The sequence below is a fragment of the Ambystoma mexicanum genome, chromosome 5p, assembly GCF_040938575.1.
Source record: "Ambystoma mexicanum isolate Mex_15411 chromosome 5p, UKY_AmexF1_1, whole genome shotgun sequence".
Classification (NCBI taxonomy): domain Eukaryota; kingdom Metazoa; phylum Chordata; class Amphibia; order Caudata; family Ambystomatidae; genus Ambystoma; species Ambystoma mexicanum.
This window is the reverse complement of record NC_090930.1, coordinates 109361200-109433288: the sequence shown is the minus strand read 5'-3', so window position 1 is coordinate 109433288 and position 72089 is coordinate 109361200.

The window sequence follows — 72089 nt, the reverse complement described above, 5'->3', positions numbered from 1 at the left end:
CGGAATATCCAGGAGAGAACACATCTCTGAGATTAGAAGAGCCAATAACTGGCTTTCAACTCATGATAAAATCAATCTAAAAGTCGCCTCACTCACCTATAAATGCCTGAACAATGTGGCACGCTGCTGTTTGACTGAAAGACTCATTAGAAAATCCTCCACAAGAACTAGCAGATTATCCAATACCAACTGCCTTCTAGTCCCAAGATTCAAGCTATCTAGAGTTGGGGGCAACAGCTTCACGGTCAAGGTGTACCGCTCACCGGACTCCCACGGGGGCGCTGGCCTGGTTCGCGCTGCTGTGACCTCGTCTAAGGTGATGCGCAGGGTTCAGAAGATGGACTGGACCGGGCCCCAGATCTGGCTTGTCTGACTCGCAGAAGTATCCTTCTGTAGGTGAGAATAGGGGGTTAACTGTTTGCGGGGTAATGCAATCGGCCTCCACTTACCCCTCTCACCCTCCTCAAAACCCTTCTGTGCTGCCCCGTAGCGTCTCACCTTAGGGTCTGGAAGGACAAGCTCTCCATCCTGCTTCTGATGCAGGGGCGCGTTGGTATCCAGTTATGTCACTGGATTTTCGGATGGGTGAGAACCAAACTTGCTTGGCTTCCAGGTAAGTTTTTCTATAAGTGGTTCCCCGCGTGTCCATGCATTAATGTTCTAATGCTAGTGTCTTTTTCCCCATAGGGGCCGGGGTACGGAATGCCGGGGAACAGGCACCGACCCAAGGTGAGCGGTGAAATCCTTGTGGAAATCAGGTAAGTCTTTAATGAGTGTTTTGGTAATGTCTTTTCATTCACTCATTAACGCTGATGTCTTTTTCCCCTTAGGGGCCGGGGTCCGAAAATGCTTGGATGCGGCGCGGACCCGAAATGAAAAGGGAATGACCCAACAGGTAAGTCTTGACATGGAGTTTTAGCTTCCCTTTTCCCTTCTTTCTCTCACCTTTGTTCTTGTCTTTTTCTCCCTAGGCGCGGGGGCGCGACTGCGAATCCAGATGGTTGCTGCTAAACATGGACGCGCCCTGTAAAGGTGAGTAGAATGCGGCGCTGCAGCGATCGATGCGATGTGCTTTTAAAAATAAATGTCTTCCTTTTCAGGATTGTCGGCGAAATGTCTCTGGGATGCAGATTTAGCAGGTGAGGCCTTTTCCTTCTTCTATTCTCTTGTTCCCTTCCTTTGCAGGTGATTCAGGATGCTGGCAGGTGTGGCAGAAGTCAAGATGCAGGAGCAGACACGGTGAGCGTCCAGCTGCTAGATGCAGAACAACGCGAAGCACGTGTGGCTGATCGGGTGTGGTTTAAATAGCATTGGAAGAAGTTCCTAGAATGTGTCCTTCCTCCAATCAGGTATGTATCCTTCCCCGACCACGCCCAGTTGGTAAATGAGTCGCACAGGTAAAGTAGTTCCTTTCAGGCCTCAAGGAGGCCAGGGTTCTGCAGCATGGTCTGCATCAGGTAAGTGCACCCAAACACTTTCATAATGAGCCTGGCGCCTATGGCGCCAGAACTGACGTTTTCTATGAGCCTGGCGCCATGGGCGCCAGGATGCTGTCCAAAGGGCCCCTATAAGGGGTTGCTGGGACCTTCCCCGGGGACTTGATGTCCGCTTTCGGGGACGCAGGGCCTGAGCCGGCTCCCCGGGAGCGGGCATCGTGACACAAGGCAGCCCGATTTTGTAATGCCCTACCCCTCTCCCCCCCATTCAGAGCAGACCAATCCTACCAGAACCTCCGCCAAAATTTAATAAGATGGATCAACGACTTAGATAAATAAAGTTTTCTGATACCTACAATTGATCTTCTCTGCCACCTTGTAAATAATTTTGTAGTTAAGTAGCCACCTACCTGTGATTTTAAATGAACAGTTATGACTATCCATTGTAAATGACCATCTGTCCAGTTTTCTTCCGACTTGTACAGCTGCTTCTTTTTTGAAGCCTTGATGTATGCACAACGATATGGTGGTCGGTCAAAAAACCGAAAAAAAAATATTGAATTACAAAAATCTCGAAAAAAAAATCTCGAATTATTTATTTATTTATTTATATGTATTTGTGGGTTCAGGTAAGTATAAAAAAAGGGTAAAATAAAAAAAAAATGAAAAAAGGGGGGTGGGGAACCCCCCCATTGGGTGGGGAACCCCCCCATTTCAAAATAAAAACGTATTAAAAAAAACTCAATATTTTTTTTTTCGAGATTCTTTTATTCGGTTTTTTGACTATAAACCCAATGATATATCTGTGTTTGACAGATATTGCCTGATCCATATGCACTGTATTGTAATTGCTGTGTAACTAAGCCTAAAGTTGTCTTATGCTATGCGCCCTTATACCCACGGGTCTGGTGCGCAATACAAAAATAATAAACAAATAAACAAGCAAACAAACAATAATAGCTAGATTTGGGAAAACTCATTCCCAGTTCCTTAAGAGGTTTAGGACCCTCAAAAAGACTGATGGTGCTACATGGGTGTGTGAATGTTTGAAGAACATAGATGTTTGGGTAAAGAGTTGCAGAGTTAAAACTTTTGAAAGAAAGAGAAATCTGTTTTTATTGGAAACTATTTGTGATGCCTGCTATCCTGAGCTGAGACAGCACTTGGCTGACTCTAAGGAACTTGATCCCAAAAGGTTAGCCAGAGCGGCTGACTCATGGGTAGCCAACAGGGCCACTCATAAGGATTCTTGGGCCACTAACAAAAAAGATGAGGGGAAGCAGCACCAAAGTGAGAATAAAGATATTTCTAATTCCAACCCACCAGAAGAGGCCCCCAAACAACATAAGGATCGATCCCATGGGAAACCTGCTAGACCTAGTGAATCCTCTGGTGTCCAACCAGAGGAAGGTCAGCAGAAACTCCCATTCTAGAGAACATTTGGTAAATTCTACGTCTGTGGGTCTACTGACCACCTGAAAGGGGATCCCAGAAGCAAGGGTAAACATGCAGGGATCAGCACTGCCTCCTTAGCCTTCATCCTTGAGGGAGAATTACAAATGGCTAGTGCCCACTTTCACTTATTGGCTGAAGAACCCTTGGGTGTTCAAGCCAGTGTATCCTTAAAATCCTGGATCTGTGTAGGAAACAGAATATGGATGTGTATAACTCCATTCCAGAGAACTCAAAAGGGTATTATAGGGACAGTGTTCTTGTAAATGGCCAGGACACCCCTGCCAGGATAGACACTTGGTCCAGCAGAACAGTTGTGGATGAAAGCTTTTTCAATCCTTAGGATGTTGCTAAGGCACCCAAAGGTCCCACTAGATCATGGGTGCACAACATACGGCCCGCGGGCCAGTTGCGGCCTGCCATGCTCTTTTGTCTGACCCGGAAGACAACAAAGACTTTCCTAATGGAGGGCGGCCTGCAAGCAGCATCGGCCGCCCACCATTAGGAAAGTCTTTGTTGTCTTCAGGGCCGGACAAAACACTGGCCGTCATTGGCTCAGCACATATGCACCACGTCGCTCCTACGAGCCACATAGTGCGTGTGTGCTGCACCAATGGAGTGCCAGAACTACGGCTGGCGTGGTCCATAAGGCTTGATGCCGGAAGGCATTTCAGCCTTGGACCATGCCAGCCATAGTACTATTCCAGCGACTTCCAGCTTACCTGCCTTCCAGCACGTCTCCGGTAAGTGTATGTTTGTCTGTGTATGTTGAGATGCGTGGGGGGGTGTCGGATGTGTATGAATGTTTGGATTTTAATGTTTTTTGTGTGTATGTTGAGATGCGGGGGTGGGGGGGTGTCGGATGTGTATGAATGTTTGGATTTGAATGTTTCTTGTGTGTATGTTAAGATGCGGGGGTAGGGGGTGTCGGATGTGTATGAATGTTTGGATTTTAATGTTTTTTGTGTGTATGTTGAGATGCGGGTGGGGGGGTGTCGGATGTGTATGAATGTTTGGATTTGAATGTTTTTTGTGTGTATGTTGAGATGCGGGGATGGGGGTGTGTGGGGGTGTTGGATTTGTATGATGTTTGGATTTGAATGTTTTTTGTGTGTATGTTGAGATGCGGGGGTGGGGAGGTGTCGGGTGTGCATGAATGTTTGTTTTGGAGTGTAAGTGCGGTGTATGTTGAGATGCAGGGTCTGTATGTGTGCATGCTTGCTAGTTTGTATGATGATTTGGGGGATGGGGGGGGTTCTGGTCTGTATGGGTGCATGTTTGAGAGTGTGCTGAGTTGGGGGGTGGGGGGGTTTGGGTCTGTATGGGTGCTTGTTTGAGAGTGTGCTGATTTGGGGGGTGCGGGTTCGGGTCTGTATGGGTACATGTTTGAGAGTGCTGATTTGGGGGGGTAGGGGGGGGTTCGGGTCTGTATGGGTACATGTTTGAGAGTGTGCTGATTTGGGGGGGTGGGGGGGGTTCTGGTCTGTATGGGTGCATGTTTGAGAGTGTGCTGAGTTAGGGGATGGGCGGTTTGGGTCTGTATTGGTGCATGCTTGAGAGTGTGTGTGCTGGGTAGGGGGGTGGGGTTTCGGGACTGTATGGGTGCATGTTTGTGTGTGTGCTGAGGTGGGGGTTCGGGTCTGTGTGGGTGCATGGTTGTGTGTGTGCTGAGTTGGGGGGGTGGGGGTTCGGGTCTGTATGGGTGCATGTTTGTGTGTGTGCTCAGTTGGGGGGTGGGGGGTTCGGGTCTGTATGGGTGCATGCTTGTGTGTACTGAGTTGGGGGGTGGGGGGTTTGGAGTTGGGGGGTGGGGGGTTCGGGTCTGTATGGGTGCTAGTTTGTGTGTGCTGATTTGGGGGGTGGGGGGTTCTGAGTTGGGGGGTGGGGTGTGCGGGTGTGTATGGGTGCATGGTGTTTGGTTGGGGTTGAGGGTGCCATGGGGCATAGTGTTTGGTTGAGGGGTGGTGGCCATGGGGCATAGTGTTTGGTTGAGGGGTGGGGGCCATGGGGCATAGTGTTTGGTTGGGTGTTGAGGGTGCCATGGGGCATAGTGTTTGGTTGGAATTGAGGGTGCCATGGGGCATAGTGTTTGGTTGAGGGGTGGGGGTGCCATGGGGCATAGTGTTTGGTTGAGGGGTGGGGGCCATGGGGCATAGTGTTTGGTTGAGGGGTGGGGGTGCCATGGGGCATAGTGTTTGGTTGAGGGGTGGGGGTGCCATGGGGCATAGTGTTTGGTTGAGGGGTGGGGGTGCCATGGGGCATAGTGTTTGGTTGAGGGGTGGGGGTGCCATGGGGCATAGTGTTTGGTTGAGGGGTGGGGTGCCATGGGGCATAATGTTTGGTTGGGGTGAGGGTGCCATGGGGCATAGTGTTTGGTTGGGGGTGAGGGTGCCATGGGGCATAGTGTTTGGTTGAGGGGTGAGGGCCATGGGGCATAGTGTTTGGTTGAGGGGGCCATGGGGCATAGTGTTTGGTTGAGGGGTGGGGGCCATGGGGCATAGTGTTTGTTTGGGGGTCGAGGGAGCCATGGGGCATAATGTTTGGTTGGGGGTGAGGGAGCCATGGGCATAGTGTTTGGTTGGGGGTGGGAGCCATGGGGCATAGTGTTGCACTCCAAGAGTGAACCCAATAATAAAGCTAAAACAGGCACAGCTAGGAGATGTACATCCTTTGCTTTTTGAGGAAACCTGACTCAACGAAGGCCATGCTCCTCTTGGGCAAACCAAACAGCAAACTATAGCAGTCCAAAATAACAGAATGTCCAATCTAGTGTCAATAAAATATATAAAAGTTAATTAAACAGACGAGATACAATAACTAAATAGAAATAAATTATAACAATGGAAAATGTGTAGTACAAAATGTAAGTTTGAAATGCAAATAAAAATTGTTACCCCTCAAAAACATATTCTTTTTCCATGTGTTTAATACAAATTGGGGTTTTAAAAAGCCTCCTGCCCCGCCTACCGCCCCGCCCACATTTACTTTTCGGCCCACTATAGTCCTCATGTGAGGTACTTTCGGCCCTCTGTCAAAATCAGTTGTGCACCCCTGCAATAGATGTTCTGGAGGCCCTGTCCAGTTGTTCCAATTCTAGCAGTCTCATTCAGTGTAATAAATGACAGTGAGGGTTCCTGTCAGTGTCCAGAATGAGGTGGCCGGGAGAGTCCTGCTGGGGAATGATTTAAAAGCTCTCGGAGTAGTGTCCAGTACCCCCAAACCTCCCAGTGAGAGGAACCAGAACAACGCCAAAGTGGCTGGAGAGGCAACCTTAAGAGGCCACACTGAGCCTGTGGGAACCTCTACAGAGACCCTCAGTGCAAGCCCTGGTGTTAGTAAATTGACCTCTAACCCTTGGCAAATCTGAGGCTAGAATAATAATAGGGAAATGGAGCTCCAACCAAGCTCCACCATTGGCCATCCAGTTGTAACGTCTCTGACCCCCCCCCCCTGCTTTTGAGGAAGTTGGTGGATAGATCAATTGGACCCCTCTCTAGGCCTGTGAGAAATGATAATTCTCAAAACTGGTGGAAAATAGGTCTAAGGCTAAACACCTTAAGACTGCTGGATCTTCTCCTGAAGACTCCACTGTAAATCCTAGTGTTAGGAGGGAAACATCTAAGCCAGGTAAAACCAGATCTCAGGAAGTGGAAGCATGTGCATTGCTTGACCACAGCCCCTCCAACCAAGATACCTGAGAACCAACCTGCTCTTGAGAGAGAGGTGGTGAGCAACCATGGAGGCCCTGCTAGGTCTAAGGGATTCCTTTCTAAGGACCCCAGGACCCCATGAAAAAAAAAACTACTATAGGTTCAGAGGTTGTTACAACTTCCGAGGGACTGTTAGATCAGATCCCCTATACCTTAAATAAGAAACATGTGCCAAACAAGGTTTGTTGGCCATATAGCTTGCAAATGAAAACACCTGAAAAAAGTGTCCTAGCAAGGTTATAACAGGTTGCTGGTGTACTCAGCAGGCCATTTAACAGACCTGCAACAGGAGATCCATGCTGGTGGGGATTAGATCCTCTTGTCCCTTAGTCTGGGGGGGACAAGTGTTAGGGAGGATTCTCAAAATGTGCTAATTCTTCTCTACCTTAGAGACCCCCAGCACTTTTGCTAAACTTTGGGACTCTTCTGTTTGTTTTCTGTGTTTATTTTCTTTATATATGGAATTTTAGACAACTCCATAGGCATCATATTTTTCTTGTGTGTCACACAGCACCCTCAGTGCAGTGCCACAGGGATGTCTTTTAGACTTCCCAAGGTTTAAATACCTTCTTTGGGACTGACTACTGTCTCCCAATGAATGTAAAGTTAAATTGACTTTGCTAGTCTTTTTAAATTGCTACACCCAGCACACACTGCCTTACAGCAGAGTGCTGGAGGGAATACCTAGTGTTCCCTATGCCTAGAAAACTCACGTAGACCTCAAAAGCTACACTTTCCTCTCAGAATGACTGGTGCAGTGGTATTACCATGATTTCCCCGACCGCGACCCGTTTAAACGCTCCGGTAGCTGAAATCCATCGGAGCCATGTTTTTCAAGATGGTGTCTGAGCCCCCTCTGTAAAAACAGTTTCCGATCGACGTTTTTCGACATATCTTTTTGGAAAGGTCCTTCTAGTGTTTGTCTCTGTGCGCAAAACCAGGTTTGGTCCCTTTGTTCGTTTTGTCTTTGGTGGGCTTCTGTATTGAAGCCCCACTCTGGTGTCAGAGTGTCTGGGGTGGACAGGATGTGAGGGAGGTGCCCTGTGCTTAGACCCCTAGGAGACCAGAATGTACTCTGGCATGATTGACTGGCTGACTGTCCGGCAAGGACAGCCACCCTGCTGGATGAGTGACAGCTAGGCTGGAATGAATGTGAAAAACTGTTTAAAAAGCGGGTCTCTGGGACTTAGAAAGCAGAGTCGACCACTGGAACGAAAGAACCGAAGACGAGCTGAAGGAAGACGACTGCTGCAACCACTGCTGGTTTGCCCAGTGAAGCCCTGCTGCAGGTCCGAATTCCCTGAAACTCCCTCGACAGAGAAGCCCCTTCAAGGACGACTTCTTCCATTGAGCTGTTGAGAACAACCAACTCGCAAGCCACCTGGAAACCATCTCCATACTGGTCGAATTTTCTTCAGAGTGCTGTTGAAAACTGGATAGCCAGTGAGAAGGATACCACGTAGTGGACTTTAAGGCACTCACACCTTAAACTGACGTTTTTGCCAAGCTTGTGGATCCGTCCCTGTGCAGTGCAGGAAACTCACATCCTCCCTCTTGTCCCCATAACTGAGGCATGTGAACAGTGAGATCTGCAGGAACTGCCAAGAACAACTGCCTCAGCTATAGCTTTCTTCATTCAAAAGGTACTGTGCAAATGCGGTAGAGAAATCCTCTTTGCCACGTTGAAAGTTTGTAAAACTTTCCCAACTTTGGAGTCTTGTTCGCTCCTAAATCGACATATAACTCTTTTTCATGCAAACTACTTCTAAGAACATTAGCAAAGACATAGCTTACTACCAGAACTGTGCTAGCCTATCCAAGACACTCATCCATTGACTTTGGCCCAGGCAAATTGAATTGAACTGCCTCTTGAAGTGAACTGAAACTATTTGCCCTTCCTATGAAAGTGATTGTGGTTGATTCTTATAACCCTTGTCTTTTTACCCCTTTTGAAAGTTACGGAAGTGCCATTTTGCTCCCACTTCAGTGGAGCCTAACATGTTCTGAAACTTATTGGTTTGGTACTGGAGTGTATTATAGTGTGGTATTGAGATGCTTATTACTAGTGGAATGTTTTCTAACTAACCGTGTAAATAAATTAATATTGTTTTACCAAGAAACCTTGAGTAAGTGTTTGTTTGAACCACTGTGATTGCAAGTCCTTTATGTAACACCTTGTACTGCTCACATCCCTCTTGAGATAAGACTGGCTGCTCAGCCCTGCTACCACAAAACTGGGTAATACAGACTTCTACCAAAGGTGAGATTGTGCTTACACCTGTGGTCTTAATTTTGTGTAGTGTTCCCAAAGGGTACTGCATGTAATTCTGCCTAGCAATATCTAGGGTAGAAAACACCTTCTGCCTGTTCGCAGTCTGCATAGTGACATATCCAGTATATATCTTACATTTCGAGGGTGGAACACGCCGCCCTCAATCCACCAGTGACGTGAGAACTTAAAGCTGTGTGTTGTTGTTAAGTACATTGAGAGATTATGGATATTTGAGGTCAATCATTCTTTCTCTCTCTGAACAATGCCAAGGAATGATGCATCAGGCTCCTTTTCAACATGCCTAATGCACAACTACAGGGCGTTCTTATAGCACAGTTTCTCGCTTTTGCTTTTTCTAGCATGCAATGAAGGTTCTGTCTTGTCATCGTTGGTCTCCTTCGTCAAGCTGCATCACATTTCATTGTCCTTCTTCTGTGAATAATCATCTTCCTCCCCATCTTGGGGGGGGGGGGGGCAGGAGGGTTGCAGTTTAACCCCATAATGTCCCAGCCTTGTTATGTTGTTGTTCGGATGAATAGAGTGACTAATGTGCAACCTTCACATGGTGGAAGTCTTGTCGCTTGCCAGACAGCACAGCTTCGTGCTGATCAACGCCACTGACTTTCACCTTTGATGGCGTATTTCTATAGCAAGTACAAAACATGATCCCAAATGTAAGTCAGTACAGGCATGGTAGTAATCATTTCAGATTTATTTTATTTATTCATTTATTGGTCATTTATATAGCGCCTATACACGTTCCAAGCATTTCAAAGCGCTCCAACACAGGGAGGGTGAAAAATAAAAACAGAGAACAACATTCTTAATACGCATTGGTAAATTCAGAATGGACAAGTGCAATGCGTTTTATTGGTGCAGCATACGACAGGAGGACTACAGACTGTTACAACATATGACAAAAAGATATTGCACGTGCCTGACGGTGTTTCCAATAATTCAAGAGGTACACATGAATGAAGGAGAGAGGGGAGGGTGGTGTAGGGTAAAATGAACATTGTCATAAGTGCCTGAGACAAATAAGAGGAGAGGAGTGAGAGGCAAGGAGGGGGGGGGGGGCACATTATGCACATCCAACAAAGTGGCTGCAGATGAAAAACTGCCTACATTTGAAAGTTTGGGCAGGCAGACTAAACACATGAGACCAAGAGCCTGCAGAAGTAAAGTCACAGGAGATCAGAATCAGTGAGCTGCCTACTCACGAGTTGGACTGCAGGGGTGGCTGTAGTAAAGGTGTGCAAGGCGTGAGGGTTCAAAGTCAGCCCCCAAGTCCAGGTGAGTTCATCAAGATGTGATGTAGTGCTGAAGGAAGGAGGGGGGCATCTGAATCAGCCAAGCCTGGACAGGCACAGACAGGGGCCTTAAATTGTGGGCTGCGGGGAGAGGGGCCAGCATTGCCTTCTGGCTACAGGCCTTGGGTCTTCTTTGTGGCTAGCCTCAGCCAAACAGAGGGGCAGGAAGGCAGTCTTCAAGCCTCCAGGGTACCGGCAAAATCACCTGATGCATCCTGCCGGCCATGATGCAAAGGCCATACCGGGATGAATGTGAAGGAGCCCTCACGGGCTTGGATGCTGGCCGCTTCCTCCAAAGGCAGAAAAAGGGAAAGGCAGGGCAAGAAGGAAACAGCCTTAAAAGGGGGGGGCCTGGGAGAGGGGCCAGCATTGATTGCCTGCTACAGGTATCCAGTCTTCTTTGTGGCTAGCCCCAGCCAATCAGAGTGGCAGGGAGGTGGTTTTCAGGCCTGCAGAGTGTGGGCATTAGCACCCGATGCATCACGGTGGCCATGATGGAAAGGCCACACCGGGACTATGGTCAAGGAGCCCTAAAGGGCTCGGATGCTGGCTGCTTCCTCCAAAGGCAGAAAAAGGGGAAAAAGTGTAGATAATGTTTTCTCCAACTGGCTATACACAGAACATTTTTATACAAAAATTGTTACTGTAAAGAGGATAGCAACCCAAAACCAGAAACAATAAAAATAATCCAAGAGGCCAAATAATCACAGCACCTCTTTGCAAGGGAAACAAGGTTTATTTCATGCAAAAAAGTCTCAGGTGGCCCCGTACAAGCAAACTGAAACGGATCTCGTCACGCCTCAAGAAGTTACAGGTTATATAGGGAAAACCCAAAATCTGAATACATAGGTTACAATGTTATCCCACCACCCTCATTGGCTATCAGCTACAGAGCATGCTAATACACCCCTATAGTCCCAGGACCGATTGACCACACCTTATCTAAACCCGTAGACACGTGGCCCACTACATTGTCACTATTAAATCTAGGTACAGTATTGGCCACTGAACATATTGAAACATGAATAAATCATGACTGTCAAGTGATGTGCACCCCTCCAACCCAGACACGTTCAAAGTAAACTCAGGAAGCCAACTCTGCTTTGATAAGACAATATGCCTTCTCATTATACCAGATGATGCGGAGCACACAATTTGCACCCCTGACCTTGTACTAAATGTATTGGCATCACCTCTGCTCCTCCTATCCCAAATAATGGAACATTCCAGACACAGCTTCCCCCCCCCATATCTCCTTCAAACTCCAGGTGCCCAGTAATGACGTAACCAGGGCACCACTCTTGACACTGAATTTCAGGGATTTATTTGTTTTCGGTAATGCATGTGCTTGTAATTCAAAAGGGATACCCGCTCTTGGATGAGGACAGTAGTGCTCTAAATCTTCGCCTGGGCCATTGGCATCAAAAACCCTAGGCCCTATACTCATGAATTTGTCCTTCAAAGGGCGCATCCCTTTCTGCTCTCCCCACCATAAACATTCAGTTCCCACCACGTTCAGGTCCTGCAGCTGGATACAATTAACCTTTATCTGTGCAGTGCAGATGCCTCTGACCTCGGTTTCTCTTCTGGGGAACGGAAAAGGGATTTGTTTTGGAACTGAGATGAATGGAGCTGCAGCTCCACATCAGGGCCTGCGTTTTGTTCTATTCATTGTGCACTAGGCCTTAATATCCAATGTGGTCACACTTCTGACTCAATCTTCTACCTATTTCAGCTCTCATCTAACACGTAACTGGAAACATAACTTTGGGAACTACGTTTAAACGCAGAGCCTGTGCCACACTCCCCTATCTATTACCTCTGCAACCGCAACATTAATATGTTTGTTGCTCCTTCCGTGTTGCTATATGTGGATATCTAATATGTGTCAAAACTTACTACAAACAATACTTGTGCCTTTTGCAGCGTGACACTAATTCTACTCGCACAATGTTATGTTGATTTATACCACACAGGGGCAGTCTCCATGATTATATGTGCTAATAGGTGTTTCTCACCCTGAACCTTTTTTGCCTGGCTGGGACACTGTACATGCATCCCAACATTACGCGGCATTACCCAACCGAAGTTGGTATCCCTTTATTAATGTATTATTGAACAATGAAAGAAAGGGGGTCCGATTCCAAGGTGGAGGACGACCATTTTGTCTCGAAAGCAACATATTCTGTTAAAGCAAGAATCTGGTGCCCTGACATCAAAGCCTCGAATTTAGTGTGTGCCTGATTTATAGTAAAAAAACAGCCCTAACAATCGTCTCTAATGTCATTAATGTAGGGTAGGCACTATGGGGGGTTCTCATTGTAAACTCGGGTTTTTGCATGTAAAAAAAGAAACAAGAGTTAACATGCAGAACCTTGGAGGTGTCATTCAAATCTAATGCACACATTGTTCGATTATAATGAAGAAATGTTTCAGTGTGACCCTGGTGCACATGCAGCTCACACAAGGGAGGACCCTTCTTAAATATCATTGTGGCGCAAAGCGCCCACAAAGTGATGCATATGTGCAGTTGTGGCAGAGTGAGAAGATGAAGGCTACACATTTGGAGCGTGCTGCTTGTAGTCTCTGTTTGGCGAAGTTGCCATGGGGCATCTGATTGAGGGTCAGAGGAGCAGCTCAGCTTCTGTTGCTGTTCGGCTGTTTCTTAGGAAGCCTGGTTGAATCTCAGCTTTTAGGAATACGGGGGTCCTTTCACCATTTCCACCGACCTCATTGCACGCAGAGTGGAAGAATGAAGGGAAGACCCTTCCTAGACATCATTGCAGCGCAAAGTGCCAGCCACGTGCTCTGGAAGTGCAGTTGTGGCAGAGTGAGCAGAGGACTGATGAGGGACTACATCCTATGCATTTGGAGTGTGCTGCGCGTGGTCTCTAGTTGGCGAAGTTGCCGTGGGGCATGGTAAGAGCAGCTACTCTGCTTCCATTGCTGTTTGGATGTTTCTAAGAAGCCTGGTTACATTGCGGCTTCTAGGACTACGGGTAGTCCTTTTACCATTTCCACAGTCCATTTACCATTCCACTGACTGAAGGAAGGGAGGCCACTTCTGAAACATCATTGCGGCATGAAGCACCTGCAAAGTGTTGCGTAAGTGCTGCTGTGGCAGTTGAGGCCGAGGGGAGGCCAGGGGTAAGTTGTCCCGTTTCAGTATGCCATCTTATGTCTTAAGAAGCAGAGCAAAAGTGCCACCAGATGATGCCCAAAGTAGTGGCCCATGTTCCCACAAGCTTCATATGAGGTACCAACAAGAGGAGGAGAGCATAGAGAAATATTACACAGCTCTCAGGTCATTAACAATAGCCTGGGAATTTGCACAATTTCTTAATAATGTAATGAGATACCAGTTTATGGTCAGACTACAAGACAAGGCAATCAGAGAGAAATTGTGAGTTTTCCACAATGGTAATCCAACACTTGGTGAAGCTCGGATATTAGCAAGGTGGACAGGACAGATCAAGCTTAATGTGGGGATGTGGAGAAGGAAAACTCATGTACATCTTGCCCAACAGTGAACCTAGTCTCGGGGCCTCATTACAACCCTGGCGCTAATGGGTTAACAGGGCCGTAAAAGGCTGCAGCGCCGTTAACCCATTAGCGCCTGATTACGAGGCCCCTTTGCGGGACCCGACCTTAATGGCTGGTCTACACCAGCCGTTAAAGTAGGGACCCGCAAAGGGACCTTGGTGCTAAGTACGGTACCGCAATTTGCGGTACCGTACTTGGCACCTCCCATAGAGCCCTATGGGGCGAAAATGGGAATGGGGAAGGGCCATGGTTCAATGGGGAATTACCGCCCCGCCAACCTTGGAATGGGGTGGTAATTCCCCATTGAACCATGGCGAACCCGTTACAACACCGGCACCAACCATGGCAAAACCACTGCATGGAGACCCAGCTCCCAAGGCAACAATATGGCATATGTTGGAACATTATGGAAATTCTAAGTAGTTCCCTGCAACAGGAAACACATTCATTGGACGCAGTAAATGAGCCCACTTCTTCAAGACTGCTCTGGAGAAGTTGCCTGGTTTTCTCATGAAGAAGATGGCTTACTTGAGAGGCTTCCAAAGGAAAATCAGTCTTAAGAGGGGCTCATTCACCATGAAACATAGACTACCTACCATTTCCATTCTCAAGTCAGAAAATCAGAAAAAGATGTTGTAGGGCATTTTGAAAGAGGGCACCATTGGAGAAGTGTAGTCTTCCAAATGGGGTTCCCTTGGGGATGGGTTTCCGCGATCACCCTAATGCAAATTGAAGTTGGGAACCTTCAGATGTGCAAAGACCTCGGGAATTGAACTGCAATTTATTTTTTAAGCCCATGCTTTCCTAAACATCACGGAACTTCTCATTTGTGTGGGAGGTGCAAACTTCTATTTCACGCTTGACCTACGGTTGGCATACCACCATGTATCACTGCACCAGACCCCAGGGAGTACACCACCTTTGTCATCCAGTGAGTATTTACCTCTTCCTGTGAATTGCTGTCCGATTCACCCAATCAGAATTGGTCTTCCAAGGCATCATGTGTAAGCTATTGCGGTGATCAAGGGTGCTTCCAAGAGGACATTGCGATTCATGCTGGTATGGTGGAGGAGGAAATGGAGGTAATGGAGTCCTGACGATTTTTTCCAGAAAGCAGTATGACACTAATGAGGGAGAACAGTACATTCTTCAAGCATGAGGTCAACTGCTTGGACCACATCATATCAGAAGAGGGAGCCAACCCCAAGGAGAGCCTGCTGAAGACCAGCATCCGTGCCAGGGATAAGCCGTGCTCCTTTATTGGCCTCTGTGAATATTATTCAATGGGTTTGCCCTCTTTTGCTTCTGCAATGTCACCACTCACTGCCCTTCTGCAGAAAGGTATCACATTTATGTAGACGAGGGAACAAGAAGTCTCATTTGCCATCATCAAGCAACACATTGGGCCTCATTACAAGGTTGCCGGTTGGGACAAAACTGTACCGGTAAGCTACAGTAGGCATCCCCATTCCCATAGAGCCAGATGGGGCTGAAATGGGAATGGGGATATACCAGCATCGGCACCCGCGAAAGGGCAATTACCAGGTCTGGCGGGGCTGGAATACCCCAGTAATTGCCCATTTGCGGGTGCCGGATTTCCATACCGGTATGGAGGTAGCCTTGCTGATTTTACCGGCAAGGCTACCTCCAACCTCGTAATGAGGCCCCTTGTCATTTCTCTTGCATTACATCCCATTGAGTATGTAAACCTGTCTGTGTTGACAGCTGTTGCAAGTGACTCACCTCGCCTATCGAATAGCCTAAATGGTTCCAACTTCGAACCCACCGCTCTCTCCATCGCTTCAAAGGGCAGCATCCACATCACAAAGTCAAAGGTGGTGCTGTAAATCCACATTTGCTGAGCGCCCATCTCCCATTAACCGCAAGTGCAAATGCTAGCCTCGAGGCTTTCCCTGAGGACTCTGTTGACCCTCTCTACCTGTCCATTGCTTGAGGGATGGTAAACTGAGGTCCGCACATGGTGTACTGACATTCCTGTAGGAATCCCTCCAGATTCCATTGGTATCCATTATACAGTGGTACCCGCAAAGAGCAATTTGCAGACAGTATGTACTTATTTTACATAAAGGAAAGTACAAGTGCATACTGAAGGCATTTTCACCCTCTATTGCTCTTCACAATAGCACTCTGCTTTGCAAATGTTGAAAATTGCATGCAAGGACCCAACAACATGTCAATTCTCACATTAGCAGTGCCCTTTATGCAATTTGCATTTAATTTAAATGTACCGTCTCTGTGTTGATCAAAGCATCCCTAGGCCAATTCAAGTTAACAACAACTTTTCCTGCTCAACATTTAGCCTATCAAACATTTACGAAAACTACACACAAGAGATGTGTAAAGAGGGGGAAACATGAACCCATCTTGATCCTATATGTACTGTATCACTCGTATCATTTGTTGTAAGTTACCTCTGTTTTGTAATAGCCTGTGTCAGGCACTGTAACTAAGTTTCGAGTCTACTTGTATTGTTGCGCCCAGCTGCCCACGGGCTTGGAGCGCATTTTCAAATAAACAAACAAACAAACAAACTACCGGATAGACAGAATGGGGAGGTAAATGGACTAATGTATTTATTGCAGAATTCCGCATTATACCTATCATTTATTAAACTGTCGGCATATGTGCCGGCATCCATCCAATAGGCCCTTCTTTGAGTAAAATGCCTTCTCATTTGCTAAAAGGGATAACAAACCCTACAAACAATCGTCACACTTTGATCTTTTATTTCTCTTCCAATTTCTCAATATCTGTCTTTTTTTTGCAGCAAATATAAACCTATTTCAATAGTCAATAGAAGTGGAAGGAAAATCAGCGAGCAGCACCCGAATGCAAAGCATCGGACACCTTTTAATAGAAGCCATGTTTGCAGCGGACAAATCCTGCTTCACTGCCACGTTCTTATCACCACCTGTATATAGCGCACCTGCCTGTCTCCGCCTAGAACAAGCTGGTTTTCACCCTGTTTTCGTTATATGCTAAGTGCAACCTCCTGAATCTTACGGAACCGGGCATGCTTTCTTGTTGTGTCTTGTTAGTCGCCTTCTGCTCACTTGACAAGTGGATGCATACCCGGATTGGTATGCATATGTGTGTAGCTTTGCCTAGTCCATTCTTGCCAGGGATAAAGAGACATTGGGCCTCTTTATACTACCGGACCGGCAAACTACAAGTTGTTCTCGCGGGTGCACCGGCACGGTGCATCCGACCTCCCTATTCCCATTGAGCCCTGTGGGGCTCAAATGGGAATGGGGAGTAATGAATACCGACACCTGGCAGTGGGGACGGACCGGGTCCGCCGGGTCGGAATGGCCCTGTACGTCCCCATTGCCGGGTGCCAGTAATTTCACGAGTTTTGCGGCAGCCGGCTACTGCCAAACTCGTAATGAAGCCCATTGTTTCACCTTAAAAAGTGAATATCTCTGATTAAAGCAGCCAATTTGTAAGATTTTTTAACTGTGCAAAGCTACACGTTAAGGGCATGGTGTATACCAAACAGCTTTAAAAAAGTACAAGCAGACAAGTTCAAGAAATTTGCCATGCATGGGTCCTATTGTTAGTCTGTGGAAATACCAATGCAAAAAAACCCTCTGGCATTGCACCTTTCTGTTTACATGCAAACGTTAATCAGATTCACCATTTTTGACGTGTGTATTTGGACCCAGTCAAACAACTTTAAAGAAACATTCTGTGAATCTGCACGGAGAAGATCAAAACGTTTAGTGGAAAGTCCAAACAATACATTTTGGAGGATGTCTGTGCATTGGGGATTGGGCATGTGCACAGCCGATGTGATATGATTGGTTATTTATAAGGCGCTTAATACCCAGAGGGTTCTAAGTGCGGACCCGGGATCGAACCTGTGTCGCTCCATGTTTTCTTTCTTTCAAGGGGAGCACCTTGCCCCTGTGCTACCATCGCGAGACTATGCCCAGATAACCCCTTTTCAAATAATCCACTTATTCCAGCTTCCTCTCTCAGCGCCCCCTTCTAAAGTTTAGCGCTGCGCACAAACTTAGTAGTGTGTGTTAATAAGTAGTAGGATGTCCTTCGGATCCCAATTAAGAATACATATATATTTAGTTTTTAATTTTTGTGCATTTAAGACACAATTGGTTTTTTCGCACCATATAAAATATCAACATACCAAGAATATATGTTGCAGGTATTTAATCATCACACCCACACCTTGAACATGTAGGAATAAAGTACATGTTATTCATGGCTACAAACACTTTAATGTCAGGATGAATATTGAGAAAAAATGCATGAGCACTAAACCCAGTGTGCATTATGAACAGAGTGATTCGACTCGTTTTTGCACGTGTTGTCCAACATATAGAGCTGTGATCACTCTGGTGTCCCCAAAATGCTGTTTGATGTTATGCAATGCAAGCAGGATCACTACTGGTGCCTTTTTTCTCTCTCCTTCCCTTCTTTCACAGGGGTATTGCAAAAGACTCCAATAGGAGTGTCCCTGTCTATCCATCTGTCACGACAACCCTATATCAGAATTTTTTTTTCTTTTTTTTTTTCAAATAGCCCATTTCAGTGTAAGGACAATTAAATAATAGTAGCATCTTTTATTTCTGAGAACACCACCATTTTTCTATAACCATATTTGCCTAAGATCAAACTAACATGAAATGCAAATTTGAAAATAACAAAGCACACATGTAGACTAAGCCTGGGTGAATCTTGATAAAAGAGTAGAGCAGGCTCCGGCAAATCTCCTAATAGGATTTTGGAAAGTATGCAGGCACCAGAAGAGTTGTCTTACATCCAGGATCTGAATGCATCTCCTTTCAAAGTTATACATCTCCAGGGAAGTTCGGGCAGGTTCAGGATCTTTGTGAGAAAAAAAAAAAACTAAATAACTTAAAAGAAAGGCAGATGAGAGAGAAAAGTTAAGGGAAGGTGAAGGGCTGGGTGGGACTTGGTGAGAGGATTAGCCAGAAGTAATGAAGTCCTGTTCCTCCATGAATGTTATCCAAGTCCTGTGCCTCTGTGAATGTTATGCACGCCAGACAGTACAGTACACTGTGCAGTAAGATATCACAGTAGATTAATAGACTTACTGCAGTGATCTATGTGTAACCTTCAGGTCCCAGGTTGGAATCTGGATAAGAAGAACTCATCCGTTCATACGTCTGAAATTGATCCAATTAGTGAAGTTGAATGGGGGCACTGTAAGATTGCATGTCTGGGCCAGCAGTGCTAATCACATCTAAGGTATGCCTGGGTCCGCTTTTCATCATTCAGAAGTTGGCACATTGCGTATTAGTGAGGTTTGAAATATTAGAAGATAGGGAAATCATAACAGGCACAGACCTCTGCAAAGTCTATGCGGCTGCAGATGAATTCGTCATGCATTAGGGGTGCACGAAGTTTCATCCTTCTGAGTCTGATTCCATGAGAACTACTGAGTGTATATACTAATAATAATAGGGAATAGCCTTGGCTGCAGGTCAATGACTGCAGAATGGCCACTAGGGCTGAGGCAGAGTCAGTCGCATGTCAAGCATTCATGATGTAGACGCTGACATTCCTTAAAGTAATATCATTTAGTCTGATAGGGTTGCCCTAAAATGATGTCTATACCTGAGACAAGCATACAGCATATATCTACAGCAAGGGGGCTATGGGTGCAGACAGCAAGGGGGCTATGGGTGCAGTGATTGCATCCATGCTCACTGCACTCCTCTATGCAACGCGGCTGACCAGAGGATCATTCGCACCATTCCTCTAGCCCCTAGAAACAGGCAGGCTTCCTTTGTGAGCAAGGCCACCCACGCATTTCTCAAAGTCATGGCAATAAATATTAAGCATCCTCTGCTGATGCTTTATTTGCTTGACCTTTCGTGAACCTGTGAAAGTGTTCTTTTAAAAAGAGCACATGTATTGACAACTGAAAATGAAGAGTCAATATTAGTTTCTGTATTAAAGAAACAACTAGTTTGATGCAATGCTTTCTTTGAGCAACTCTGGCATGATTGCTTGGGTCTGAACTTCTCACCTTTTCCATTAACAGTATAGTCTGAATGCTTTAAAAATGCGCTGGCAGGGAAAGGTCTGAATACTTCAAACCAGTGCTTACAGGTCCACTTCATCGGCGTGACGTTTTAAAAGCTTGACCCGAATCTCTCACCCAAATTCATTATAGGCGTGTCTGAACCAGAATCACCTGAAAACATTTGAAATTCTGGTGCATCAGGGATTGGATGAATGCATTTCGCCAAGCATATTGTACGCAATGCATTCTGGTCCTCTGTTTGCTTACAAGGTCTGCCATAACCCCAGCACGCCAAGGATAGTCTATCCACAGCCACCTAGTTTCCCCGTACTGTCAAAGTGACATTCCTAAAGGACACGAGCAATCACAACCTATGTCCTCATGACACCTGACAGTCTCAACCTCGGGGGATGACTGTCACAGTACTTGTTTGTTTGATCCCGAGCTAAGTGTGTACTTTAAACGGTATCACTACATATTATCCCCACGAAAAATATCATTGTATGTATAGTATATAGAGTCTTCTGGAATGGCCATAGGTGATATTTTGGGGGGGATAGTTTTTTGGGTTTTTGGGAGCAGGGGTTGTGGGGGTGTCCCCCGCTCCTTTAAAAATAATCCGGGGCTTGCAGGGGTCCCCTCCGCAGGTACCATGCCTTAATATCGCCGCAAAAACATGCCACTATTTTTGTATGCCGATATTTTTGAGGGGATATTAACACATGGAACCCTATATCATAATACTAATAATTAATACAACAATAATAATTAGTATTATTATGCTAAACAAGTTCTCTCATTCAACATGCAACACCCAACCATCAAGATATATGTAATTCCTCTTTAGTAGTGCTACTTTTAGAAAGTGCCAGTATGGCTACAGAAAATATACACATGAAAACATGTGTCTTTACCAGTGAGAGAGAGAGAGAGAGAGAGATAGAAATGCATGCATGCATGTGATATGCCAGGTACAACTAGTGTTTCCTTATCTATCCATGTAAAGGGTAATTTTTGGGATTTGCATTGTATTTTGTTTCTATAGCGCCTAACTAGGAGAAAATGAATGGTACAATAAAACAATCACTAAGACAATCAAACCAAAAAGTCACACAGAAATAAGATATGCTTTAAGATGAGTTTTGAAGAGGGATGAGATGGAGTGCGTAGTGAGGGGAAGAGCATTCCATTGTTTCAGAGCAAGCAAAAAGAAGGAGTGAAAATGGGACGAGGCACAGAGAGGTCGTGGAACAGTTAAAAGGAAGAGGACTTGTGAACAGAGGGAGCGTGAGCAGGAGAAGAAGGAAACAAAAAGAAAAGATAAAGAGGAGCTAGGACATAGAGGCATTTAAAGACAATACAGAGGAAATTAAAAAGTAGACGAGATTCAAAGGATAGCCATAAAAAGGGAGAAGAGCAGAAGAGAGAGTCACGTGGATATAACGAGCATAGTTAATGAACAGATGAATGGAAAAAAGAGTGAAGAGGAGAAAGATAAACAGCAGGAAGACCAAAGAGGAGAGAAGAACAGTAGAGGCATCGGGAGAAGACATGAGAAGACATGAGAAGAGATAAGAAATTTAGAAGCAGGAAATGTGAGGAACTAACAGATCTTTTGGATGTTTTACAGTTGGTAGCGGCATGAACATCAGATACCCGAAATATGAGTGCATACAGATAGTGAGGGGATCAAAGACAACACCCAGGTTATATGAAGTGGAGGAAATGGACAAGGGGGAAGGGGGAAAAGAAGTAGAGAGCAGGGTTGAGGTGGAGAAAGTGAGACAGCATTCATGCTTCAAAGTGGGCCCACCCATCCATAGATGCATCCCTTTTCACCAGTCTGGCGCTAGGTGAGAACAAAGTCATGGACCTGAGTTTGCGGAGGCCCGGAAAGAGAGCCGTTGAGAAACCAGCTAACTTGGGTGAGCCAACACGTGCTAGTGCAGGGATCTTTTCAAAAGGAAGGCAGAGTCTTGTTGCTGTGAGTTAAGCAAAGGACAAGCCTTTCAATGACTGTGCATGTTCGCTAGAGGTGTACCGGCCCACCAACAATGCGGTCCATACGAATTGAAGGCCCAAACTGTTAGCCTGCAAACCTGAGACTGCAGTGGGAGGCTACAAGATTGGAGGCAACGCTTGATCAGCTGTCCTATTGCTATAAGGTGTGAGAGAGAGCTTGCGGAAACAAGAGACAGTGAATGGATGAGAGAAACAGTGAAAGCCGACAACCCCATGCCCAAGGAGCGAAAGACACGGCACAGTGGAAACACATGGGTAACATTAGTAGCCAACCAAACAGCACACGCATGTGTGGCCCGCCAGGAGAACCAGGCAGGAAGGACACTGAGAGAATGATGTGCCAATAGATAACCCAGATAGAGCGTTGTAGCACTCTATGATAACTGCAAGGCAAGACCTCCTGAAACCCAGACAATAAAAACACTCCTCTAGTGCATACAAAAAGGAAAACATACCAGAAGATCCCGTAGATGTTCTCTGTTAGTTCATAGCAATACGTCTGTTTTAAGGAAATAAATCACTCTTGACGTGAACAGAATACAGTGTTATCCCACCATCCTCATTGGCTACCATCTATATACATACTACCAGTCACCTATAGTTCCGTGACCGATTGGCCACATCCTAATCTACCCCTGTCCTCTAACACGTGATCCTCCGACCCCATCCTCTGGGTTTCCAATGCGGGATTGGCAAGTTTACCTGGAATGTTACACGCCCCATCGGCCGAGTCACATGGTGTGCACCTGTGTTTTTGCATGACAACTCTGAGGTTCAACCCTCTTAAATAACAATACACTCCTCTTGATCCCAGACACACATGTGCCCCAGCAATGCCTCCCCAGCACTGGACTAGATTTGTTGGCATCATGTCTTGCTCTTCGTATCACAAACTATGGGATGTGCTAGTCCTTAGTCCCCCCTTATCTGTCTCCCACCCGAGGTACACCTCCCTGCTTCCTCGCGGATCACATTAATCAGCCTATTTCTTATGAATGTATGAACTCTATTCGCCAGTCACCTGGTAGTTCAAATAAGACAGCCATTTCTTTGGGGGGCTAGGGGACGCTAGAGTCCTATATCTAACCCTGCATGTTGTCAGCCCAAGACCTCTAACCTGGCTCCCATGGATGTGTCCTTCGTGAATGCTGCAGTCCTAACCATGCTGTGCCGCTCAACTCCAATCTTGCTCCACAGAGCGACAGCTGAATACCATTAAACCATTATCAATTCAACATGAATGCCACTATTTCAGCTTCACTTTTGGGGCTTGGGAAAGGGAAATAATGTCAGCTCTTCATTATGCTACGCGGCTACACTTCCAATCAGAGTATACAAAATGCTACGCCTCCAATATGGCGGTGCTTCAATATTTCCCGCACCCCGGCCCCATGATTGTTACTCATTATATTTCACTACTGCTACACAATATCACCCGCATCCTCTACCTGGGCCTACCTAAGTCTCTAGAACTACCTTAAAGATGCATGTATTGCTTACTCCACAGTTTCATATGCAAACTTATCACATGGCCAGCGCCCAACTGCAATCCCTGCAGTAGCACTCTTTCACTTTCTTGTGCGATATTCGGTTTTCCTCAGTCTATTCATATGCTATGATATCATAGGTTATTTATAACGAGCTTAATACCTAAGTGCGGATCTGGGGATTGAACCTGTGTTACTCCATGGCGTTTTGCTTCCAAGGCGAGCACGTTGCCCCTGAGCTATCCTCCCGGGATAATTCCCAGAATCATTCTGGTCATGCTGGAAGCTGCTTCCCAAAATAACCTACCATGAGTTCTGAATGAGGCAATTTCATTGGAAGTGTTTCTGCAAATAGTAAAAACGTATCCATATGCATAATGTTATTAGCTGGACATGAATTTAAGTAATAAGAAACGATGTGGTGTTTATGTTAAGCTAATTATAAGGCTGTGTGAATTCGAATCGCTGGGATGCGGTGGTATACTACTTCCTGTTCAGGAATGAGTAACACACATTCCGAATTGATGTCTCGTGCTGGACACCCTATATTTGTCAAATGTCACTTTTGTTATTTAGTGAATAAGAGTCCTGGGGCATAATAATGGTCATGGTAAATACATCAAACGAAGGGATCAGCTCTTTAATATTCAAGATGTTGTATCATTCAAAATTGTGTGCCAACACTATTGCACATGTCTGCTGTTTCGCCAATAGTGCTTCTTTAAGGTTATTTATCTTGTATAGGTGCTGTCGCTTTATGTCTTATGTCTCGTGTAAGAAATGAAATGTTCCAAACCTATGTTAGTTGATTGTTCTCACAACATATTATTTTTGCTAATGAAATGGTTGATCCCATTTGTCAAGAAAGTTTTTGGCACTCATTTCACTTGCTCGGTGGCCTTTCTGTGGCGGTCTGGGGATCGGAGACATGACGACTATTTAAAATTATACAGTAAGACACTGAACACGTGTGTATGTCATGAACACGAGAACACAACACTCATTGAGGTAATACAAAGGAGGTGATTATTCTGTTTATTTTACAATAGTTCCCTACCTGATGACGTGATCAACCTAAAATCTTGTCAACTGAACATATGTGTACGGGCACATGTGATGCAGACATGCAATATATGCATAATGATGAAATAAGAATGGTTTGATGAAGAACCTGTTGTAGATGCTTTGAATATATCGGACAGCAGTCTCTATTTGTGAAAACGGTGCTCTCAATCAGCTAGCTGTGCACCCAGACAGAGGTCAATCCAAGACTAACGCTGGCGATCAATAACAATACATTCAGATAATGTACATATTTACCCTGTAGGGGTATGAACTTGCCATGTAAATAACTACGAGCAGTGGTATCGCTGATCAGGTCACTAGGTTTGCTCGAGAAACATTCAAATATTGCATCCATGTAGGTGATAGAAAGGCATCCAAGTTCTCCCAGTCCAGTCTGCATCAAAACAAAAGATTCTAGAATGAAGCGTTAAAGCCCAAACGCAGGGCACTCATGTGTGGTAGGTGACAAAGGTCTCCTACCATAGAAAAGAACCTAGTGATAAGGGTTGGAACCCTATTGGAGCTTTTCAGGGGCTGGGGTGTTCTGTGATAGAGCTTGTCCGTGTCGCCTAGTTCAGTGGCCAGTGTGTGCCCATCACACGTGACACTTGGACAGCAGCCTTTACAGGCTGTTAGAGCCTCTGTTCCAAGCTTGCTGATAGGCTAGAGAGATTGAAACAGATCAAAGAAAGGAGACGCATGTGGTTAGAGTGTGCATGCTACACTTTCAACATTAAAAGAAAGCTTCCTCTAACATTAATATGACATTATTCACTAGTTGTCACACTGCCCTTTGACCTTTTACTAGTTTAAAAACATGGGTCTCATGTTCTTCATTTTGCTACTCTATCGTTCAAATAATGTAGGAGGTGCAACTACTGGGCTACATTTACAAAGATTCATTGCAAGTGCCAGAACCTTTTGGCTCACAAAAAAGCACAATGTGTCTGTGTGCAAACTGAGCGTGACTCTCAAAGGAAATATGTGCGTGCAGAGGAAGGGACTGCATGTGCACAACGTGCAGCATGTGTTAGAAAGCTGTAGATGCACACTTTCTGTGCGTACATTAAAACCCGATTAGCATTATTCAAAAGAGATGTCACTGCAGCAGAAGTGGCAGAGGATAAGAAATGTGAATGACACACACACACACACACACACACACACCTACTAACCGACCTAGATCATTCTGATTCACAAAAATGCATCAGATCACGTGACCCTTGCTTGCAATTGCACTTTGTCCAACCAAGTGCTACTCACATTTGGAACCCCCCAAGCGCTGTACATGTTTCCAAGGCAGTTTTTCACTTTCCTCAATGTTTGACACCACTCTCAGCGAAAAGGTATAATTGTGAAGATTGCGGGGAGGACCAGCACCTGGGATTTGCGTCACGTGAATCACGATGCACTTGCTCGTGCAGTTCATTAGTAGGAGCCCAGCACGCGTTCCATGGTGGTTCCGCAAGCAAAATCTGCACGTTCTTATTTACATCAATCTGAGTCAATACATCGCCAAGCAAGTGCAAGGGGGCTTATTTCACACAGGAACACGTTTGCACTTGCCGCGTGCACAGTCGCGCTTTGCGCCAGCCACTGCTTACACATTGGATAAGCGCAATGATTAACAATGGATTGCATGAGACAAGCAAACGGCTAGTGATCAAGAGGCACGCCTCCTGTAGGCTGCTTCCAAGCCTTCTGTAGCGGGAACTCCTGACCCACACTAATCTAATGACTCGGCGTTCCCCCTCCCTGCCCCAGTGTCCTCTTCTCCCTTTATTCCTGCACCTCCTCTACCAAAGTCAACTCTCAACCCTTCCATTCTGCCAAGTATCTCGAGTTAGGAAGGGTTTGATCTATCAAAGCTACTTTCTGGCATGCAAGCATACATGCCATATTCGCTGAATATCAATGAACACCAGTGTGCATTTTTCCTAATCTGTGAGATGTGACAATCAGGCTTCAGGCCCAACCATAGTACGGAAACACTGGAACTCTCTCCCCATCCAAATCAAAAAGATACCACATTCCCGAGCTTCAAAAATCAATTGAAGATGTGGTTATTCAACCAATACTAATACCCGTCTCTCTCCTGTACAACACAATGATTAGTTCTCTCAATCTGCAACCCTGATTGTACCTAACCTGTATGATACAATGACTGCTTGATACGTTTCCTGTTTTCCCTCTACAAGCCTTTCCTCTCTTGTAAGATCAATTATTAAGATGTCTGTAGCCACGCCGTGATACCCCAGGGTCTGGGCGTGTAACAAATGCAATAAATACATAAATGAACATGTTCAGGTCGGCAAAGAAGCTATGTATAAAGGTACTGGTTGAGCAAAAGTCTGAAAATGGTCTACTTCAATTTTCAAGATCTTTCCATACACCTTGTCCTTGACTGGAACTGATGCATTCCCCTATAATTAAGGAAATCGTCCCAGGCTAACTCAAAATATTCACCTTTTAAAATGTTCAAAATGTACCAAGAGTCCAGATGTTCACCCTACAGCTGACTACACATAAACAGAAATAGAGATGAATAACGCAGAGTCAAATGTACACACACATGCACAAACAACAACAGCATTTGTTCAGACATTGGGCCTCATTACACGGATGGCAGTAAGGGATTACCGGCACCGGTGCCAGTAATCCCTTACCGCCCTACTACGAGGTCCCTTTGCTGGTCCCTACCTTAACGGCTGGTTTTACCAGCTGTCAAGGATGGGACCCACAAAGAGACCTTGGAGGCAATTACGGTACCTCAATTTGCGGTACCGTAATTGCCGCCTTCCCCATTCCCAGTGAGCCCTATGGGGGCTCAAATGGGAATGTGGAAGGGCCAATGGTGAATGGGGAATTACCGCCCCGCCAACCTTGGAATGGGGCAGTAATTCCACCATTCACCATGGCGGGATCGGTAAATTAGCGCCATGGTTACCGCCTTCCGTGTAATGAGGTCCATTGTCACGACATATACATTTATAAGCATGCACCGTTCCCACCGGTTTACTTCAGACTTGCGCAGAAAGCACAGAATAACACAGTCTGACTTACAGCAATGGAGTATACAAAGACACATTTTAGGTACATAACTTGGAATCTGTTGAGAAAATATGCATTCGATGGCTGCCGGTTGGGCTTCTTTAAAAATGTTTTATCTTGTGTGCTGTTTCCTAGGAGTTTACAGGAATTGTGGTACTTTCTTTCTGTCGAATTAACATTAATTAGGGTCTCAAGCATTCTGTTGCCTGCCATCTCAAGATCTCATCGTGCTGTAGACCCTGATGAAATCTTTATTAGTGCCTGGGGTTATCTTTCTCTCTGCCACTTCTTGAGATCTCAAACCTTCAAAGGTTTTCAAAATACTCTTTCTTTCATTTGCCTCTGCAATTAGCCGTTCACTTCATCTGTGCTCATCAATACTTTCTAGGAAACTCTTATCGCTTACTTCAGCACGTTGAGGTGACATGACACCCAAGAAGTCATCATTAGTCATTTTCCTTTTTCTTGTTTATAGATTTTATTCTGCTGCACCTGAGCAGCTTTCTGCTTTCAGAGATCTTACTAAACGTTGTCTACTTTGTCGTTTATGTATTTCAACCTGAAAAAGTGAAACATTTCAATGATCCTGGATTCAATAATAACATATTTTATTACAGTATAATTTTAGTTTCATGACGGTGGCCCATGAGGCCGAGGTTCAGATGCTAAGTTTGTTGTTAGCCTAGCATCTTTCCCTCTCTGTATTCTTAATTCACCTGTACTTCTAGTAGTTCTTTTTTTTAAAACTATGTGACCCTCAATTTCAGTGAGGATTTCCCTAATTTGAGAGTGGAAACACCATCGCTGGGAAAGAGAAACATGACAACCCTAAACCTCAAGCGCATCTGATGTTAAAAGCATGTTATCCCACATCTAAAGCGTGAAGCTATCCAATTGTCTATGCATGGTTGATGATCACAAACACATTAATGTAAGGGTGACTTTCATGAAAAAGAAAATGAGTACTCAGGCCATTGAGCATTACTTACATAGTGATTCAAGCATGTGGAGTATTTTTATCCACGCCACTGCACCACACTGCACCCCTTTGCCAATGGGGGAAGACAATTGCCAAGAATGGAGGCAATAACCCCTGTGCGCAAAATTGGGCAGAGTTCATAACCCACCAAAAGAGCTGCACGCCCTGCCAAAATACACCGGCAAAGTGGTGTAAAAGCAGGCATCACTGCTGTCATCTGTCATCTGTCACTGAAAACAAGCCCACAAAATGGCTAAAATTCGAAAATGCCCCTAAATACAATTTCCTAATCAAGGGCAACCTTCAAAGTGCTGCTTTGGCGCTAAATTCAGTTATGTTCCCCAGTGAATTATTGAAAGGAGAGTGTGCTGGAATCATGGATCCTCAAGGCAGTCAGAGGAATCCAGGCATCCTGACAACTACCTAAAGAAATTGAAAACATACATCATTACCACACCCCACGCTTACTCTCCCTCTTACACCACCACTCATCTAGAACACAGAGATACTATGACACCATTCGGTATAACTGTTCTCATATCCACATCTCCCTCTTACTCCACATCACTCTAAGTAATCATTGCTGGATTCACACCCCCCAGCCAGGCGTTCTCCTCAGGCCTAACGCAGCCACACTCGTTCTGGGTAAAACCGACCAGAGCAAACACATACTCCTGACATCTCAACCACCACACCTACAACTAAGAAGCAGCTACCACTCGATTTCCGCACCAGCTGCACACATACCTAGTGCGCACACGCACTTTTGGACTCCCTCTACTCTCTATACTGACCTGAACTTCGGTTCCCGAGGGCGTTCAACCTACCAGCGCCTTCAGACCATACCAATGGTATATAAGGCGCTATATAAATGCAAAATAACAATAACAAAGTAAAACTTAGCTTATATGTATTTATTTGTCCTGAAAAGTTGCAAAATCCACTATTTCAATTATGTTGGTGAAGGGCTAATTCTTTTAAAATGGTTACATCCTTTATACTCTTTACTTATATTTTATATTTGAACTGAAAATATTTTAATGTCCAAAAGCCCAGTCTGAAGGCAATCCAACATGTGAGTTCGGATTTGACCGGGCCTGGCCTGGGAAAACTGACATCTCCAGTTGACACTCCCTTGAGAACAGGAAGGCTAATGGCTGTTAATGGGTCATGCATAATCCCAGCAAGCCACTCAAAGGGGCTGCATTAGATATTCGTCTGCTGACTGACCAAAGAACAAACGACATGCTGAGAATTGGCCTCTGCTAGGAGAAGCAGGATGTGGGGAGGTTTCTCAGTGAACTTCAGAGGACTGGCCATCTGCTCACTTTGAGAAGCAAGAAAAAAAAACCTGGACTGGATTTTGAATGGAAATTACTTGTTTTGCCTCAGAACTTTATGACATTTAACATGACAACCAAAATAAGTAGACAAGTGAAAAATACAAACTTGTAAACCTGAACTTATGCTAGACAGTTGAAGATGTGGTGGGAGTTTATATGTGTCTAATTTGATGAGAGTACGTAATGGAAGGAATGTGCATTTGAGCAAAAGTATGTTTTGGGTAAAAATCCAGGTCGGAGTTCCCAAATCCTGTCATAAAATGACAGCCCTGTTTAAGCTGCCAACCAAATCGAAGCGCACACCTGTAGCCACTCACAGATGGAGGGGTGTGTTCTGAAGTTCTACCCATGCCATAACATTTGTAATGGATAAATATAAATATAGGAAGGGCACTACACATAGGGACTCCACACATTGCTTCCAGAACACCCGGCTTCCAGAACCCATCCAGATGTCCATGCAGCAAGTTATTACAGAACTCTTCCTTTTGTAGCTGACTCCAGAATTCTTGGAGAGGTCCAGATTTCTTTACAGAATCCAGACTCTACCATTGCAAAATTATTTTTAGCCTGACCCAATTGCAAAAATCCCAAACCTGAAGGGACTTCATTTTAATTCACCTCGGCTGGCTATCATTAGTCTTGCCTGCTGAAAACTTGTATCTGTGTCCAGTCACCGGAAGGGGCTCTTCCAAATCCAGTCTGAGGTGCAGTCCAAACTTGACCAGAACCGCGCCGCTGATCTAAATACCAAGTCCCTTCAGAGGTGCCTGTTTGTCGATGGACCTGCCCAATCCATGACCAGAACTGACAGTCCAGTTTAATAACTTATTCTGTGAGTATTAATAGGAAGAAAAGTGACCCATAATATATCTGCATTGTATGATCCCAATCTCAAACCCATCCCCTCTCTAATTCAGAACCATCCTGTTGCTAGAACTATCTTTGCGCTGACTCTTTTCTCATCGGTGTTCCCAAACCCTAAATTCTTATTGATTGATTAAGAAAAGTAATTCCCAAACCAAACGGAAACTAGAGTATCACACATGAACTGTTATGAGCGGCCGTGAATGACCTTGCTGTGTGGCATTCTCCTTTTTGTAGTCTTTAATATAGCATAAGAAAACCTATCTGTCTTATCTAAACCTGAATTACTGTTTGCCATTCTCGTGCATAATTTAACAAACACAACCTTTACAAAAACCTCTTTAACTCCCTCAGTTTTTTAGGATAGAAACAAAAATCCAACTCCTACTTGTACCTAACATCCTTAGCTATCCATAGAACCCAAAACCTAATTGCAAAACAGTGTGATTCTCCCCTTATCACAAATATCGCACAAGGAAAAGTTTGCCGCGATTTTACATTCAGAGAAATTTTACACGTGTGAAACAGCTTTAATTTATGTCCTACTTGGACTTTGAGATTTCAAATGTTTTCTTTGGACTAAACCATTGCTTGTGATTGTTTGCAACTGTTCAAAGAGGCTCCCATAGGAATTTATAACAAATTAACGGGTTAATTCATAGAATTCAGCGCACAAGTGGCGCTCGCGGCTGGCGCACAGTGTGCGTGTGTGGCAATCTGCACCAGCCGCGTGCGCCAAAATCCATTTCCGCGCACAGCGTATTCATGGATTTAAACATCCATAACCAGCCGGGGCGCAGAGTGGAGCAGCAACCCTGCAGCAGCACCAGTTACGCCCCCAACCCCTCCCCGTGTGCCATGAACAGCGCACAAATCCCATACATGGCCCACACAGGCCAGTGGACCAGCATACAGTCCCCCAACCACGGATACGCCTGTAAAACTCCCCGCACACCCCTTCGAATACACGTACCCTGCTGCACGGGTTGAATCACACGTGATTGGCCCTGTGCGAGCGGGGTACGTGTATTTCGGGGGTGAGCAGTAGGTTTTACCCACGATTGGCCCTGTGCGAGCGGGGTACGTGAATTACGGGGGTGCGCGGGGAGAATCACACGCAATTGGCCCTGTGCGAGCGGGATACGTATATTTCAGGGTTGCGCAGGAAGTTTTACCCGCAATTGGCCCTGCACGAGCGGGGTATGTGTATTTCAGGGGTGCGCAGGAAGTTTTACCCACGATTGGCCTTGTGCGAGCGGGGTACGTGTATTTCGGGGGTGCGCGGGGAGAATCACACGCGATTGGCACTGTGCGAGTGGGGTATGTGTATTTCGGGGGTTGCGGGGAGAATCACATGCGATTGGCCCTGTGCGAGCGGGGTACGTGTATTTCAGGGGTGCCCCAATGAATTGTTAATGTGTGTCCTCCCAGGTGTGCCCTCTCCCCCTCCCCAGGGCCTGCAGGCAGACTACAACACAGGGGAACACACTGCACCCCTGGCCATGCCCCACAGGCAGCCCATCCACCCTGCCCACATGTCACCACGCACAAGTGACCACCGACACATGTCCCCCAGCACCCCCATCCACCCAGCATTGAGGGTTAGGGCCCGACTCATGTCCCCCTGCACACCCATCCACCAGCATTGAGAGTCAGGCCCCGACTCATGCCCCCCAGCACCCCCATCCACCCAGCATTGACGGGCACCTGCCAGCAGGCCCCGACTCATGTCCCTCTGCACCCCCACCCCCCCAGCAGTGAGGGGCACCTGCCAGCATGCCCCGACTCATGTCCCCCAGCACCCCCACCCCCCCAGCATTGACGGGCACCTGCCAGCAGGCCCTCACTCATGTTCCCCAGCACCCCCATCCACCTAGCCATGAGGGTCAGGCCCTGACTCATGTCCCCCATCACCCCCATCCACCCAGCATTGACGGGCACTTGCCAGCAGGCCCCGACTCATGTTCCCCAGCACCCCCATCCACCCAGCATTGAGGGTCAGACCCCGACTCATGTTCCCCAGCACCCCCATCCACCCAGCATTGAGGTTCAGGCCCCGGCTCATACCCCCCCAGCACTGCCATCCACCCAGCATTGACAGGCACCTGCCTGCAGGCCCCGACTCATGTTTCCCTTCACCCCCACCCCCCCAGTAGTGAGGGGCACCTGCCAGCAGGCCCCGACTCATGTCCCCCAGGACCCCCACCCCCCAGCATTGATGGGCACCTGCCAGCAGGCCCTGACTCATGTTCCCCAGCACCCCCATCTACCCAGCATTGAGGGTCAGGCCCCGACTCATGTCCCCCAGCACCCCTATCCACCCAGCATTGACGGGCACCTGCCAGCAGGCCCCGACTCATGTTCCCTGGCACCCCATCCACCCAGCATTGACGGGCACCTGCCAGCAGGCCCCGACTCATGTCCCCCAGGATCCCCATCCACCCAGCATTATGGGGCACCTGCCAGCAGGCCCCGACTCATGACCCCCTGCAACACGACATGAAGCTGCACAATCATGGGCCTCATGTGCACCAAAATACCACAACACACCACCCCAGTTTTGACATGCAATGATTTTCCCAATCCACCACACACTGACATGCCATGACACAAATCAAAAGTCAACAATGTACATCAACACATGTCTGTCACACACACACACTGGTTGCCATAGATCGTGTAAACCCACATTTTGACTTGCATGAACCCAATGAGCGAATCCCACACATGGAAGTAAAATATCAAAATGTATTATGAACAAAATCAATGTAAATAAATGAAAGCATAAAAAAAATTACAAACATGAAATGAAATGCATGTCCAAAAATATGAAAAAGGAAATGTAGAACCAATCCAAAGAAATCCTAAAGAAAAATGGTCCAAACTCTCCGTCCACCAAAACAAATCCAAAGGAATCGTAAAATTTAAAATCCATTGTTCCATGGTGAAATCCAAAGAAAATGTACACATAAATCCAATGTCCAACTATGTACAAGTAATTTTCAAAGAGTCCATGAGCCCAACAAAAGAAATTAAACCTATCAAAGAAACTACCTAAGAAATAACTATACACAAAAGTGAGGGGCATAGTCCAATCACCACAAAATAAAGGAAAACGAAAATGAAACCTAACATTAAAAACTATTTACAATGGCGGCGGGCTAGTCCGACGGCTCACTTTCCGATGTCCCGGGCCAGGGCATCATCGAACTCCTGCTCAATGTCCTGGAGGCGGTCCTCTTCCATGGCCCTGAGGGTTCGCAAGGACAGTGCCATGTTGGACTCCAACTCCCTGCGAATAGCCTTGAGGCACTCGGCCTGCCTCAGTGCCCCCCGCATGGAGTTCTCCGCCCTGACCATTGTGAGCCGTGCCTCTTCCGCCCGCCGCTGCTCCGCACCTATGGCCTGGCCCAACCGCTGCCACAAGGAAGACACTCCCAATCCTGGGTCCTCCTGCCCTCTGGCCGATGCCTGCCCTCGGATTGTGATGGCCCGAGCCATCGTCGCTCCCACCTTGATGCTGCTGCCGCTGTGCCTGTGCCCTGCCTTCTGCTGCCTGCACGTCCTCCTCTGGCTGGGGTGCAGTTCTTGTGGTGGCCACCCCTGCTGGACCTCCGAATCCCGACTGTGGCAGGGATGTGTCCTCCACCAGCCTGGCCGCTGGGTCAGAGGCAGCTCCACACTGGTACCAGGTGATACATGGGTGGGAAGATGGCATGGAGGACGACTGGTGCATAGGGGGTTCAGGTGAGGAGGGGGTCGGAAGAAGGTCCAGCACACAGAGGAATCCAGCACTGGTGACCCGTCCCAGCAGGTCAACGTGGTCAAAGAGGCATCCGAGATGACGTGCAGTGTCTTCACGAAAACACTGCAGGTCCGCTTGCATGACCCGTTGACGCAACGCTATCCCAGTCAGGACAGGCTCAAACCATTTCCGCTTTGCCACGTCCGCAGGGAGAGGAAGGCCAGTTGTTGTGTGCTCATCACCTCCCTGAAAACGGGTCTGGACGTAGGCATCCCTGCTGGTGCAGGATGATGCAGTCACAGGATTGGGGACAGGATTACACACAGGCACCTCTGCGGCAGCCTGTGCTGCCTCCTGTCCCTGCCCCTGCACTGCACTACTAGCACCAGTGGAATCCCCACCTCCAGACCCTGTGTGTGTCCCTTCCACGGCCTCCTCCTCCACCAAACCTCCCACCAACCTGATGATTTCGTGCCATCTTCCTCTTCCTCTGTTGGACCCTGTGGGGTCTCAGCTGCCCCTTCTGCTGCCAAGGAGTCCACCTCCGACCTACCCTCGGCAGCTGCGGCCTGGGACGCGGCACCAGACTCCTCACTCCCCAACGAGATGACAACCCGGCAGGGGAGCCGGGCCTTGCGTCTCCGGCTGGTGGTGCGATCCCTGCATCTTTTCTCTACAGCACCCTCTCCGCCCTCTTCATCAGTTGATGCTGCAGACAGGGAGAGATAGAACACAGGCATCAGGGCACTGTACAATGGACAGATACACACATGACAGTTGTACATGAGTGGCAGTGTCAAACTTCAGACACGGCATTGCACTCCCAACACACAGGTCGTTTTAATTCACACACATGTGCAAATCAACAGGAATGTTGCACCAGGCAGCACCATCCATACACAAACAACAGCACGAGCAGCCGAAGGTGAGCCTGAGGTCACATGCAACACAGGGAGTGCATAACACATGCATACATGCTACCGGACTAACATGCATCTGTACATCTGCACCACTGCAGTGATAATGTCACCATCCATGTCACAACTGGCAATCAGCCACCTACATGTCAGTGTAACACGCATCCATGTTGCATCACAGCTGCACACTTGTCAAATACACACACATGCACATGTACATAGTGCAGATACATGCAGCAGGAACCAGAATCCATGTGTGACACCACAACCATGCCACAGTACATGCACATAATATTCACATGTGTGCACCCACACATGCATTTGCCCAGCATGCTTGCCAACACATACACCATAGATGTGTCTCACACATGAGAGGAATCACATGTGGCAGGTGCACGTCCCAGTACATACGCATCCATACATGGCCCTACACAGACACATGTTCAACCTGCACACTCCTGGCACACCACAACACGCACAGCATCCAATCTGTAGGCAGGTACACTTACCGCTCGACTCCAGATGGGTCTGCCTCTCAAGGACCTGGACGTGGAGCGCTGGGCGTATACGCTCCAGGACCCTCATTTGGATGGTGGATAGGTGGACCCGGCACCCCTTGGCATCCGCTGCCTTCAAGAGGCAGCAGATGGCAGGTGGGAGCGTGCTCGGGGCTCTGGAGGGCAGGAATATGGCCTTCTGGGCAGGAGCATGGTCTTCCGTGTGTTGTTGCGTGGCCAGCTTGATACAGAGTGATTTGGCACGTGAAAAAAGTGCACGTCAGTGTGAAATTCGAGGAAAGGCCCTTAACGCGTAAGAGCGTCTGTGACGTTACGCGCACGGGTGTTCCCCACAACAAGGGTGCATAGTGAATCAGCACGTGCGAAAACTGCACGTCACCGTGCTATTGGAGGAAAGGGCCTTAGCACGTAAGCGCGTAAGTGACGTTGCACGTGTGGGCTGGCTTAAAAGGTACGAGTATGACGCTATTTTCTTGTTCGTGCTTTTTGTGGAGAGTGAGCTGGTGATTCTTGTACTTCTTTTCGGTTCACACACGATTACTTCACAACGTTTCCAGTTCGTACTCCCTGTTTCCTCAGACTGCGTTCTTTTCTTCTTTTGGCGTGGGTATTGCCAACACGCACACGCATGTCTTTTTCACATTCTTTTTCAAGGCTGACGGTGAGTCGTGCATGTATTTTCCAACTGTGTTTGCCCCGTGTGTCGCGTACCCCTTCAGAGGTCATTGTAAGCTGCGTGTAACACGTGTACGCTTATTTTTGTGTTTCTGGGTGCCACAGCGTAGTGTGGGTTCATTTTTCCACGCACATGGTCTACCAGGGGTTGCGTGCATGTGTACTTTTGTTTTTGGGGTGCCTGTGCATTGCGTGACCCGTCATCTTCCCCCAGGGGTCACAGACAGCCTTGGTAGAGCACTAGGGTACGAATTCCATCTAGTGTCCTACCCCTTTCACCCCAATTGCCCAGGACAATTGTTTACTGCAACTCCCATACGCACAACAACATCAGTGCCATGGTTGGGAGGCGACCAAGCAGTAAGGGAGGCAAAGGTGGCCGAGCTCAAAGAGGTGGCTGTGGTGGGCTCGGTAGGGGACGTGGCCAGGATTTGCAGGGTGCCCCTAGAGCCCAATGTGTGGAGGACCAATCGGGGCCAACTATGCCACCCCCCCAATGGTTGTGAGAAATGTAGCTGACACCATCCCAGCCCTTGTTGAACCGGCCCATTTTGTCAACTGAACCGGCACAGGATGACTCCCAGGCTGACTTCCAGGTCATCAAGTCTAAGCCACTTGTGGCAGTGAAAGTTTCTGTCACCAGGCCACGTGGATCTGGGGCAGCAATGTCATCTGCTGCCCCAAGTAGCCAGGGTGAGGAGGCTGCAGGGGCAGCTGCAGCTCAATCCACCCCAGCTCCGAGTCTCCCAGCCGGGACAGTGTCGGTCCAGGTCCATCACACCGACATTGGCCCTGCCAACATCACCCTGCAGGCAGCGACTGCACCAAGACCTTTGGTCATGGTGCCTTTACAGGCTTCAAGTACCCAGTCCACCTGCGCTTCTGCCCCTACTGATCAGAGCGGCGTAAGCCACTCAGGATCCGCACCACCTTCCAAGAAGAAGAAGGGTGCTCTTGCACTACAGGCTGGAACCCAAGACACGGCTACACACTTCGGCACGTCAAGGAAGCCTAGCTTCAATGATGCTGAACTTGATGCACTTGTGGCCTATGTGTTGGCACATAGCTGCGAAATGGTGGTGGCTGCAGCCTGCAAGAATACGCCTGCTCTACGTAGGGCCCACTGGCAGACCATCGCGGACCACATTAGTGCCCTTGGATTTGTGAGGCGCACAGCTGATGATTGCTACAAGCAGTGGAATGACCTGAAACGCAGAGCAAAGAACAAGCTGGCTTCCAATCATGCCTCTACTCTGGTGACTGGCGGTGGGTCTCCACCAGAGGACGACCAACTCACTGAACATGAGTCTGTTGCTGGAACCTTCGTCACAGAGGAACAGATCCAAGGCGTGGGAGACCTACCAGATTATGAAGTCTTGTCCGGTGAGTGCACATGCATGTCTGTGTAATCCATGTGTATGTTGCTTGGGAGTGGCAAGGGTCACCCATGTGCTTCCTCCAACCATTCACCGGCCTTGGATTTGGGTATGACAGTATCCCTTCTAACCACAGTAGCCAATTAGCACCACATTACTGCTGTTGCCCCTGAACTGTCATCTTGCAACAACATTGTTCAAAATGTTCAGTGTTAATTCAGCCTGATTGTTTTAATCCTCCCATTTTTACAACACATTTTTCTGCCCTAATGCCACATATGTGACATGCTTCTGTCATAGATCACTCCCCACAATGGCCCACATTTATTACCTTTTTATGGGAATGATTTCACCATTCAGGCTGATTGAGTAATGGCCTGCTCACATTAATTTTTGGGCCCTGTATGAATGTGGGACATGAATGTTGTCTCCTTTCATGTTGAAGTGACCAACCATTGATGTATCCATCTGCCTGCCATCACTGGATAATTGAACACTGGATGTGTTGCAGTGTGTGGCACATATGTATTTTGTCACACTATTTTGCATTTTTCATCTCATCATGCCCATCTCACATCTCACCCATCTCACATCTCACATGGATGGGTGACAGTACTCATTCACTAACATATGGCTGTAGTTGTCAAATGTACCATGGCTATGCTACGTGCCATCTGTGTGCTGGCATGTGTCATGTATGTGTATTGGACATGCATTTTTGTATTTTTGTATTTGTATTTTATTTATTTCTATAGCGCACCAGGCCCAGGGGCAACCGGGCGCTTAACTTAGTTACAACAAGATGAAAGCATGACAAGGCAAAGTGACAGAGTATTACAGGAGAATTTATAGAATATACATTCAAGCGAATATCGATAAGGCAGTGATTTAAAGGGTAGTTAATAAGGGATGCAGAGTAGGTCAAAGTGCAAGTAGGGCAGTAAACTAGTGTTAGCTGTCTTGGGCGGATAGCCAGGCTTTGGTAAGGTGTTTGAATTTCAGGAAGGAAGGTTCTGCTCTAAGGTCATTGGGGAGTGAGTTCCAAAGTTTGGCTGCCAGGATGGGGAAGCTGGTTCCACCTGATCTTTGGAGATTAAAACGCGGGATGACAAGGCAGTTGGCTTGGGCCGCTCTGCGAGGTCTGGTGGAATTGTGGAAAGAGAATCTGTTTGCCAGGTAGCGAGGGGCTTGGTTGTGGAGGCATTTGTGTGTGAGAGCCAGGGACTTCAAGGAGATGCGATGTGGGATAGAGAGCCAGTGCAGGTTGCGCCTGGTGTCAGATATATGCTGGCGCCTAGGAATGTTAAGGGCCGCTCTGATCGCAATGTTTTGGACAATTTGTAGCTTGTTTAGATTGCGGAGATTAGTACCTAGATAGAGGGCATTACAGTAGTCGACCTTGGATAGTACGAGGGTCCTGGCCAAGGTTACGCAGTTGGCTGTGGTTAGGAACGGGCGACAGGCGGTGATGAGCTTGCAAGTATACGCTGCTGCAGATGAGACTGCGTTGGACTGTCTAGTCAAGGATAGGGTTGAGTCAATGTAAATCCCTAGGGTTTTCGTGTCCTTAGCAATAGGGATGGTGTTCCCATCAATGGTGAAAGACTTGAAAGCAGGGTCAAGTTTAGTGAGTTTTTGTGGTGAACCAAGAATGAGGAGCTCTGTCTTTTCATCATTTAGGCAGAGGCCGTGTTGGGCCATCCACGCTTGGATGACCTGGTAGATGGCGTTGATGGCGAGGGAGTCAGTTGTGTAGTCTCCTGTGATGGGGATTAGTATCTGGGTGTCGTCAGCGTAATTAGTATACGTGACGCCCAAATGGTCCAGAATATCAAAAAGGGGTTTGGTAAACACGTTATATAACCTGTGAGTGGCTGTAATTGTGTTGTGCCTTATGGTCGCTAACGGACCACTGTAATTGTGTTGTGCCTTATGGTCGCTAACGGACCACTGTAATTGTGTTGTGCCTTATGGTCTCTAACGGACCACTGTAATTGTGTTGTGCCTTATGGTCGCTAACGGACCACTGTAATTGTGTTGTGCCTTATGGTCGCTAACGGACCACTGCAATTGTGTAAGTGTCATATGGTCGCCCTCGCGATCTTTACCAGACCACGCGCTCTCAGACTCTACTAGGTCAACATGCCCCCCACCAACAGTCTAACTACTGCAAACTCTCCTCTGTACTCTTTCAGTACCCTTTTTAGCCACTCACAGGCTAATGTGTGATGCCAGTGCTATCCAGCATGCAGCAAATGTGTTGCTTTTCCATCTTGGAGTCCTCAGTGTCTGCTTTTTGCCTCCCTTCCAACTCATTGACAGTGCATGCATGCCAGGGTTTTGGTCATGTGGGACATGTGTAATTCATGTAATGGATCTCTGGCTTGTCAGGTCTATGTGTGTGCTATGGTGCTCATGCCTGTTTCCATTTGTCTTTCATGTTTTTGCAGGTGATGAGGCACTTGATGCTGTTGAGGTGGAGGAGATAGTGCAGACCCAGGAGGAATCTCAGCCATGATCGGGCACCAGTGGAGGACGTGGTGTGGTGGTGGGTGAAAACCCAATCTTACTGCAGACCATACTGTCCACGGGTGTCTCTGGGTACACCTCCGCAGACCTCTATGATTCAGGTACTGAATGGGACAGTGAGACATATGTGCTGTCGCAGGTGAGTGTCTCTGGCAGGGATGATGTTCTGTCCAACCCACCTGCACCAGGGGTAGACCCCTCTATGGGGATGTCAATGTTGGTAACTCCGCCTTTGGTGGTTACGGATGCAGGGTCACACTCCACAAAATTTGCTCCTGTTCCTGGGCCAGCAGATCCAAGGTGAAATGCAGTCCTGCAGCTTCAGGCAGTGCCAGCACAGCAAGGTGCAGATCGCCTTGCCCCAAACAGGTGTGGTGCCCACCGATGCGGTGGCTGTGCACCACCAGGCAATACCATATGGGAAGTCTCCATGTACGGTATAGCAGCACAACAGGGAGAATCGTGTAAAATGATGGCTCAGGCAATGGATAGGGAGACCACTTCCATTCTCGCCCCTGGAAGGCAGATGGAGCTCCAGCAGCAGGCAACAGACTCCATTTACCACTCACACAGGGAGGACATGTTGGCGTCCAACAGGGACCGATGGGCGGCACTGCAGACTCTGCGTGAAGCCATATCTGTAGAGTCACAGGCCCACAGGGAAGCCCTGAGGTTAGAACACCAGTTCCTCAGGGATACTCTGGGTGAACTTGAGGCTTCCTGAAATCTTAGGTCAGAACAGCAGCTGGAGCAGCTCACACATTCACTCTCAGCAGAGGTCCAGGCAACCCGTGTGGAGATCCGGGCATCACGCGAGGCCATGCAGGTTGAAATGCGGGCTACCCGTGAGGTGCTGCATGGGGATCCCCGTACCATCATCCTCCAGAACGAAACCTACCACACCCGCATGATTGCTGCCATGGAGGACCATACCAGGGCTTTGCATGGGCTGCCTCCCATAGCACGGCCACCTCCTGATGTAGCAGCAGAGGCTGAGGAGAGTGACGGCAGTTCTCCCACAGTAGCGTAGCCATGCAGGCCATGAGCCCATGGACGTATTTTTTTTTCTCAACATCCACGCATGTGGGTGTTGGGGTGCACCCTGTCCTTGAACCTCCTGGGTGCCCCCCCCTCCCGGTCCACACATGGCCATTTTGGATTTTTTTCTTTTTTTTTACAGTGTGTTGCCTTGTGTGGCTCCCGTGGGCATCCACTGTGTATTCCAGCTGGCACATGCAGGATTGTCCTGTCTTTGGGTTAGATGCTTAGGTTGCTGACACACACACCCCTCCTGCTTCCCCTTCCGATGGGCTTGCAAAGGGTGTGACCAAGTGACAGTAATTTACACGGTGACATTGGGCTCCCATGAGCTATGTGGGCAGTCTGTAGTAAAAACTGTGTGTACATCCCTAGTGTGGATTGTTGTTGGATTGAACACTGCATGGTGTATTGATATGTGCTTGTGCATCCATGTCTTTCTAATTATTCACATGTACCTTCTTCATGTCTTCACAAGGCCCTCTCCTTTGCAGATGCAGTTCATGTTGTATGCAGTACACTGACACATTTGCCTGACAGCAACACTCTGCAGTTGGAAGGGGTGGATGTGCTGGCTTAGTCAGGTTGTGAGACTTGCACTACTTTCATTTTGGACTGTCATATATTGCCACTGTTTCATCCTGTGTTCCTGTTTTGTGTTGCTGGTAAGTATTTGTTCATGTGTGCTGTTTCTTATTGATTACTGGGAGCATATTGTCTGTGGCCCGTTTACATTTGGGACAGTGCACTTTCTGACACTTGTGTCATGTGTTCTGCATTCATTTGGTTGATTTTACATTGCATGACATGCCATGGTGTGTTGGGTAGCGGAGATGGGGAGGGGTTGGATGACAGGGCACTATTTTCATGTGGTATTCCTTAAGGGGGTAGTCATTCATGCTGCATGAATGTGTGTCTTTTTGTGACACAGCATTGGTTGTCTTTAAGTAGGTAGGGATGCACACAATGTAACACTTCCAGGTGACCTTTCTCAGGCTGGTATGGTTGTGACAGTTGACTGTCCCTTATGTCATCATCATTGATTGTCAGCTGGTATGTGCCAGGGCTGTGTGCACTCCACAGGAGTAGGATTTTAGGTGAAGTAATTAGCCACCAGCTGGGTACGGGCTGCCTCACCACATGCCCTTTCACCTCCCATGCGCAGCGGCTGTGCATGTGGTTGGGGATGTGGGGGCACCACCATGCCCACCCGCAGGCCCTGGCGGGTTGCAACGTTGTGCAGGACACATGCTGCCACTATGATCCTGCACACTACTGGGGGCGCATATAGCAGCTGCCCACCATAACGGTCAAGGGAGTGAAAGCATGACTTGAGCACTCCGAATGTGCGCTCCACTATGCCCGGGTTGCAATATGGGCTGTGGTGTATCTTAGCTCAGGTGGTGTGGTGGGGTTCCGAATTGGCGTCATCATGTGGGTGCTCAGAGGGTAGGCACTGTCCCCTGGGGAGGTGATGATGGCTATTATTAGCCTGGTTGTCACATTACTCAGTATCTGACATTCATGCATGTGCAGAGGCATTTATACTCACCAATCAGCCATGTATCGCCATGTCGGCCAGCTTCTAGGTCCTGGTTTAGGGGTGACATTCTGAAAATGAAACTATCATGGGTGAACCCTGGATAGTTGGCAAATACTGAGGTGATGATTCCCTTGGCATCACATACTACCTGCACGTTGATGGAATGCCAGTGCTTGCGGTTTCTATAGATGTGCTCAGTTGCCCTGGGAGGACATAGAGCCACATGGTTGCAGGCAATGGCACCTAGCACTTTGGGGAAGTGTGCCACTCCGTAAAAGTCCTGGACAGCAGCCTGCCTTTCTGCAGGTGTTCTGGGCATGTATATGGGCTTGCAGACTGAGGGGGGTGCAGTCATGATGGCCAACACCTGGTGTAGGCAGCGTGACTGCGTGGCCTGTGACACCCCCCCCCCCACTATGGCACTTGTCCACTGAAATGAACCAGTAGCCAGGAAGTGCAGTACATTGAGCACCTTTTCCAAGGGGCTCAGTGCTTGGGAGCACAGGGTGGGTGATGTGAGGTCATCCTCCCACTCACTCACCAGGTCGAGTGTTATGTGTGGTGGAAACCTGTACCTCCCATACACCTGGTCATCAGGCATCCCAAAAAGGCTGGTCCTGGGTGAAAAAATGCAGGGCCTGGCTATCCTCCTCCTCCTGCAGTGTCCCACGACCACTGCTGCGAGGAACGGTATATTCATTGTAGCGTCTGAGCTTGTTTGTTGTTTGCGCGCACTTTTATGCTGCGCGGGCCAGCGTACGCCTGCTTCCTGCTGGCGTACGTGTTTCCGGATTAGCACATCTTTTTTGGCGCACGCCTTTCCCCTGTTCGATTCCATGAATACGTGTTGTAGGCACACGTGTGGGCGTTGCTTGCATTTACCTCCTTTACTTCCCCCGTAACACCACATTTTCACGCATTGTTCCCCATTCCGCGTGTTATGCCCCGTGTTCCGCCCACTTTTGTTGTGTGTGCTGTGCTATGTGCACTTTCACTGTGCGCGTAGTGCACGCCGTTTGATGATGTGTACGCCCGCGTGCGCCACCCACAATTTTGGCGCACATCCCAGGATTTACACGCGCACTGACTTTGATGAATTGATGTGAGCGGCTTTGGCACGCTTACTCTGTGATTTTCACGCTTGCGCTGCCATTTTCACGCTTGCGCTGCCATTTTCCACGCACATTAATTCCATGAATCGGCCTGTAAGTATTTGACCACATTTGGTGTTTTTGCTCAGTCAATTCCAAAGACAATTTCAAAGCCATCCTGACAGATGAAAAGTCAATTCCGTTTTTCTCTTGTGTTTGAAGGGGGAAGGTGGACGGATATTCTGTTTGATTTGTGCTATTCCTGAATACCTGCTCTCTCCTCACAGCTATTTAATTGCCTATTGGAGGTTTGAGGGGTGTGGCAGGGGGAACCTCTAACCATAGTGCCATCTATACCAAAACAACTCAAAAGTATTATTTTCTGTGCTGCATTTGTTTTTGTGTTCATTACTTGATTCCTAGTGCATTAAAGATATTATTCAGTGTTCTGTCACTCCATTGGTGATTGTTGTTTACCTATTAAAATATATTGTGATTACATTTTAAATACATAAATAAATATTTACCTTTGCAAACTAGCGTGATTCCTGGTTCAGTGTGACCGGGGGGTCTCAGGAGAAGGGTGTGATCTGAGTGGTATACCGTTCAGAATATTGAACATATAGATAAAAATAAATAAGGACTTCAATTGTGCACTACATGCTGGGCGAGACTTGGGTGTGTGCTGTATTGAAATCACTTACAGCTTGGGGGCTCATCGTGGGATCCTGAATTTGACTTACCACTCATGACAGTCTAACACAGTGTGCAAGCCGATGGGGTACATACACCTTGTTGGGTTACCATACTGTGCTACACTGTACAAGCACCCCTCAAAAGAAATACTCAAAGGAATTGGGCCTGTTTGCAAAAGTAAAGTAACCCTGAGATAAATCAGAAGGAAATTAATATTTCCGGAATGGCGACCCCAGTGGAAATTAACATTGCAAGGGAGCACCCACTGCACAAATTGTTTGTCAGGGGTGAATGGCGAGAACAGGACGAACAGGTATGGCTGCAGGGAATAAAACAGCAAATCACTGAAATCAATCTTGATAACTGGCAGGGCAAGGGGCCATTACATCAAGCACTTAGCGAACTGTATATGACCCCTAAAATAAAAGAAGAGCAATGCAAAATTGCCAAAATTGCCAAAATAGCCAAAATAGCGGCCTACCTGTCATACAGGAAAAGTATGCAGACCATGTAGATTTCATAAACAGGCAAAGGGAAGCGCTGCAGAAAATCCAGAGCAATCTGGACTCTGAATCTGAAACAGGGGCTAGGCAATATGCCACCAAGTTTCAAGAAGATCTGGCTCTCTTACTGCAAAAGAATGCAGAGCAAGATGCCCAGGTACAGACACTGCAAAAAGAGTGCCAAGAAAGGTTGGATTATCTCCACAGAGCCAACAAAAGCTAGAACAGCAATTGAATTATAATAGAGTCTGTGCAGTACAGATAGTCACGGTGCGAAACCGCTTAGAATCCTTAAAAGAGGAAAATAATAAATTAATTATCAAAGACCTAGAATCCCAAACATAGTTTGATGAGGAGCGCCAAAAAAGCAGATGCCTTTAAAAAACAGAGGAATGACCTGTCTGCACAGATGGGTACTCTAACTCAGGAGAGGGACGCTTTAGGCCAGGAAGTTAGCCATTTGAAAACAAAGTTGGAGGAAAGTGAGCTGGCCCTTCAAGAGTTTGGGGAAATCAAAACTGATTATGAAAAGCTGTTAGAGCACACCAGGCAGGTGGAGGATGCTTTGCAAAGCATAATCAGACCAGTAAGGACCAAACTCAGGTGGTGAGTCTCCTGCAGCAAACATTGGCCCAATACTCCCAATGCAGGTAGGAAGCACAGAGAGACAATGAGGCTCTCTGTGAAAAGAATGACAGGCTCCACCGACAGATAGCCATGCAAGAACAAATCATAGAGATCTCTAAGGCCTTAATAGAGGAACAAAAGGGTCAGATTTTGGCATATCATCAGGGAGTAGGGGCTGAAAGAGATGATGTAAGATGGGAAAGAGAAACCCCTGAGCATAACCTCCGGACCCCTGGCATCAGGGACTTCAATCCCTTCAGTCCCATGGACTCTGCCACCCTCGTGTCCACTGGCTCATATGAACCAAGGGCCACGAGGATGGTAGACTTCAATACAATGGGAGATATGGGACAGACAGATAAGCCCCTCCCAGAAATGGATGGGCAGGCATCTATGTACAGGTTCCCAAATATTAGGACCAGCCTCTCTGATCAGGGAGACTCCAGTGAGGGGAGAATCAGAGAACTGGATCCTCAGAAATATAACCTACCAAGAGATCATTCAGTCAAATTTGGTGGGGAATTCCATGAAAATAGGCCCACAAAGAGCATCTTAAAAACCTCTTCCCAGCTAGGGCAGTGTGGAGGGGGGTTACTCAGCCAATCCTGGGAGCAAGGGATAGTCAGAAGACTCTTCTGAGCGTCACAGGTCTCAAGAGACTAGGCCCCCACATTCTGCAAGCCATTCACAAGCCCACAGAATCAGGGAGAGTCTAGGGGATCAGACGACCACCTCTGGTAGCAGTGCCTCTGAATCAGAGGATGAGTGGACAAGGGTGACCAAAACTAAAAAAGCCATCAAGATTAAGAGTGCCCTACTGAAAGATCCCCCGAAGCAAATCAAGGCTATTAGGAGGGTCATAACGCCCTACCATAAAAATGCCAAACACTCAGTTTGGGAGCACCTCAAAGTGTTTGAGCAAATGATGAAGACTTTTCACCTGAAGGACAGCCAAAGTTGTATTCAGTGGTGTGCAGTCAAAATATAGAAAAAGAAAATGTCAATTTTTTAAATTTTTTTTAATTTATATTTTTTTTTGGCCCTCGTGTGTAAAAGAAAAAGGTCAAAAACAAAAAGGGGGCTTGGGGGGAACCCCCCATTTCGAATAAAATGTAATAAAAAAGAAATGTGACTTTTTTTTTCCACATTTTTTTTCTCGATATTTAGGGCCTCATTACACGGATGGCGGTAGGGATTTACCGTTACCGGTAATGGAATACCGGTAACGTTAAATCCCCATGCGGATCACGACCCGGCACACCGCTATTAGCGGCATCGCAAATTACGGTGCCACTAATAGCGGGCAGGCCGTGTGCGCGCGACCCTCCATCCCGTAAATTACGCCATGCCGCTATTAGCACAGCATCACAAGGCCAGTGGACATGCTAATAGTGGCATGGTAAATCCACCCAAACCCCTTACCGCCATGGTGCTAATACCGGCATCGCGGACCACCCGTTAAGAGGAATGAGCAGTGTTCCCACCTGCCACAGGTGGACACAATCAGCACAGGTGGAGGCAATGGAGACTGTGGCAGCTCAAAAGGAGCACACCACACCCCTTCCCACACCCCTTCCCACACAAAGATGGTTCCAATACTGGCAGCAATACATGGCCTGGGGGACCTCATTGCAGCGCAGCTGATACTACAACAGGCAGCACAAAGGAGACGCAGGAGGAGGAGGAGGAGGAGGAGGGCAAGACAGGCACAGCAAGCACCACAACGGCACCTATTCATACCACAGAGGCACCCACCAATCCCCAGGATCAGAGCCAGTCCATTCAACCTAACCCCTGAGCAGATACACACCCTGTACCGTCTGGACAGGGTTACCATCACCAGCATCGTGGACATGATCCACGACGACATTGTGAGCCTCATAGACATCAGAACTGCCATCCCCCCGCTACTGAAGGTGGTGAGTGTGCTCCACTTTCTGGCCACAGGCACCTACCAGCATACAGTGGGACACATGCATGGCATCTCACAACCAGTATTCTCACGCACGCTGAACCAGGTACTCGATGCACTCCTGAAGCATGCACCTGAACACATATCCATGCCACGGACTGCCCAGGAGATTGCAAACACAAAAGTTAGCTTCTATTCACTGGCAGGCATCCCAAGTTGCATTGGGGCCATCGACTGTACACATGTGGAATTGGTGGTCCCACATCACAATGAAGTAGTGTACCGAAACAGGAAGCAATTCCACTCTATCAATGTCCAAATGGTATGTGACGCCAACAAGATAATCACACATTGCTGTGCCAGATTTCCAGGATCAACACATGATTCCATGGTCCTGCGGAACTCAACTATCCCACGCTACATGGAGCGACACCCCGGACAACGTTTGTGGCTACTCGGTGAGTAGCAGGGCAAGCACATGGCAACGTGATTGGGGGGGGGAGAGAAACATACTGCAACTGGGAGTGATTGGGGGGGGAGATACATACTGCAACTGGGAGTGATTGGGGGGGGAGATACATACTGCAACTGGGAGTGATTGGGGGGGAGATACATACTGCAACTGGGAGTGATTGGGGGGGGAGAGATACATACTGCAACTGGGAGTGATTGGGGGGGGGAGATACATACTGCAACTGGGTGTTGACTGTCGTCCGTAGGAGAAATGGACATACAGATGTACACCAATGTGCATCCGGGAAGGCCACGATGTACTTGAGAAGAACCCACATGCAATTTGAAGCTGCACAACATCGACAACAATGCAGGTTGCTAAATATCACACATCCATCCACATTGAACATCCTACCACGCCACATTTCACACGAATCTGCAACATGGCGTCAAGATAGTAATACACAATCAGCGCAGCACAACATCAATCCAGCAATGCGCACTTGAATGCATGCAAAGGGATCACCCCTAGACATAGCACTGAACCACACACCTATAGCACCACTGAAGTGATGCCTCACAGCATGGCCACATTGGTGTCAGAATGTCAGTACACTTGCAGTGTGGTACCAAATTTGCCTGGGACAGGGACACCTAAGACCTGGCCTCACCCAGGACATGTCAAATACTGTTGGAGGCATTAATGTTGCATTACTACTTGCAGGGTCAACCTCCCCCTTGCACGTTGCTGCCACACAGACCATCTGCATGCATGCTGTCAATTCAGTACTTGAATCACAATGCAATGTCAATTAGTGTGATGTGAACAGGCAGCTCTTGAGGTGAACAGTAACAGGACCCTGTTCATTCCCCCATACAGGTGATGCGGGCTATCCCCTGAAGACCTGGCTCCTCACACCTGTACGGAACCCACAGAACAGGCACGAGGAGGAATACAATCGTGCACATACCCGTACCCGCATCGTGATCGAGCAGACTTTTGGACTTTTGAAGTCACGTTTTAGGTGCATTAGCAGGTCTGGTGGTGCTCTCCTGTATGGACATGGGAAGGTGGCCAAGATCACCATGGCATGTGTCATGCTGCACAATATGTGTATCAGACGGAATGTGCCACTGCCCCCTGACGTTGAAATAGAAGCACCTGATGAGGATGATGATGGTGATGAGGACGGAGGTGAAGGGGATGCAGGTCTTGCAAGAGGGGATGGGCAGGAGGGACGTGCTGTGAGACAGCATCTGATCAACCAAATATTCTGAGGAACATGTTTTCGTACTGTCACATGGTAATGGGGAGTAATGCACTGGTGTATGTTTTCAAGCACACAATGGACCCTGTCCCCAATAAAGTACACACACACAATGAAGTTGTCCAAGCCAGTGTTTAGATCAGAAACCAGTGTATTGAGTAACATTAAGGTGTGAAAGTGCAAGTCCCAAAACATCCCACCACCCTTCCCCCCACCCCCACAACAGACCCATAACACCCTTCCCCCCACCCCCACAACAGACCCATAACACCCTTCCCACCCCCCCCCACAACAGTCCCTCATGTGTTTGCCAAGTTTGCCCTGGCCTATGCACACATAGGGATCTCTATCGACCCCCTATTTTCAATAGTCCTCGGGGGGATTCAGAGGGTTGGCAGATGTGCGCCTGGTGGTGCGCGTTGAGCGACGGAGGGGGCTTGTTTGTCTCGACCCAGAAGATGAGGATGGGGCAGACTGGCCTTGTTGGGAAATGTGGCGGTCCATAGTGTCAGCCATGCGTACCAGGACCTCCCTGAGCCTCCCTATCTCATCGCACAGCCTGTTGGTGTTGGCGTCCATCCGCTCTGTGGAGTGCCTCAACGCCTCCACGATGTTCTCACTGCGATTGGCAGCCTCCTCAACATGCTGGCCAACCAGCACAGACAGCTCTTGTTGGCGCTGCAGGATATTGGTCAATTTGAGGCCAGTGCTGGGTGACTGTGCACTTGAGGCTGTGCCCTCGGATGCATCCACTACAGCAGGTGATGCCAACATGGGGGACATGATTGCAGGGTTGGTGTCCTCAACTGTGGAATCAGACGCAGGGGTCTGGAATGGCACTGGCTCTGGTGATCCAGGGGAGCTTGGGGTGTGCATCTCCATGGCCTGGTCTAGGGTGTCCTCCAGATCGGATAGGGGGGCAGTGGCGGCTGCCTCACCAGTGGAGCTTGCCGCAGCTGATGGTGGGCCCTCGGTGGCTGGCATCGGTGCGGGTGGGTTCACCACCGGTGGTGGGGCCGCAGTTGGTGGTGCAGCTAGTACTGCCGTGGCAGTGGCACTCCGACGAAGTTTGGCACTCGTCTGGTGGGGCCTGCCCCCCTTGCCCCTTGATGTTGTTGGGGTATCCGCCGGCTCCTGTGCCCTTGGCCTCTTGCATGTAGCTGTTGCCTGTGTTGCATCAGCGGCATCCTCCCCATCTGTATGTGAGCCTGTCAGGGACGAGACGGGGGATGACATTGGTTGCGTTTCAATATACTTGATGCAGATTACATGAATGATGCAGTTGTGGCAATTGGGACTTAGTGGTTGTGGATGCAGGTGATGTTCCAGTTCAGTGCCTCATCCATGCATGGTTGTGTTTGGGACTTGTCTGTGGTGTTGTGTGCATGTGTGTGTGGGTCTGACACAGGCATGGTGAGGGATGGATGCATGTGTGGATGTGTATCCATGCATGAGAGGAGTCTGTGCTCAGATATGGGGGGTACAGTACATTCACATCGCATCCTGTCATGTGTACACTCACCTCCATCAGAAGTGGTACCCACGCCGAGCTCCATGCTGCCTACTCCCTCTATTGACTCGACGGCAATCATGTTAGCGCACGTCTCCTCCCATTCCTTCATCCGGATTGGGGATCCATCTCCACCAGCACTGGCAATGCGGTGGTTCTCAGCCAGGATGCCCCTCACCCGCAGCCTGAGGTCGTCCCACCTCTTCCTGCATTCGCGCACAGTGCGCGTGCTGGTGCCCACTGCACTGACTTTGGCAGCGACCTCCTCCCAGATGGCTTTCTTCCTCAACAGGGTTGGCCGGCGCATGTCATTCGCGAAGACCACCTCAGCATTCTCCGCAAGGGTCTGTGTCAACATCACCAATTCCTCATTGGTGTATTTTTCTTTGCGCTGCCTGTCAGTTGATTTCTTGAGTGCCTTAGGCATGATGCAGGTGTCCAAAATTGTTTGGCACGGCTCACGAATCAATACAGGTCCAGGGGGCAGAGGATGGCAATGGATTGTGTTTTTAAAGATGGCCGCCGGGCTCTTTCCCGTTCCGGCGCGATGACGCTATTTCCGGTTCCGCAATTTTACGGTCACCGCTAATAGCGGTGACCGCTAATAGCGGTGACCGCTAATGGCGGTCACCGCAATTTGCATGTAGCGTGAGGGCGGAGGTGCTATCTGCACTTTCGTCAAAGCCGGTAAGGGACTTTTTTGGGACTTTTGCGGCATGGCGGTAGGGTCTTTACCGGCATGGCGCTATGCTCGTGTCCGCGTACTCGTAATGGTACGTAATTAGCGCCCTCTTACGAGGGCGGACACGTTAATAGCGCCATGCCGCTAATATGCGCTTTTTAGTGCACAACGTGTAATGAGGCCCTTAGACTTTCGACTATTTTGTTTTCGATATTTTGACTATAAACCGTATTCAGTATGTCAAGTGGACATTTTCACCTGAATACACCAGCTTCTTTACGAGGCTGGAGGATCAAAACCATTCAAGATGGTCCACCTACAGGGCGGCCACCTTAAAACATTTTTCAATACACAGAAACCCTCAAGAGGCCTGCAAGGAGGCCTAGAATCTGCAACGTGGGGAAGACCAGGCCTCACAAGAATTTGTCCAAGAGCTGAAACGTGCCTTTCTGCAGACCACCAGGAGGGTGCACACAGACAGTAGGGAATTCATCAATAACTTCTTTCACGCCCTCCCTAAATACATTATGACCCAGCTGGTGAGGGACTTCCATGAGAAAAGATCACTAGACTGGGTCATTGAACAAGCAACTCGCATCTACGAAGTGCAGCAGCCAGTAGAAAATAAAAGTGCAAATAAAAGGCCAAAACCAACTAACACCACTGCTGCTGCTAAGGTGGTAGAGGTGAAGGTTGCCCCATTTTATATCTGGAGATGGGGGGGCCTAAAAACATTCCTGTGCAAAATCCCACTAACCAAAGACCCAGAAGGCCCTCAGGCCTATCCCAACAGGGAATCAGGGAGGTAACCCCACAAATGGGATCCCTAACTCCCCTGACTACATCAGCCCCCCTTAAAAGGGAAACAGATCCATCCTGGGATATGTGTGGACTCCCCCAGCCTTGGGGGGGATCCAACCAGACAGCCGCCAACCCAGGAAACTTCCCATCCTCACTTTCCCAAGGAGGGCAGTAATCCCCCAAATGCTGGGTTGAATTTCTTTCCCCGGTACCCGCCAAACACCAACCCCCAAAACAACCCTTCTTCCTTTCCCCACTTTCCTGAGCCCAGACAGACCAATCCGGGAGAGGGGAGGCCAATGGTGGATGGGGACCAAAACTATCCCAACCAAGGGTATTATGGGAGAAGGGACAGTTACTCCTCCTGTGATCAATCAAGGGTAGACCAGAGGGCCCCGTACCAGCCAGAGAGGGTGTCCCAACTGGAGGTCCAGGTCCAGAACTTGGCACAGGATCTGGGTAGCATGCTGAGGGCTCAACAGAACCCTCAGATGGCATGGTGACTCAGAACTCTGCAAATCAAGGGTCTGGTGCTCCAGAGCAATGACAGGGAGAGAACCCCAACAACCCACCGGTTCCCAGGGAGGAGGCACAAGGGAAAGGGTGGTGTAAAGCATTAGAGGAAGCTTCTTTCCCCACTTGTGAAAAGCCCCTGGTAACCCAGGAACCGGAACAAGATCTCCTGCCCCACAAAGTCTGCAACCTAAGGAACAGAGGGTGGGTAGGAGAAATAAAGAGCCTAAAAAAACCCATTTTGTGGAGGAGGTTCGAATCTTCCAATTTAAAGGAGAGGGATCCTCAGAGGATTCTGGGAAACTGATCTTCTCCTTCAAGGATGGTGAAATCCTCCCAAAGAAAAATGGTTCCCAAGAAATCCAGATCAAGACTGGGTAGATGTGGGGACTGAGTTCAAACCGCCCAACATTGAACTCCAGATAGACCAGCAAGAAAGTAACCTTTTTCAAACCAATTCTGGAGACTGCCTCCAAAAAGGGGGGGGGACAGCCCAGAATTAGAACCAGGGGAGCCCAAAACTCCCACCATCTCCAACTGTCACCTTTTTCTTATAGGTTCCCAAGATCCCAAACAGACTCATGCCCAAATCACCCTTCTGTCAGAATCCAAAGCAAAGAAATTAACCCACCAATTGGCCAAAAATGTGCATTATCTTTGCCCCCTTGAGGAGAAGGAGGGAAGATTGTATGCCCCTGTACAAATACAGGGCAATGTACATTTTTGGCACTGGTGGACACTGGATCCCAAGCCACCCTTCTGTCAAAAAGGGCCTTTGATCAGCTGAATTCGGGAAGGGGGGAGAAATACCAAATCCCTCTCACTCCTCTTCCTGGACAACTTCAGAACTTCGATGGGAATTAAATTCCTGTTGAGGGGACTGCGGATTTAGACATTAAATTTGGGCAACACAAGGTGAAGCATCCGGTCATAGTTGTGACTCCAGAGGGCACACCATGTTTACTAGGGAATTACATCCTGCATAGTTTGTCGCCCCTCATATACTGTGTAAACAAGGTCCTCTGGACCCAAACTAACCGACAAATAAAATTGAAACATAGTGTCAACAATATTAGTTTAAATGGCACATGCCACATGGTTGAACAAATTGAATTCCATTTCCAAAATAACCAAATCCCTGACATGCCAGTAGTTGCAGTAGCACAACAAACTGCTGATGGGAAATCCTCTCTATTTCTGAAAATCAACCTTCCTTGCAGTCTTAAATGGCATTCCACCCTGGATGGGAACACTCTGAAATTCTATACAAATTCACAATCAGAAATTCCCACTCATATAGTCCAAAATGATGAGAAATCAGCTCAAAGCTTGGTTGACATTCAGAAAATTGGAGAGTAGTTGTTCATCCCTATTCAGTTAGATGAGGGGAAGGACTTGGTTCTCGCCCGAGTGTCCGTGAACAATGGTAAGAGCTTCATCAGCGAAGTCATGTTCCGTAAACTCCCAAAAGATCCAGCCATTCCCACATTTAAACTGTTAGACGAATGGGAAATGGACCTGGAAACACCCCATTCCAAACATTTCCTGCCTAGCAGGTGAATGCTCAAAATGTCCATAGGCAACAAGAGCATAGTCCATAATTGTTGGGTTGTGCAAGATGTCCCTGCTGAATTTTATTTAGGCAGTGACATTCTCAATCGCTTTGCCATTAGTTTGGACCTAATAAACTTCAAAGCCTGGTCCCGATTAGCGGGTATTCCATGGACTTTGATGACCCAAAGAAAGCATTTCGGTGAGCTCAACTGCTGCCATATGCAGTTGAAGTTCAGATTGGATAGGAAGTCACCATCCCAGAACGGACCTGAATATTCCCACTTAAAGTAAAAATTAAAAGTGGACAGAAACTGAAAAATCCCGATACCTATGTTCATCTCAATGCCCATTTTCAACAGCAAGGGTTGGGGTTAAACCCAACACCACTAGTCAATACAGAACACAACACCATTCCAATAGAGGTGGATAACAGCAACCTTAAGAGTATCACTCTGGGCACAGGCACCATTATTGGAATGGCGGTTGATGACCGACATTTTTCCATATATAAAAACGGATAAATGAAGAAGCCTGAATTATAGAATCATTCGACTCTTTGCTAGAGAATCATTACTCATTGTTATCCATTATCACCCATTTAGGAATCCAGTTATCCATGCATCCTGTTTAGTATTCTGATTAGTACATATAGTAGCATTATTAGACTATTCACATGATTAGACTGACACTTGGTATGCATTAGCAATTTGCATTTGGAATGACACACTGTCTTATTTGAAATAACATGTAGAGCCATTTAGAATGACATATTGTTATTCTTGTAGAGACGCATGTAGAGACGGTCATGTACACATGTATCCATGTAGAATGTGCACTTAGAATATGCTTTGAGCATATAGATAGCGCTTGCCATTGCGACAGAAAGAGTAAGCACTATTGAAAGCATGAGGCCTATGAATCCATTCTGATGGAGACAGAGGAGCGCCACTGGGCTCTGTGCGAAGATGTTATAGTACACTGTGGGAAAGGAATGTAAACAGTTTCTTGGCAGGCACAGAGGTCACCTTTGCCTTAGTAGAGAGAGGCCCTGGCTTATCAGCATGCCTTGGGCTTGGTGTTCACATAGACAGAAAAGGTGGGAGGTAGCGCCACATGGAGAATGGGAGAGTGTGCTTTTGCATGAGAGGAGAGATGGCCTGTTCTCTGAGAGAGAGGATTTCGTGAAGCCAACAGTGGAGTGAATGGGTATGAATGGAGAAATAGGAGGTAGGCACCGCAGACAGATAGGCCATGATAGAGATATGATGTGCAATGTCACAATGACACAGAACACGACAAGAACACGAAGTGAAAGTACATTGCAAACACAGACTTTCAGGCACGTTCATATTTAGAAAATGCTGAGACAGAAAGAGACATTCTTAGCTTAGAGACTGAAAGTAACCATAGGGATTTGAGTGTGTCATGGAATAGTATAACCAAGAGAGAGGGGAGATGCTGGCACTAGTTGTTGTTGGAGATGGTGCTAGATGTTGATGGAGTTCGATGAGGGAGCGATGTCTTGGTGCAGCAGAATCCGATGGCTTTGGGAGATCGAGAGCTTGGCAAAGGCTTGTGGCAATTCAAGTGACCAGATCAAAGAGAGAAGGGCCTTCCACTGACTGACTGATTGCAGAGTAGCGGGAGAGGAGAGACCTGGCCCTGGCAAACAGAGCTGGAGACCAAGGGAAGCAAATGGGAAGCATGGTTTATGGCCTAAACCGATTGATTATAACAGACACTCACACAAAGAGCTTTGGGTTTGGGAAAGGGGAAATCAGACAGGGATTGTCTTAGAGATTGAGTGTGAAGTATGGTGTGGAATGGAGATAAAGTAATCTCCTATGTGAGTAACACTTTATCCTCTGTGGAGGAAAAATTCAATGATTGTGAGAAGGCATTGAAGAATTACCACCCGTTTATCCAGGGGGAACACATCATAGTGGAGACCCCACACCAACCAGTGCAATATCTTCAAAGTGACAGAATCCGGGCTGGAAATGTGAGTAATTCCTAAATTACTGAATTACTTCCTGGATTCTGTCAATGCAAGGCTTTCCTGTGAAGGTCAGATATAGACAAAACAAGAAGAGTCCCCTGGCGCAAAGTCTGGCTGACTTGCATGACGGTGCCAAAGAAAACTGTCTCGAGGACGAGTCAAGGACAACATGGAGGCATACCTTAATTCCCCACACAAAGTCTATGAAGAAGACAAGTGTGAGGGAATGCCCACTGTCTATGTGGATGGGTGCTCCTACCATGTTGATAACAACGGGGAAAAGGAACGTGTGGCGGCGTGGGGAATGCATGGGTGAATGATGCCCCAGAACCCTCCGCTGGGTACAACATCGGTCCCCGAAGTAGTCAAGTGGCAGAGCTGATGGCTGTGCATCAAGCCATCCTCACTGCTGTCCAACACCAACTCCACAAACTGATCATAATCACTGATTCAGATAATGTACGGAGCCGGTTCGTGAAGCATGTGGTTAACTGGAAAACTAGAGACATGCTATGTGCTAATAATAAACCCTTAAAACATGGAAAATGAATACAAAATATTCGTGATCTGGTCACCTCGAACTGGATGACCATCTACTGGAAAAAGATCAAGGGTCAATTTAAAGTAGAGGGACCCGACAAAACTGCAAATGACCTAGCTGATCAGCTGGCCAAAACCAAAGCCATCCAAGGGGATCTACTTGAGATCAGGTCCCTGTTGGGGGAAATCCAGATCACTGCTATCACTAGGTCCCAGACAAATTCTCACAATGAACTCTCAACTGCACAATGGAGTAAGGAGACCCCAGATGCTGATTTGATTACGGCTCAAAAAGGGGATCCAATAATTGGTACGTGTTATTAACACATTGAGGACCCTGAGAACTTTACCCTGACAGATACCGATTACATTGGGAAAGAGGACCTCAGAGTGTTGATGAAATGTCCAAAAATGTTCCGAATCCAAGACGGTTTGTTGGTGAGGAAATCCATATCTGGCCATGACCAGTGATTGGTCCCTACCTCATTCCGAAGCCTGATGCTAAGTCACGCCCATGATGCGGCCACAGCCGGTCATCAGGGGTTTCATACGACATTAGAAATCTTGCCACAGGTTGCATACTGGCCACACATGGGGCAGGGCCTCGACCAATACTTGAAGGGGTGTATTGTCTGTGAACAATTTCAGCCAACATCACTCACACACTGTGCTCCCTGCAAAAGAGGGAGATGACACTGCCTTGGTCAGATTTGCTAGTCGATTTTATCGGGCCTGTGATTCGCTCCTCTAGGGTCTAAAACATGACCGTAACATGCTTGCTGACTAAATGGGTGGAATGTCTCCTGGCCCCAAATTGCAAGGCAGAAACAGCAGCTGGCCTGATGATAAATCACATCTTCTCACGTTTTGGATTACCCCAAAGGATTGAGTCAGACCGAGGTAGCCACTTCACTAGCGAAGTGATGGCAAAGATGTGGGAGATACTTGGGGTCAAAAGGAAATTACACATTGCCTACCAGTTGTCCTCTAGTGGTGGAGTTGAGAGGTACAATACAACTATTGTGAGCATATTAAAAAGGTTTGTGGCAGATTCTGGGCCAAATTGGTACATTAGATTACCCCTTGCGCTGATGGGCATCAGATCTACCCTTTCTTCTACATCAAAAATGTCCCCATTTGAGCTGATGACTGGACGAAGGATGGTGCTTCCCCAGCATCTGCTCTACAGAACCCAAGAGCAGACCTTGATAAATGCCTCCACAACTCATGAGTATGTTGAGAATCGGAGTAAACACCATCAACATGCTTTTTCCTATGCTCAGTGGAATCTAGAAAGATCTGCAGACAGTATGAGGACCCACTATGATCTCAAGACAACTAAAAAGGAATATCAAGTAGGAGACCGGGTCTACTTATACAATTTCCAAAGGAACCAAGCCAAAGAGCACAAATTCCTCCCAACTTGGTGGGGTCCTTTTGAAATTGTGGACAGAATCTCACCAGTCGCCTACAAAATCCGCATCTCCAACAGCAGTTTGACAGAATGGGAAGACAAGTGGGCCCACATAAACCAGTTGAAGAGTTGCCATACCAGGCATACTTTGCGGCAAATAGAGGAGCCGACCGGAAACCCCGAGGGGGAAAATCCGGAAACATAAAAAAATTACTAAATGTTCACTGTGGATGTGTGCGAGAAGAGTGTTAAGACCATTAGTGAACACAGATGGGGAATATTGAATATTGTAATTCAATGCATGCATCTGCCCCACTACAACCCTCGGGGAGAAGTAGTGGGGAAATTTCCATAACCATGATATGTTCCCTTTTCTAGCACTGGAACTAAGGATCATGTAATCACCAAGGAGGACTCCTCAGGGACCAGAAAAAGAACCAAGAGCCCGCAGTGTCACTCCATACTCCCAACCATAACCAGCAAGGAGAGCGTGTCGCATCTCTCGCTGATGGGAGAAGCAACCGGATGTTTCACATGTATCAGAACAAAAATAATACCACTTGCCCGACTCCCCCACGCCTGGAGGTCACGATGGAGTCGTGGGGGATATGTGGAGTATTTTTATCCACGCAACTGCACCACATTGCACCCCTTTGCCAATGGGGGAAGACCATGGCCAAGAATGGAAGCAGAAACCCCTGTGTGCACTAAGTCTGCAAAATTGTGCAGAGTTCATAACCCACCAAAAGAGCTGTACGCCCTGCCAAATACACCGGAAAAGTGGAGTAAAAGCAGGCATCACTGCAGTCATCTGTCATCTGTCACAGGAAACAAGCCCACAGAATGGCTAACATTTGAAAATGCCACTAAATAAAGTTTCCTAATCAAGGGCAACCTTCAAAGTGCTGTTTTGGCGCTAAATTCAGTGAATCATGGATCATCATGGCCGTCAGAGGAATCCAGGCATCACAGCCTGACAACTGCCTAAACAAACTGCCTGTTAAACTTAGCTTAAATGTATTTTATTTGTCCTGAAAAGTTGCAAAATCCACTATTTCAAGGATGATGGTGAAGGGCTAATTCTTTTAAAATGGTTAAATCCTTTATACTCTGTACTTATATTTTATATGTGAACTGACAAGATTTTAATGTCCAAGAGCCAAGTCTGAAGCCAATCCACATGTGAATTCTGATCTGACAGGGCCTGGCCTGGGAAAACTGACATCTCCAGTTGACACTCCCTTGAGAACAGGAAGGCTAATGGCTGTTAATGGGCCATGCATAATCCCAGCAAGCCACTCAAAGGGCCTGCATTAGATATTCGTCTGCTGACTGACCAAAGAACAAAGGAAGTGCTAAGAATTGGCCTCTGCAAAGAGGAGCAGGATGTGGGGGAGGTTTCTCAGTGAACTCAAGGACTGGCCATCTGCTCACTTTGGGAAGCAAGAAAAAAAAAACCTGGACTGGATTTTGAATGGAAATTACTTGTTTTGCCTCAGAACTTTGACATTTAACATGATAGCCAAAATAAGTAGACAAGTGAAAAATACAAACATATAAACCTGAACTCATGCTAGACAGTTGAAGATGTGGTAGGAGATTTTACTACATAAGGAACCAAAGATACACAAAAACACTGATTGTGGCAAAACTATTAATGTTGCACGCTTAAAATTGTATGTACACGATCCACTGATCAGCGCCCAGTGGTGTATTGAATTAGAAATGATGAATCCAAAGTGTTCTGGGTAAAATTGGATGTAAATATAGACAATCAAATGTGAAAAATATGTGTCTAATTTGTGAGGGTACGTAATGGAAGGAATGTACATTTGTGCAAAAGTATGTTTTGGGTAAAAATCCAGGTGGGAGTTCCCAAATCATGTCATAAATGACAGCCCTGTTTAAGCTGCCAACCAAAATGAAGTGCATGCCTGTGGCCTCTCACAGATAGGGCAGGTGTGTTCGGAAGTTCTGCCCATGCCATAAAATTTGTAATGGATAAATATAGGAAGGGCACTACACATAGGGACTACACACATTGCTTCCAGAACACCCTGCTTCCAGAACCCATCCAGATGTCCATGCAGCAACTTATTCCAGAACTCTTCCTTTTGTAGCTGGCTCCAGAAATTCTTTTAGAGAACCAGATTTCTTTACAGACTCTAGCATTGCAAAATTATAGCTAGCCTGACCCAATTGCAAAAATCCCAAACCTGAAGGGACTTCATTTTAATTCAGCTTGGCTGGCTACCATTAGGCTTGCCCGCTGAAAACTTGCATCCGGCTTTCTACCGGCTTTCTACCGCATCCAGTCACCAGAATGGGCCCTTCCAAATCCAGTCTGAGGTGCAGTCCAAACTTGACCAGAACCGCGCCGCTGAGCCAAATCCCTCCAGAGGTGCCTGTTTGTCAGTGGACCTGCCAAATCCATGACCAGAACTGACAGTCCAGTTTAATAACTTATTCTGTGAGTATTAATAGGAAGAACAGTGACCCATAATATATCTACATTGTATGATCCCAATCTCAAACCCATCCCCTCTCTAATTCAGAACCATTGTGTTGCTAGAATTATCTTTGCACTGACTCTTTTCTCATCTGTGTTCCTAAACCCTAACTTCTTATTGATTGATTAAGAAAAGTAATTCCCAAACCAAACTGAAACTAGAGTATCACACATGAACTGTTAGGAGCGGACGTGAATGACCTTCCTGTGTGGCATTCTCCTTTTTGTAGTCTTTAATATAGCATAAGAAAACCTATCTGTCTTTTCTAAACCCGAATTTCTGTTTTCCATTCTCGGGCCTATTTTACAAACACAACCCTTACTAAAACCTCTATAACTCTCTCAGTTTTTATGATAGAAACAACATTTTAACTGCTACTTGTACCTAACATCCTTAGCTATCCATTGCAAAACAGTGTGATTCTGCCGAATATCGCACAAGGAAAAGTTTGCTGCGATTTTACATTCTGAGAATTTTACACGTGTGAAACAGCTTTAATTTATTTCCTACGTGGACTTTGAGATTTCAAATGTTTTCTTAGGACCAAATCATTGCTTGTGATTGTTTGCAACTGTTCAAAGCAGCTCCCATAGAAATCTATAACAAATTAAGTATTTTTGCCCACATTTGGTGTTTTTGCTCAGTCAATTCAAAAGACAATTTCAAAGCCATCCTGACAGCTGAAAAGTCAATTCAGTTTTTCTCTTGTGTTTGAAGGGGGAAAGTGGGATGGATATTCTGTTTGATTTGTGCTATTCCTGAATACCTGCTCTCTCCTCACATCTATTTAATTGCCTATTGGGGGGGTGGAGGGGTGTTGCAGGGGGAACCTTTAACCATAGTGCCATCTATACCAAACCAACTCAAAAGTATTATTTTCTGTGCTGCATTTGTTTTTGTGTTCATTACTTGATTCCTAGTACGTTAAAGATATTATTCAGTGTTCGGTTGTTGTTTACCTATTAAAATATATTGTGATTACATTTTAAATACTTAAATACATATTAACCTTTGCAAACTAGCCTGATTCCTGGTTCAGTGTGACCAGGGGGGTCTCAGGAGAAGGGTGTGATATGAGTTGTATATCGTTCAGAATATTGAATTTACAGACAAAAATAAATATGGGCTTCAATTGCGCACTACATGCTGGGCGAGACTTGGGTGTGGCCCGGATTGAAATCACTTACAAGCATCTCCCATTTAATAGAGACATATGTGTCAAATATCAAGATCTGCATCATTCTTATGTTGATAAAATACTCTTGGATTTTATTCAAAGCAGCCAGAAAACCTCACTTATGCCATTTGTCCCCTTCCCCTTTCTCACAGGGTTTTTTGGAAAGAGTAATAGAAGAGTGTACTAGACTGTTCATCTTGGAATGTAAACCTACATGCAGAAATTGATTTATAAGGCGTTGGTAATGTTCTTTGCTCAGTAGGGCAAGTACAACATTCTTATTATGAGTATAACATCGACTGAAAGTGATCTTCACAAATGAAGATTGTACATTTTTAAAAACAGCCAGTTTACAGTGCTGGTACAATTAAATAATGTCCTTTTTTTGGCTGATTTTGCCTTGAATACAGAACAATGTATCTAGCAAAATATCCTGCTTTCTTGGAAAGGTCCATGCTCAGATTAAATCCAATTATTTGTTTAACAAAACATAGAAAATAACAAATGCAATTGTAGACCCTTTAGCCTGGACCTTTGGTTACATTACAAAGATTGCTGAACACCAGCCCTGTGAGAAATTAGATTCTGCTCTGCAAGAGTACAAGGGCGAGTACTGGTAAAATGGCCCACTCTTCCCTCACACTCTACAAACCAAAACACAACGGCTTCATAAAGGTAAAACAGGGACAGTTAAGCATTATAACTCCTTGGCTCTGCAATGAACACATGACACCTTCTTAAAAATAATAATTTGGCATTTATATAGCGCTACGAACCCTCAGGTATCTGAGCGCTGCTTATTATTACCCACGGTGTGTGGTGCTCATTTATCAACCTCAGAAGGATGAAAGGCTGAGTTTGGCCCTGCGTTAGTAGGCTCTGCACAATGTCAAAGCGAGCGCTCTATTCGCTGTGCCACTTGACCGGCTTGAAAGAGATTGCAACACTTCAGCAACAGGTGGCACAATTAATAATAGACACCCACACTGAACTGCAGACCATCAGAGAAGCCAGTAGGCTGACAGTTGCATTTATTTTCATTGGAAACATTGAGGTAAGGCAGGAGTCTACTACCTATGGCTCTCAATATGTGCTGGACATCAGATACATTCAGCCCCAGACAGCATAGTCAATGGTGAGAAGCGATGGCTGGTATATTTCAACACATCTGGAGAGCAATAGTTTGATGACCACTGAGGAATGAGGGTCTACAACACGTTCAGTACAAGATCTATGAATTAGCGGTAGTGAACGCAAACCTTGAACATGATAACAGATGTTGCATTGTCAGTGTTCATGGCATATTAAAAGAATAAGAGGATAACAATATGGTGACATTTAAAGAGGGTCAGATTGAGTAATTAGTACAATTTAAATTACAGCCACTTTTTGGGATACACAGAACCCATGGGCTGCTCCTAAAAGAGATTCTCCTGGACCGCTCATAATTTGCCTGTACAAACTACCCATTCCAGAGTAGTTGGAGAGAACATCGACTGGTCGATCATGTGAGCACATTTTGAATCAAAAGAGGGATTTCTTAAAGATAGGCAGAACATTGGAAAAATCCTAGAGGAGAGGGGTGGGTTGAAAGCGGCTGATAAGCCGGAGCAGGTTAAGGGCGCTCTCTCTTTAATGGTTTATGCAGCAAAGATCTAGACTCACAGGAAGGGTTGGATGTTTAGAGAATTGGAGTCAAGTCATTTGTATTTCTTTGAAGAGTACACTTCTAAATTCAACATAGAATGTTGACAATCCATAAAGACATTTTTTTCTTAACGTGATACATTAACATCAATGAAACATTATCTTTAAAAATAACAAAAGCCATTACTCAATGACCAAGTGGCCATGAACTATTTCATAGAGAATTTTATGATATACTCATATTTTAAAAAGCTGGAATGTAGAAAGAGGAGGTAGAGGTCATCACAAACAGCATTTCAACTAACCTAGCTGTCCACTACAAAAATGGCCATCGCCGGCCTTTGCTGTATCTCATCTGATTATGCATGCACTTTTCATGGCCATCCTAAAAACCAAAAGTGGAGAATTAGCATCACTTACACAGGGCCTCTGACACCTGTGTATGGGAAACAGAACACTTGCTCCAACCATGTTCCGCTTCATGTGGATGATAGAGTACACCCTAAAGACAGACAACAAGCCCCTGGTGCAGGTTCTGAGAGGGAGTGGGATGCAAAGGTGCACCAATGCCTGGCTGGCATGGCATCTCAGCTTATAGTTTCTAGTACACCATTGAGAACAAACCAGGCATGACCCGTGCCATAGCAGACTTTCTCTTCAGACTTCCCTTCAATTTGGTCGCTGATAGAAGCAGAAAGAAAAAGAAAGTGTTGATATGTGACTTCTGGGATAGTGGTGACCTAGGGCAGGCCCACGTCATGCGCTCGCCCGCTCGAGTACCAAACAAGTATTGACTGCAGGTTTTGCAGCCTACGCTGTTTCAACGTGCTCAACACTGCATTGGATCACCTAAGGACTAAGGACCCATGGAATACCTTGGTATATGTCTTTATATACCACTCACTTCATCACTTACTTGGACTTTAAGACTGTTGCTGTATATATAAATATATATACTAATATATACATCTTTCTTCTGTTTAATTTAGCCTAGCCACGCCCCCTCACGTGATTGCCTATTTCAGCCAGACCTCACGCGCACCAGCGCGCGCACACCGGCTCGAGTACCACACGAGTACTGACTGCTGACTGCTGTGCCGCGGTGGAGCGTGTCAGCTGTTTGGGTCCTTAGCGTGAAAACTGGAGCCCTGGTACTAGTCTCCTGATAGAATATTCAACACTTTCTATAAGTAAGTGCGGGCTCATCTCCCTCCATTGTTTACCTAAAAACGGCTCTAGAAGTGTTTAGTTTATAAGTCAATTCCAAAATGAATCGACTAACTTCTGGCATGCCACGTCCCTTAAACCGCGCTTTGCAACGACAATTCTTTTTGAACTCTCCCAAATGCTCCGGAATGAATAAGGCCACCGTCAACACTCCTAAAAATATTGCATTTGCCTCCGACATTCGTACATTCTTAGTTGAAGATGAACCTGTGAGAATCTCCCCCACGAATGTTGCAAATGTTAATAACAAACGAACATCGGTAGCACACCTCCACTTCCCATTCCTTTCTAACGCTAATGTAGCATTCTTACCAAACCATCTATCTGATGCTACCATGCAACAGTGAGACCGCTACGGACTCTTTTCATACGCTGACTTACCTACCCCAATATTATATGGATTCACAAGTGTTTAAACAGCCTCAAGCAGCCCATCCTTTTGCCCAAATGCCATTATATTCCTAAATTCTAGGTCCTACTCAACGGGAGAACCATTCAAGTAACCAATCAACTCATCCCCTGCTAACTGTAACGGGGTCAAGTTCGTCGCTTCCAGTACCTACTTTCCAATCTACCCAAACCTCTGCCAGTTCTCCTGTCTCTGGTGCCACTATGGATAATATCTCATCGAAGCCAAACTCAGAGCATTCTGCACTATCGAATTCGCCAGATCTATATCCAACTGGTGCTCCAGAAGATATAATTCCTTCTGATGACTCAGAGTCATCCCTAGTAGCTTCCTTTGCCAAACCAACCCCGAGGCCTTCTTTCGGGCTTCCCTCTAGTTCCAATCCCATTCTTGAATCGGCCCTAACGGCCCTAAATGCTAGCATGTTTTCTCTTACCAAGTTATATGAGGTACTAGACCTTCGAGCTGGCACTCAAAATACATCTCTAACACTGCTCCACAACAAACTTGATTGGCTAGCTACCAACAAAATGACGTTTATCAACACTGAGATAGTTAACTCTCATGTTCAATTTGAATCTGCAGGATTACCAAATGTATTACCTTTGGAGATGCCACAATCTGAACCAGAAGTTTCCCCATCTTCAATTATACCATTAATCGAAGATATCCCTGAACTTGAAATAATTGATCCTGAGAGTATTGACACCGTAGTCATTGAAAAACCGTTATACGATCTTTCTTCGAAAACCTCCCAAAACAAAAGAAGAAAAAGAAAGGGCAATAGAAAAAGAACATCTCAGAGTCTTAATGATACTAACGTTAACCAAAACATTGAAAAAGAAAAAAGAAAAAAATAAAAAAACTGGCGTCTTCTGAGACAAAAAAATCCAAGACCAAAAAATGTATAGCAAACTTGTCTTCTCCCATCCAAAGGCCTCCCATCATCGACGTTGAACAGGCCTCGGCGTCTACTTCTGGTTGACAGGAAAATGACACTGCCATCATTCCTGTGGTTCTGATGGCTGGCATCTTCAAAGGTAAGACTTCTGATAAGTCAAATCCTGTTTCAAGTGCATCTCACCCTAAGTATGAAAAAGTTGCCAAGCTACCTCAAACTGCCTGTGAATCTCTCTGTCCGATAAATCTAGATTCTACACATGAGCAAATCATGAATCTATCAGTTTATCTGCACAGCAACAAATCAATCGTTGAGGATGTTCATGGTTTACATCATACCCAAAGTCATACCCAACAACCGAAACAACATCTAATGCCTATCTTCCATGTAAACTTTGACATCCACCCACAGGCATTTAGAACCATGGATCAAAAACGCAACTTATACTTAGTGGGCTCTAGATCCCAAGAAAGCATTGCATGTTCCATGCCGCTCCTACCCACAACTGAGTCCTTTAACAAAACTATTATATCTTCTAGCGCAAGTAGTAATGACATTCCTACTATGTTACCCTTAAATCCTACTCAATTGGCGTTGTCATCATTGAATTCAATTCAAAATCCTAATCCAAAAACGTCAAACACGCTTGATATAATTCATGAAGAGATAAAACCAGCCTTTTGTCAGCCTGGCCCTTCTATTTTGAAGGACGAAAACATTTGTCTCACAATGCTGGACAGACTGCACTCAGATCCGAATCGCTTGACAATATTAATTATCCTTAACTCTATTTCGGCTTTAGAACAAATAAAATCCAGCGATATTGAATCAGTTAAATATCCAATGCCTGCTCAACAAGATATTACCACCATTACTATACCATCACTACTTGTCAAAAATTTAGTATGGGCTGAGAGACATCAACTAATTGCCAGAGGAATGCGTCTTGAAGCAATAACACCTCCCCCTTAAAATGACCAGGAATCTTGTCACAACTCAGAGGCCTCATTTGATAAACCAAATGACAAAACTTTAACTTCTAATGGAAAACCAATTTGCAGATGCATGAATGAACCAACCTCCATAACAAACCCCAACCCTTCGAAATGGGACTGGGTAAAAAGTGCAATCAAATAAAATTAACATCAATCAACTAATTAGGACAGTATCACAGATAGCATCCATGATCGTGGAACACTAGAGGATTCTCTCATCTTTTATTCTCTGAATCCTCACAATTGAATACATTTGATGTAGTATTATTACAGGAGACGTGGATGCTATCTGTTCCAACCTGGGCCAATCACCAAGTTGAATCTATCTTAGCTTCAAAACCCTCTAGAGGTTGTCCAGCTGCTGGTCTCCTCATCGCTATTCGCAATGATTCACAATTGGCTCTTCAACCATGGTTATCTCCAGACCCAGGCAAACAAGCGGTCAAAGTATCTACCAACAATGCAAGTCACCCTCTCTTTTCAACAAGTATAATAATAAATATTTACTGGAACCCTGCTTCTTCCTCTGAACTACAATTTCTAGACAAAATAGAGAACATTCTAAATAAAATTGTAACTCTACCTGAAGTTAAAACTACTATAATAGCAGGCGATCTCAATTTGAACACTCTTCTATCTTCTAAAATTTGTTGTGACTCGAGAACCTCAAGATGGATTCGATTGATGAGTACAAGAAAATTCACTATGCTTAATGGTTCTACCCCGGAAGACTCACCTCCAAGGGCAACGTGGTCTAGAAATATGAGTCAATCAATTCTTGATTATGTATATATTAACTGTGACTCAGATAAGCTAATAGCCTCTTTTGAAGTTATACACACCACACTGAGTGATCATAATAGCCTGCAAGTTTATTGGATTCCTCATACACTTGTTAAGCAATCTGAGTATCCCTTTACACTTGGAATCAACAATACTGGAAATCGAATTAGATGGTTTCCAAGCCAAATTAATAAATTACATCTAAGACTTAAAGAGAGTGGCTTATAATCATATTGTTCTTCACAGACATTCTACAATGATAGTATTATGATACTAATACAAGAAGCCTCCTCTTTAAATCCTCAGAAAATTGTTCATAAGCATACACAAAATCTAGCTATATACAATCTTAAGCAAGATCTCAAGATTGCATTGAGAACTCCATCTGTTAGATATTCCAAAACTCTAAAGACAAAGCTTAAACAATTTATAGAAATAAGATCAAACATCTATTAGCAGTTCACATATTGAAATCTTCTGGTGAAATTTGGAAATTAATTAATAAACTACCTTCTAATGCTCACCAATCTGTCATGCTCAACATGATATCAGAAGAATCATGGGCATCTCATTTTCAATCTCTTCTGTTAAAACCTAACATATTGATAAAAGATCTGTTTGTGTCTGTTCCTGCACGAAATCAACTCAAATTTGATAAACTCGATATTGAGTTGATAATAAAAAAAATTAAGTTCTTCTAGAGCCCCTGGGCCAGACAAGTTAACCAATGCAATTCTGAAATCCAACCCCGAATCCTGGGCTTCGGTTCTAGAAACTATTTTTTTAAGACTACTGCATATGTCTAAGATACCGCCATCTTGGCAACAGACCATAGTGATACCTATCTTCAAAAAAGGAAGTCGAGCCAATCCTGACAACTAAAGGCTGATAGCTTTGCTTGATGCGCCTGGTAAAATTTTTGCGAGAATTATTCTTCGCGATTTTCTAAGATGCTAAACAGAAAATGAGCTCATGGATAAAAAACAATCAGGATTTGTTGCAGGTGTTGGAACAACTTCTAATTTTAGCGATTTTAAAACAACAAGCAATTCAAGCTAAATATCCGATTTTTATAGCACTCGTTGATTTTAAGCAAGCCTTTGATTCTGTCTCCAAACAAATTTTATGGTCTAAACTTTAAAGCTAACTGTCCGTTGTATATTATCTATTTAATTTATCAATTTTATTCGGACACCTTTATTAAAGTGAAGATGACCACTGATGGGCTTCTATCAAATTTGATTGGCACAAACACTGGCTCAAGGCTGCCCATTTTCCTCAATACTTTTTAACTTTTATATCAACGATCTTAATCTGGCTTTTAACTCAGTACGCTAGTTTCCACCAAAACTGGGAAAACATGAGATATCTTATTTATTATATGCTGATGATCTCATTCTTTTAGACAGAACTCCAATTGGGTTACAGAGAAAATTGAACGCATTATCAGAATACGCTGCAAGAAATGATTTAATAATCAATACAAACAAATCGAATATATACTCATATTTCATGATATTCATAGTAGTAAACAATTCAAGTTCAATTGGAAAATGGGAAATAATTAATTACAACAGATTCATGAAATCAAATATCTAGGAGTTAATCTAAATTCCCATCCATCTGAACAACCATATAAAAGGAGAACTGACTTCAAGGATGAGACTCTTAGCTATCCAAGGAAAAGTAATACAAACAGTTTATGGGAAATTCTCCCTTTCACCAGCACAAATTTATTATATCCAAAAGGTTCTGCCCGTCATTACTTACAGGAGCCAATCTAAAGCATATCGTCAATCTGTTCGGTGGGACATCCTTGAGGGCATTTATTGGAAACACATACTGCCAGTGCCCACAATTGTCCCTATTGCATTAATTTGATATGAAATAGGACTTGTATCTCTCCATGCATCAGTATCATGGTTAACGCTAGCGACCTACAGAAAATGTTTGATATTGCAAGACACTTCAAAAAATCAATTCTTTGTCCTGAAAGTGGGGTTTCAATCTTCCTCATCTAAACCTATGATTGAATGGAAACTGACTTGCAGTGCCATATTAGAGGCAGCTGATATATCTGAAACATTACTTTTAGAATTTCCAGACAAATCTAAAATCAAGCTCTGGAAATATGACTGGATAGTCACTCTTGACAAAATCAATAGATACCAGACGGTCAGGTTGGGATCATTTCAACTGAAATTACTCAATACACTACCACAATATTTAAAAACAATTCCTGATCGTGTCTATGCTGACTCATTTTTAAGATTTCTATTTGACTTACTTCCTACCAAAAGTAAACTTGCCACCTATAATAATTTACCAGACCCAGAAAAGAAAAGCAAGTACTGTGAACTACCTGACTCTATTGAGACCACTAAACATATGATGATTCACTGCCAACACCTTGTTGATATGAGGAACAGATATCTGTATAAACATTTTCATCATGGCCTTCTATTATCCAAGGATGAATTATGAACAGCAATGTTTAATGCTTCAAACTATTCAATCATTATTGACATTGTTCAATTTTTAAGGGAATTGAACCTCTTTCCATCACAATTCTAATCTATGAAAGCTTCTTGATATTCTGTATTGTCCCCATAGATTGACAATTGTTCACCTGATGATACACAGCAGCATGAATAATAATAATGATTGTAACATTGAAGAACATGATCTTTATAACAATCAGGAACAGTACTGGAATACTTACTGTTGCTATACTACCTAGTTCATTGTACCATTGTATTGTGATTTTGACATGTTTATAAAATTTGGTTTTTATCAATGATAGAAATTGGTTACATTAAGAAACATCAAAGAATATCAATTGAAATGTAATCTGCATATTGAAAAAGTTCTTAATTCAACTGAAAAAATATTTAAATATTTTTTTTTTAAAGAATTAATTGACATGGAGAAGAAAGACACCATTCTCAACACACCAAAGGACCTTCAGTCTCACCACGAACACCCTTAGATGACACAACTAAGTCCTTTCCACAAGTCAATGGGGAAGTCAGCATTGAGTATAATGAAGGATGAGGATCATAGAACATGCTGACGTTGGGCATCCAGCTATTTCTGACATCATGGTGCGTGTTAGCGAGCATGATTATGGCTGGGTATGGACAGGGACAGCAATCCGTTTGTCAACAGAGGAATGAGGTACACACCTGTGCCACTCCTTACAAGCTGATTAGGGTACTAAAGGCCCGTGAAAAAAGCTGGCCCTTGATTCAATTGGGCGATTCCACCTTCTCCCTAGCCAGATGCAATTGGCCCGATCCACCCTCTCCCTAGGCAGATGCAGTTGGGCCGGTTCACCCTCTCCCTAGACAGATGCAATTGGGACGGTCCACCCTTTCCCTAGGCAGATGAGCTTTTGTTTTATCTTCATTCTCTATTTTTTCCACTCATCAGAGCTTATGTTTGTTGAGAACATCGCTACTGATAGAGTCAGGTGTTTCTGATGAAACGGAATCTCAATACACCTGGAACGCAGGTGGTCTTCAGTGAAATGAAGACATTCCTCAGAGATGTAGGCAACAAACATTCCACCACAGCACTACATCACCCCCAGGCCAATCACATAGTGGAGAGGTTTAACAGCATGTGGAAGGACTCAATTCAGCTTGTAATCTGGGACATGTATCCTACTAGGAGGCGCTTGAAAAAGATGTGGCAGTCATATGAGGCATGTAATCATGTCTCCACTGACATCACACCCTTATAAGGTTATGTGGGACAGAGACTTCCATCACAAGCGTTTCCCCTATTGGATTAGAGGTACTCGTAGGCTCAGCACAAACTCTCTTACTGTTTGAGCAAGGGGTAATGTCAGAAAAGCATGAGGACAGGACAACAGTCAAGGATCATACCATCCAGGAGGGCGATGTTATAAATGGAGCGAGAATGGTGGGTAAAGCCCACCTGTAGACATTAAAGTAGCCAAA